At 35.7% G+C, this 72,089-nt stretch overlaps 1 protein-coding gene across 2 annotated transcripts; it reads left to right on the top strand.

The window, feature by feature from the left end:
- Positions 1-20,771: 20,771 nt before the first annotated feature.
- Positions 20,772-60,688, top strand: LOC131049349 (uncharacterized). Of its 2 annotated transcripts, XM_057983396.2 has the most exons (12): positions 20,778-21,782; positions 22,036-22,152; positions 23,244-23,430; positions 36,477-36,643; positions 36,810-36,984; positions 39,168-39,229; positions 47,022-47,103; positions 47,958-48,015; positions 48,165-48,286; positions 48,409-48,501; positions 59,724-59,794; positions 59,870-60,688. In XM_057983396.2, the coding sequence occupies exons 1-12, from the start codon at positions 21,196-21,198 to the stop codon at positions 60,003-60,005; spliced, it is 1,857 nt and encodes a 618-aa protein (XP_057839379.2). In that variant the 5' UTR covers positions 20,778-21,195; the 3' UTR covers positions 60,006-60,688. The 2 variants fall into 2 exon arrangements, with proteins under 2 accessions (XP_057839380.2, XP_057839379.2); XM_057983397.2 differs by lacking the exons at positions 36,477-36,643; positions 36,810-36,984 and having other exon boundaries at positions 20,772-21,782.
- The last annotated feature ends 11,401 nt before the right edge of the window (positions 60,689-72,089 follow it).

The following is a 72,089-nucleotide window of genomic DNA, read 5'->3' as shown; positions in this document are numbered from 1 at the left end:
TTGACAAAATCTTGAGAGACACTGCCATTCCTACTGATCTGAACGTAGACCAGTTTCAAGACATGGTGGGATACCTTTCTGTTCCACATTCCCTTACATTCACAGAAGCTGACGACGCCTCCGTAAGTCAGCCACATAATGCACCATTACACATTGAAGCCTTCCTACACAAGCATCGAATAAAATGAGTCCTGATAGATGGAGGAGCACGTCTAAACATTTGTACATTGAGCACAATTAAACAATTGGGATATTCTAATAAAGCTGTGAATTCTACAAACAAAATTACCATCAAAGCATATGATGATGAAGAGCGTTCATCCAAGGGTACAGTCACCTTACCTCTTAGAGTTGGGCCAGTTATGAAGGAGGTGGTTTGTCAAGTCCTAGACCTTGATCTCACATACAATATATTGCTAGGACGTCCATGGATTCATGAGATGAGCGCAGTCCCATCTACATATCATCGATGCATAAAGTTTCCACACAATGGAGTTGAAGTGACCATCAAAGCGGATCCAAATCCATTCATATATTGCAACAATCTGCGACCTCGATCAGAAATAACAATACTAGTCAATCGAGAGGCTATTCCATCTTTAGCATATGTGGATCCAGAATCCTTGAAAGCTTCTACATCAAAACAAGCATAGATCAAAGAAAAGTTCAAGTTTAAAGACATGGGATGTGGTGAGTATATCTTTCATGTTGATCAACTCCCACTATCTCCTAAGGTATTCAGTCAACAAGAACAGTCTATAAACAATTTGCAAGGAATTGGGTGTGAACCACCTAGTGTTGTGGCTACTAAGTCTGAATGCAAATCTCCTCTAGCAGTGCAAGCAACTCTTGATATCAATAGTCCTAAGAGTGGTTCCAACAAAGAATCTATTGAGCATATCGCCAGCCCTCTTCATAACTCACATAGCCTTACTATTTCATCCACTCCTTCCATTTCCACTCCACTTCCAGACTTGGATCAACAAGAATTACAAAATCCCTTACTCATTGGGGATGAAAAATCAAGCTTTGAAAAGAAAAACCTAAAAGTCAAAAATAAAGAAAAGTCCTTTATTTCAAATCAAAATCAAAATCAAAAGCTATTGGACTCTGCAAAAGTCAAAGTCAAGAATAAAAATCCTACGAAAGAAAAAGAACAAGAGTTGATCTCCCCTAATATCAAAATAACTAGGGGCAAAAGTTCTAAAATTTTAAATCAAAAAGCATACTTGTTGATCCTAAGTCTCCATCATGCTATCCTACTTTCACTTCTTTTCGCAATCATAAGCCTTCATCACTCATCTACTTGTTCCACACATCCTTTCCCTTCTAGTGATACATCATGGACCTTTAATGGAGCTTCCTTGAAGGACTTTGCTATCAGTGATGCCCAAACTTCTTCAGGTGACACACATATGGGCCTGTGTAGTCCACACACTAGTAATTCTATTTCAGTTCCTTTATCAATGAAGACAGTCACTCAAGCTACACATCATTCAGTCAAGAAATGATGTAGCTACAATCACAAAGTCAAGCCTCGCACATTTGAGGTAGGGGACTTAGTTCTCAGAGAAAATCCTAAAAATCAACAAGACAGACAGAAGAAGGGCAAGTTCGAACCAAATTGGTTTGGTCCTTACATCATTACAGCAGCATATGGATCTGGGGCATATCAGCTCTCAACTACAGAAGGTGAACCTTTAGAGGATCCTATCAACAGCATGCACCTTCGCAGGTTCTACACATAGCTATTTGGAATATCCTAATACAAAAATACAAAACAATCAAAAATTTCAAAAATACAAAAAAATAAAAAATTCAAAAAAAATACAAAAAAAATTCAAAAAATTCAAAAATACAAAAAAATAAAATTATAAAACAAAAAAAATCGTTACTTGGTGAAAACCTGGCAAACAAGCACCTTGTGACACAAAAAAACATTGAAAAATTGAAAAAAGTAAAGAGAAATAATTTCGTCCAACGGTGAAAACCACTTCGGTGGCGCCCTAGGCAAGTACCATGGTGAAAACTGGGTCACCAGCGCCATGCGTAGAGACATTGCTCCTCCCTCCTTCAGGATTCTCTTTCATCACTTCACTTTGCACACACTCACGACCAATTCATCCATAATAAACTTACCCATTCCCATCATGGCTCGTTATTGATCTACCCAAGATTGGTTAGCCATTCATAATAAACCTCCCTTTTCATCCCTTTCCATCCATAATAAATCAGATCCTATCTGTGGCTAAGGCAAAAATCCTACGTCTAGTAATGGGGGTGGAACTGAGAACATCACATGTTTCGAGGAGTACAGTTTCTTCCAGTTTTCTTCAGCCTATCCGCGCCAAATCCGTAATAAAGTTTCATCTTCTCCGCAATAAAGTATCAGTTTCCTGGATTCAGTCAATTTCAGATGAGACACAACAACAACAATGGGCTTCAACAAATCAAATCTTTCAACAGACTCAGACAACATTATGTTTCAGTGTTATCTATCCTTTCTATGAAAGTAAACATTGTGACCACAATCAAATAAGACTTATACAAGTGACAAGAGACACTAAACTTGAGGACTACAGTGGATGTTGGTGTCGAGTCTTGGTTTTCTTTTGATTTTATCTTTTGGTGACATGTCTTTTAGCTTTTCCGGGATGTCTCTGACTAGAGATTCTATCTCCAGGATGTCTTTGACTAGAAAGGCGAGGATGGGGTATCGTCACCTATTTGTATTTGTTGTCTGTGGATTGTCTCTTAGTAATGCTATGACTTGTCCAAGGATATGAGGACACTGTGAGTCTAGTGTGAACTGGGGCATTCCTTGTTTGTGACTGTCTTATCTCTATGCAAACAAGTACAATGACTTTCTGGGTCGAACATATGCCTCGATTGTCATAACCTACTTGCCATAATAAAGCTCAATGATGATAACGCACAAGAAGCTCTTTCACTTTCATATCTTCTGTCTTCCATCCCCCTTTCTTGATTGACTTTCATCATCCTTCTCGAGTCCGCGTAGCCTACTATCACATGACTGAGTATAATGACACACCAAAAACATTTGCATTTCATGTAGTTGCACCTGCATTACCACATATAAGCATTTCATACATACATATAGATATCACAACTGCATCACATCCTGCACACAACACCTATTAGCACAATTTACATTCGCATTGTCATATCCATCTGCATTTCATACATTCACATTTGCATCATGCATACACATATAAAACATAAAAGAACAAAAAAAAAAATATTGCATTGCATCATATACATATTTGCATCCATATCATAAGCATCACATAAGAACATCTCATCACATAGGTACGCATGCATATAGCTGCTGCAAAGATGAATCATCTCATATATATAATCATAAAAGTGTCATGATACAATGATGTCAAAATCATATGGCTACAAAAGCACCCACAGGTGTCTACATCATCATACAAAAATGGTACAATACTAATACATAGGGAGCCCTCTATGGCTATGATGAACTCCCTCCCTCGAAGCTGCCTGGCCTCGATGGAATCTAAGCCCCTGAAGGACCCGCCCCAGGATCATCCCTCCTGTCTCCTCTATCTGGTGGTGGTGGAGGAACCATAACCCCACCACTCGATGCATGTTTCCTTCGACTCCCTCTCGTAGCTGTCGCTATACGCGATGGTCTATGGAAGCTCCTCGCCCACTAATCCGCTGGCACTGCACCATAATAGAGATCCCGTCAGTAGGCAATCTCCTCCCTTGCCCGCAAGACATAAGCATATCCTGCCTTTGTGTCCTTCGCTGCCTGTATCCCTGCCCTCAGTGCTGTCTCAGCCTCTGTATAACGCTGAATAGCCTGATCCCACTCCCGCTCAGTATCTCTGAGCCTCCTCCTGAGCCGATCCCTCTCCCTCTCCAACTCCTGGATCTCATCTGCCTGTCCCTGGCAGATCTCCCTCAGCTCTATCAGCTCATCCTCCTCTGCGTCAGCCCCCTTCGCCTTTGCCTGTGGCTCCCCCTGTACGGGTGCCTGCCCCTGTGCCTATACCTGTACTGGTACCTGTCCCTATATCTGTCCCTGTCCCTGTACCTGTACCTGTCTGGGACCTTGTGCTGCTGGCACCTGTAGCGGTAATCCACCGCGACCCCTAACCACCCGAGCCTGCCTCTCCTCACCACCCTCCCTCCGAGGTGCAACCCTCCTCTCTCCAACTGCTCCCCTCCTCCTCCGTCGGCCTCTGCCCCCATCACCTCCACCATCATCATCATCCCCACCCCCATCTCCATCCAATGGCTCTCCCGGATCCATCAAGCATGGGAAGGGATGCTCCGCCCAGTATGCTGTATACTCGGCATCCATGCCGGCATCCTCAATCTCTGGCCACATGTCCCAGGGTAGTGGCATTATCTCTACCAGCCGTGTAACAGCTTGATCATATGATAATAGGGGCCCAAACTGCGCCTGATCTCTCATAGTTCGTGCATACATGCCTGAGCCTCGTGGCATCCTCTGGATCCTGCCAAACTGTCGGCCAACCCTGTCCACTAACTGCCTCTCCAGCACATAGGGCGTCCGCCCAATCAGATACCTGTTCTGGAAGGTGTAAGGAAGCTCAACTGCATCGTCCTCCCACTGCTCGCATCCTAGATATGGCCTCCATATGACCACATCAATATCATCTATCACTCGTCGTCAGTGCTCCAACCTGCCAATCTGTGGCTGCGACGTGATCATGTCATATAGGTGCACAAAACTGCGTCCATGTCCCCTGCCTCTAAAGTGTATCGGCCTCATCACTGGCAGATGCTCATAAGCCCACACCTGCAATAATGTCACCCCACAGCCCAAACCCACTGATCCATGGTATACAAACTGATGCAGCTCATAGTAGAGGTGTGTCAGCACACACGGTCCCCAAGCATATCTGGTGTGTTGTGTCACCAGTGTCTCCAGTGCTCCTCCCCAACCCACAGCCAACCCCCGTGTCACCCTATCTGGACACAGGAACCCACTGATCGCTCCTCCTACCATTGCTGGCAGCGCTAGCCCTGTGGCTGTCATGGTGTCCCATGCCACATGTCCTGCCCTCATCTCCAGTCCTGGGTCCTGGAACACTCGTCTTAGGGCCTCCCTATCTCCATCTCGATCGTATGGGATCAACTCCCCATCGATCGGTATCCTCATTATCCTATATACATCCTCGAGGGTGACTGTCATCTCACCCATCGGCAAATGAAAAGTACATGTCTCGGAGTGCCATCCCTCCACCAGCGCAGTCAATAGTCCCATGTTCGCCCGAAACTCAGGCACATATAGAACATGTCTCAATCTCATCGCCTCAATAGCAGCTCGCTCCTCGGCTGTCAGTTTAGGTTGCAACCTCTAAGTAGACAGGAATCTCTCCCGTGACTCCAACATCGGTAAATACTCCTGCAGTCAAGCAAATCACTCATGTCAGTCATAGTGGCATTCCCTGTTTATCACAAAATGCTACTTTTTTATTTAAATGCATATGGCATTCTACCCTAGTGATACTCACTGTTCATCACAAAGTGTTGCTTCTATCCTAGTGGTACTCCCTGTTCATCACAAAGTACTACGTGTGTGACACTCACTGTTCATCACAAAGTGTTACTCACATTTGCACTCACTGTTCATCACAAAGTGCTGCTCATATTCTAGTACTCCTTGTTCATCACAAAGTACTCTATCTTAGTACTCACTGTTCATCACAAAGTGTCTTGATCTATTCTAGTCTTCCCTAGAGGACTTGCTTGAGTGTATCTTCTCAGCAGCTTATCCAATCGACAGCGTATGTTCATCACATAACTGCCGATTTGACCTAGAAGACAAAACTTCACACTTTTTAAACACAAATGCGCTTACCTGACATAAACGCGCTCAAAGACTGCATAGACGCGCCTGAAAAACACAGACGCGCTTGACAAACACAGACATGCCTATGCTCTGCACAAACGCGCCTGGGCGACACAGACGTGCCTTCTTGGCACCAACACGCTTGAACATCACAAACGCGGCCGCATTTGGCACAGACGCGGTTTCCATCACAGACGCGCCTGACACAAACACAGACGCGCCTCACGAGCATAGACGCGCCTAGCACCAACGCAGACGCGCTTGGATATTTTTTGATATTTTTTGGGACCCTATTCTAAGCGCATTTATTGCCCTATCTACCATGCATTAATGACAATATTAAATGTGTCAAAGTACGAGGAGGTTTGGTGGTACTTACCGGCTCTCCTGCCACTGCTGGCCTCTGGAATCGGTGAACCCGGTCGAATCTATGAATGAAGGCCATCGCTGCTAACTGCTGCTGCTCTATTTTCGCTCTACACTCTGCTCTCGTGGATGTGTAGATGACAATGAGGATGTATTTACCCCGTGGTCTATCTTGTAGCCTACCCTAGCCCTCGCCCTCGTTTCCCGAGTCAGTCTTCATTATCCCGTGACTCTGTCACTTTATCCGGTCAGTCCATTCTAGCCTCTCTTTCTTATCGAGAGATTGTCTGCAATCTTTTCAGACATTTTCATCCAATCTCTCGAGGGGGCATATCATTCCCATCTTGGGGCAACTCGGTATCAGTTCATATTATCTTCTTTGAAACAACGCGACAAGCCACATTGTCTCAAAGAGGGGCAAAATGTAGACACCTAAAATTGTCATGTCTAATTAAATAAATATTTTATTTATTTAATTATCTAAGCTTAATTCTTCTATTAATTAAATAAATCTTTATTTATTTAATTAATTCATTTATCCTCTTCTAGCCTTATTTCTCATTTAAATAAATACATTTATTTATTTAAATTATCCTTTTCCTAAATTAAATAAATATCTTATTTATTTAATTGATCCCACTTCTTCTATTAATTAAATAAATCTTTATTTATTTAATTAATTCATTAGTCTTTTCTACCCATGACACATGTCATTCATCTCTTAATTCATACACTACCTACCCTTTCATTGTTTTATTATTTCTTTTACCTACCCTCTAATCTTAGCTGACCTCCTTTTACACCTCTCAATCTTATCCCTCCATTTCTTATTGTGTCTTCTATATAAGGAGATGCTTCCTTCATCATCAATCCCCTAATGGTTCTATGCATTCTAATCATCTTTTATGCACTTGACTACACTACGATCCTACTTACAACCACATTCCGTTCTTTGTTGAGCTCTTGTGCACATAAAATCTGAGAGCAAATATATCAAGCAAGATCAATGGAGATAGGAAAAATGGAGATCAGAACCCTATTGGACATGTGATGGTATAATCTTTGTGATTTCGTTTGATTTGCATTGTCTTAGGTAATCTTCATATGTTATGGTGGATCTTTGTTGTTGTTAGGCTAGGGTTTTGTGGTTGAATTCATTTAGCCTTTCAATATCGTTATTATTGTTATCCATTTTCACCATATACAGATACACCACATCTAGTTGATGTTACCAATAGGCCACGACCCGAATTCAAAAGACATCCATTTAAATCCGAAGAAACTGATCTCATTGGAGCCTTATCTAGAGTACCCTACGATGTATTACATGTTGAAGATACTGGATAATTTTACCATTGCAAAATGGAATATTTGGGTATGGTTCCTATTTTTGATCAATATAGAGCATTGTGTGATGAGAACAATATCTTGAAGGAACAATACAAGAAGGTTACCAATAAAGGGTTTCATCATGCACTCAATTTCATTGATGATTTTGAGGATGAACATGTTAGATATCTACTTAGCAGGATACATGATCAGTTTATGTGGCTTGACCAACCACATAAAATCTCTAAAGAAGCTATTCATGTAGTCACCATACTTTGTGCAATTGGTGAGGTACCTTTACTAAGATTTGTTCCAAAGAATGACATAAAAAATCTAACATGATCCAAATGGGATGGCAGAGCTATGACAATGAACAATGTCAGTGATCCGACAATGAAATATGCATCAATGGTGATTGGTTACAAAGTATACCACTCCAGTAGAATGGACAGTGTACCAGTAGCTGCTATTCATACTGCTTACCGGATGATCATAGAAGATGTTGATTATGATCTATCTGAAGCATTGAGAAGTCAATTGATGTTGAACTTGGAGACAGTTAAGAAGGATAAAAGATTGAGGTTCAAATTTGGTCAACTCATTCTTGGTCTATTCTTTTATTTTCAAAAAAAAATCCTTGGTATTGGAGATATTCAATGGATTGGAGGAACACCCACTTTAATGCAAATGAAGAATAGCATTAGGATACTAGGTAATGATTTTGATAAGATTGCATGGGGATACTTCAAGGATTTTCAAAAGAAAATGCATGCAAGACAAAGGATACCGACAGAGGTAGTTAACCGATATGAGAAAACAATTTGTTTTATGGTGGACATAGATACTTGTATGATGGAAGTTGTAGAACCCCGGACTACTTGGGTTATGCCCATGGGGTATGAAGTCAATAAAGAACTGTTGATTGCTTATGCTGACCATCTACTTGGACAACCGATTGATACCACAACAGAGAGTTTTGGTACTTACAAGGAGAAATCCCTTCAAGTGCACTAAGAACTTAACCAACCGGTGATAGCTAAGAAAATTAAAAAGGAAGTTGAAGCCTTTGCTGAGCAAGATGGATTCACAAAGGAAGCCATTGTTGAAGCTAGAGAAAAGTATGCTACTCAATAGGCTGGAACATCTATTGCTCCACCCGACACCTCCACCAGTATGCAAACTAAAGCTGGAAAAGGGAAAGTTGCAGAAAAAGAGAAGCCAACAATTGTAAAGAAAGAGGAACCAGCAGTAAAATCTTCAAAGATTCAGTTCCAAAGAAGAGGAAAGGTTGTTGATCCTCCAACTGAATCAGTTAAAACTGGTAAAAGAAAGAAGCAACAAGCTCAGAAACCAACACCGATAGATGCAGATGATGAAGACACTGAATTTGAGAAAGAGAAGAAAGTCCTAAGCACTAGTCACAAGAATCAAATCTGTGGATAAACCGGTAAATAAACCTACTACTCCTGATAAATTATTAAAAAGTATTATGGAATATGGTGTTCTTAAAGGATTGAATAAATTGTATGATAATATTGGTGAGAATAAACAAAGGTTAATAGAAGATGCAGTTGTGTATATGATGAATAAATATAATAAAGCCCTTATTGAGCTGCAAGGGAAAATATCAAATTCATTATACAACAAAATTGATGCAAGGTGGCAGGCTGTAATGAAGCAAGACAAAGAATTTGTTGAGTATACACTCAAAAGTCTTCAACCGTAAACCACAAAGGAAGAATTAGATGATATTTTGTTGAATACAAAATCTTCCTTCAGATCTAAGAAAAGACTGACAAGGATGTTAGTCGGTGAGACTGAATCAGTCCAACAAGAGATTGAAATTTTGTTAAAGAAGTCTTTGGGTCTAATTCCTACCGAAGAGAAATATGATAAGGATGTTGAACCTGTAAAGCTTAAGGGTGAAGATTTTCTAGAAGGTATTAAACCTATTGATTTTAAGCCTGATGACATTGTGTTAGATGACCAACCAGTGAGCACACAAACAAAACCGATGTTTATTCCTGCTGATGACAGTGGTGATAATGTTGATAATACTGCAGATAATATAGATGTGTATGATGTAGATGTTCGGATGTCTAAACAACAAGAGTAGAATCAGGAACATGAAGGAAAGAAAGATGAAGAAGAAAAGAAGGATGAGGAACCACCGGTAGATAATCAACCTGTAGATACTCAACCGTCACTGGTAATGGATAGTAATGAAGAAAAACAAGAAGAAGATAAGACTAAAGAAACTGAAAAAGAAAAAGGAAGAAGAGAAAATTGAAAATAAAGAGAGAACTGAGGAAAATAAGGCAGAAAAGACTGAACCCATAGTGACACCTTCGTTACTTAATTCCCAAAACAAAGTTGTTGATGAAGAAGATGATGATGATGCATTAAGCATCCAAGGATCTGTTGACATGGATAAACTGAGTTATACTAAGTTAATGGAGATTGCAACTGCCATGCAATCCCAAGCTAAAAAGAAGAGGATGAAAGAACAACAGAAGGAGGCAGTGACCTTAAGTAATGCAGTAGATATTTTGTCTAGTCTCCAACCAAAGACTGATACAGGAAATTTTGCCACACCTATTGACAAGCTTGGACAACTTGTTTCTGGTGCCAGAGAGCAGATGAAGTCATTAGAGGATGCAACTTATATCAGTGTGAAGAATAATTACAATAAGAAGAGGACAAAGCATTTGATATTTGAAATTGATAAAGGTAAAGTGGCTCTTACTGTTAATGAGGATTATTTGAAGGAAGCATTGGAAACCAGAGGTAAAATCATCTCTGCTATTTCAACATTTTCCTTATTTTGTGTTGATTTGTAGAAGAAAAGAGAAGAAGCTGAGCATGAACTTGAGGTTGTAAGTGAGTCATTTAAGCCCCTTAATGACTCTGCTATTCATTTTGGAAGATCGGTTGTAGAACTTCAGCACAAGCTAAAAGTATATGAGCAGGAACAGGTGAAGAGAGTCAGATCCCTGCAGGAACTTCAAACACAACTTATACCGAAGGTTGAAGTTTTGCAGAGAGCATACAAGGAATGTGAAGCCATTCTCGCTACACCGAAAATGAGCACTGTTGATGCAATGGAGGAGCTAGCTGGACAAATCAAGACTTGTGTGGAGATTGCAGGTATAATTCTAGAGACATGGAATAGCGACTTTAAAAATTTGAGGTCTCCTTTTAGTGATGTTTCCAGAATTCATGTGTAAAGACTTTATGACTCTTATATCTATATATATGCTCTGATGCAAATTTTAATATACATGTATTTTTATTTCATTTGGCATTGTTGTCAAAGGGGGAGTAAGAGTTGAGTCAAAATTTTGTATGTAATTATATATTGTATTTTGTTATAGCATGCAATTGCTAAGGGGGAGTATATGTCATATATTCAATTTTTGTTTTGCTCGCTTAGTTGACAAAATTTTTCCTAAGTGTTGCCATCAATGTCAAAGGGGGAGATTGTTGGCATTTGACTTAACCGATTAAAATTGTTGTTGTTATGCAACTGGTATATGATAAATTTGTGATTGTGATGAAGAGATTGGGATTCATGTTCGATGACTAAGTTTTGTGTTGTCATTGATGGCAACAATGTTTTTGTAGTCATCTAAGTCTTAGAAGCCATCCAGAAAGGTATAACCGATACAAAAGACAGTTTTACAAAGAACCGGTAATTAGGATCTCAACCGATAAACTGAGACATAGTTGCATTCCGACAACCGATACAGGCGATTCATGAAGAGTTGGATGATGCGGTTTCACATCGATGATGGTGATAGGTATTTGGAGCTATGTTCACAATTGCATTGGCAGGTCAACTAGATGAGCGATATTTGATTTACAGAACAGACAAACTAGTAGAACACTTAACCGATAGTGATATAGTCACTTAAATCGGTAACACGACACAAGTTTTAATTTGTTATATCAGTGATCAACATATGTAAAGCGTGCGATGTAAGTTTTTCTAGATTCATTGAACCTTGGAAATTGTTCCAAGGTTGTAGCCGACTAAATGTAAATGTTTATAAAATGTGTGATGAGGTATAAAGTTGGTATGTGTGTGAAGAGAGAATTCATGAGTGAATATTGTGAATGTGATCGTGCAGTGATTAGGGAAGATCTGTAATGAAGTGTTGTTGATGTTTTAAGGATCGAAAGTGGATCTTATTAGACACAGAAGGTGTTACTTGAAGATCTTATCACTGTTGTTTTCCTAATAGTTTGTAGCAGCAAAATCCCCTAACCAAGTAGATCCTAACAGGCCTTAATATGTAAATCCCCTAATAAGGTAGCTTTGAATCAAAGTCTTAAATCCTCTTGTGAGGTTGATCCTAACAGGTCATTGCTCCTAATAGGGCTTATCATTCAAATCCCTTAACCGGGTTTGCTCCTAAAAGGGCACTGTTGTAAGACCTTAATTGGTCAAGATTTCTATTTTGCAGATAGTGAATCTTGTGGGTACCAACTCCCACCATGGTTTTTCCCTTTTGGGTTTTCCACTTATAATCTTTTGTGTTATATGGAACTTGTTTTATTGGGAATTTGCTTATATGGTGATATTTATCATATGCTTGATAAGTTTTAAGTTGTTAAAGTTGGTGATCAGATTTATATTGTTTTTGGTTGCACTGATTCACCCCCCCTCTCAGTGCCTTATAATTTCATCAATTTGGTCTTCTGAATGATTTAATCTAACATACCTTGGTATTACCGGTTCCGATGTTGTTCCTTCTGCTTCATGTTCATCATCTTCTTCATCGCTTTCTTCATTTATCAGTTGAGCACCTATTTATGCATTATTTTGTTCATCATTCTTTTGCACTTTTGGTTCTATAAACACAAGGTTTTCTTCATCATTTTCAGGCTCAGATATATTGGTCTCATCAGATTTCTCAGAGAATTCATCAACCTTGACATTTACACTTTCAACTATCTTCTTAGTTATCTTGTTATAGCATTTGAATGCTTTGCTCTTGGTAGAATATCCAAGAAATATACCTTCATCGCACTTAGCATCAAATTTTCTAGTAACATCATCTCTCTTAATAAAACATTTACTCCCAAAATTTTTAAAGTAGCTAACATTAGGAGTCTTACCATTCCAAAGTTCATAAGGTGTTTTATCATTACCTTTCTTGACAAGTACCCGGTTCAAAGTATAAACAGTTGTACTAACTGCTTCCCTCCAAAACATCTTAGGTATTGCACCTTGCATCAACATTGTTCTAGTAGCTTCCCCAATTTTCTTGTTTCTTCTCTCAACAATTCCATTTTGTTGTGGAGTTCTGGGTGCTTACATTTGCCTCTTAATTCCCTGTTCATCACAAAACTTCACAAACTCATCAAAAGTGAACTCACCTCCCCGGTCAGATCTCAAACATTTCAAACTCCTCCCGGTTTCCTTTTCAACTAAAGCTTTAAATACCTTGAATTTACTGAAAGTCTCAGACTTTTCTCTCAAAAAAGTTACCCACGTCATCTTTTAAAAATCATCAATAAAAATCATAAAGTTCTTATCATCGTAATAGCTTCTAGTCCTCATAGGACCACATAGATCAGTGTGAACTAAATCAAGGATATGCTTTGAAGAAAAAGTTTTGCTCTTAAAAGATATAGTAGTCATCTTACCCATCTGATAGTCCTTACACAACACATTGTCCGATTTCACAAGCTAGGGCATACCTCTCACAATACTTGATTTGCTAACCTTTATCAAATTGTCAAAGTTCACATGACAAAACCTCTTGTGCCATAACTAGTTGTCTTCAATCTTAGCCACCAAAAAACTATTCACATTAGTATTCAGCTGAAAAATATTACCTCTAGTCTGCTTTCCAGTAGCAATCAACTCTCCTTTACTTCCAAGGATCCTACACATTCCACTCTTAAATTCAAGAAGATATCCTTTATCATTTAATTATCCAACACTCAGTGAGTTATGTTTTAATCCATCTACCCAAAAGATATCATCTGCATTACTTTTTCCATTCAATGAAATAGATCCTTTACCTTTAACCATGCAGGGTGAGTTGTTACCAAACCTTACCACATCACCATCAAATTCTTCAAGAGATAAGAACTTGTTTCTATCACCGGTCATGTGGTGTGAGCAACCACTATCTATTATCCATTCATCACTGCTATCCATGTGTGATACCAAAGATTTTTCATTAGTCAAATCTTCCTTCACAACAACAAAGACAATTTCTTCATTGTCCTCTTCCTCAGTTTCCTCATCTATCACACCTTCATCCACCGCAACATAGCAATTTTTCTTTCCTTTTCCTTTAAATTTCCTGAACTTTTCCTTTTTATCACCATTAGGACAATTTGCAGCAATGTGTCCAATCTTATTGTAGGAAAAACACTTCAGAGGAAGTTTACCTTTGTACTTACCGGTGCCTCTAGGAAATATTTTAGCCAATAGTGCCTCAAGTTCCATTAGATGATCTTCATCATCACCATATCCTCTGCTACCACCATGACTAGACCTGCAGTCATGATTATGACAAATATCCTTTCCTTTCTTCACAGATGTACCAATTACAAAAGCCTTAAAAGTAGATTCAGATGGCTTAGAAACAATATTATCAAAGTTGTTTAATTCAAATGCAATCAATTTACCAATAAGGGAATCAACAATAACTTTATATTTAGAAATAGATCTCAACTCTTGTATTGCAGATACCCTAATAGCATATTGTGATAAGAGAGTTCTACGCATCTTACTAACAACATTATCTTCTTCAACTTTACCTCCAACACTCTTAAAACCACCTACAACTTTCTTAATCCTTTGTCCATATTGTGCTATATTTCCACCATCAACCATTCTCATATCATCAAATTTACCTCTAAGACTTTCTTCCTTAGCCGTTTGTACATGTTCATCACCTCCATAAATCAAACCTAACTTCTCCCATACTTCAAATACAGTCTCTAATCCATGAACATCTATATACTCAGAGTCAGACAAAGTACTTACAATTGCTTCAAGTGTCTGGATGCTTTCTTGTTGCTCCTTAAGCTCATCAGGTGTCAGGGAATTGATAGTAGGAGCCACATACTTGTTTGTCACATGATTCCAAAATTGAGAACCCATTCCTTTGATATATATCTTCATTTGATCACTCCATATCTGGTAGTTGTCCTCGATAAACTTGGGACCCTCCTTCTTCTTCATCCTTCTCAGGATCTTTTCCTCAAGTTGTTAAGCTTCTGCACACAGAGGACCTAATGCTTTGATACCAATTATTAATCTGAGAGGATTTGGTTAATACTGGGGGGGGGGGGGTGAATTAGTATTAACAACAATTTGATACTTAAAATTAAACTGATAAAACTTCACCAAATCAATCACAAAGTGGTAATAAACTATTTACCAGTACTGGTAATCACTGATATCCAAATGCTAAACTGGTTTATCAGAACTGCTCATTAAGTGTTCATCAACACGCATAAACTAAAAGTAAATCAAATCAACGCATCAAAAACATTCACCACATGAACATATTTTTCACGTGGAAACCCAAATAGGGAAAAACCATGATGGGAATTTGTACCCACAAAAAATGTGCACTCTTTCGGAATGCGCACTGTTAGGAGCCTAGCTCGATTAGGAGCTTACAATGATACCCTGTTAGGAGAAGACCCTATTAGGAGTCACCCGGTTAAGGGATTGCTATGATGAGACCTGTTAGGAGCTTGGCCCAGTTAGAATCAACCTCGCAAGAGGATTTGAGACTCAAATGTTGAGCTACCTAGTTAAGGGATTTACAATTTAAGGCCTCTTAGAACCTACTCGATTAAGGGATTTTGTCTGCTGCAACTATTAGGGAACAACATATGAATGATCTGGAAATAGAACTAACTACTTTCTTGTTCAGATCCAATTTAGCTCCAATCTGCTACACTCTCGCAGATACACCACACTGGTTCAACTTCACCCTCTTCTCTCAAATCACCGACACAACAAACATCAACTATACTGACCTAAATAACCTTTACATCTTAGTCGGTTATAAAACCCTACGACTTACAACATAGATCATCATAGATCTTTACAACTCATTACATATCATTACAATCAATTGCAAATCAATTACAGTCGTTGAATGATCACCACACCTCGATATGATACACTTTCAAACCCTTAGCTCATTCTACTAAGAACTTCGCACATTCTGAAGAAATTCGCTCTTTGATCGCACCAAAACATCATTCAAACACTTCACACGGTTTCAACCACGTCATCACCAACTTACAAACATAATGTAATACACCGTCGAAATCAAAATCATTACCGGTTATAAGAATTAAATACCGGTTCTTAAACCCTACAGAAAATACAACATAAGTCATAAACATGATTTCTGATAATCAAAGCATGATGCGGTTTCGGTCAAAGATACATTACAATGATACACATACATGTTCCAAACCTCAACACTTGACTCATCACCGATCTCCAGAACCAATCAAAACATCTCCACGTTTACTGGTTAAGGTCCTAATTCCTAGTTCACTGTCTTCATTACCGGTAACGCATTTTTCGGTAGACCAAAAAACTTAGATGGAAAAATAAACATGAAAAACACAGTTGCCACATAATTTGACATCAATGACAACACAAATAATTGATGAAAGTCATTGAGCCAATAATCTCAATCTCTTCATCACTATATCATTACCAACAATCCTTTATCGGTTCATCAACATTCTCCATCAACATTAGTTATGCCAATCATGCCAAAATTTCCAATATGTTCTTCAAGGCTAGATTATCTTGGATTTGATTATCCTAATGATCAGAGAATACCAAGTCTTAAAACTAAAAAAAATTAAAACAAGAAACTAAAAATAAATGAAATGGTTTTGGATTTTTGAAACTTGGAATGATTTAAAATCCCAACCCCTAAAATAACTTACACCAGTGTCTTATAGCTCGTGATAGAATCTAACCAAAACAATACCATTGGGAACCTTTACACATGTAATATCAATCAAAGGGATTCTTGTCTCAATGCCTTGCACCAAACCACCCAATGCTATTTGAGATGCAACTCTACCTTAAAATCTTAAACATCACATTTAATCCCTTGTATCTTGATCATAGCAATTCAACTAATTCCTTGAAATAGAGCAAAAAACAAAATTCAAAGTGCATTACAAAGATGAAACTATCAAGCATTTCTTAAAAATTCCAAAAGGATTAAATACGACAAGTAGGAGACAATTACATCAAATAGTCTTGTACTCTATTTTTTATTATAAAATATTAAAACACGCTTTACACTTGCAAAATAATATGTTTGTCCTTCACTATCAACTCCTATTACAACACTACTATGAGCTCCTAAAGATCAAAATGTCAAAAGATAAGAAGAAGGTACAATGGCTATAAATTCCCTTTGATAGAAGCAAGGGAGAAAACAAGCTTCAAGCCTATTGTACAAGTGTCATTTACACATTTGAAAGTCATAAATGACCATCATCTTAAGAATTAGGATGTCAGCAAGTAGTGGAATGTCAAAATTGAAAAGAAGTCAAAGAGGGGATAATATTCCTTTTAGTTACAAAATTGGTGGTGGACACCATTCCTTGAGAGAAGATGTTGATTAATGCCCAAAAATAATATATTGACTTGTGAATTCAAAGTCAATCTTCTCCATACTTCTCATCCCACTACGCAAATGTTGCATTGTCAAACCAGGGATAACTCAAAATCACCTTCGACTTATCAACCCTAAATACTTTGAATCCACTACTACTCTTGAATTTCTCTAATAGATCTCATAAATGATCTCAAAATAAAAAAGTTCATCTAACAACTGATTCAACTTTTCCATGTTCAATTCATTCTCTTCATATACATTTGAGACTACTTTTGATAATAATGAACTAACTTCAGACTTCCACTGATCCAATGACTTTGGATTGCCTTGATCATACATTATATTTGGTAGTACCTTACACTCCATTTGTTCAATCATCTTTAAGTTTTGCTCCGGTCGTGCTTTCAACTTCGTGGAGGATAACACTACCTCCTCGAGGATCTTCATATAATCAAATGTCTCTTTTAGCTCTGGTGGTTTATTATTGTCACGATTTGACCTCTTAATCACGTCTACTAGAATCTAAGTTCTATCTAGCCACCTTTATTTGATTGGATCCAGTTGTTGCATATCTTGATTGTACTTCAATTTTGCATCTACAAGGTCACAATACCCCTTTTAAGTAGCATCAATCTTGAGATTTGTATTTGACAATCTATGACTAATTAAACTAGGCAATATCTCCAATCCGAGTTTCTTCCTTAAGGCCCTCTCCTTCTCCAATTCATCTTTAAATTCTTTTACCTCAGTCACCAAGGACTACTTCTCTACAAATTCAAACACTTAAGTTGTAGGAGCTTGGATAGCTAGGACTAGTCCTACCTCCAATATTTCAATTTTTTGACCAACTTCTGATTTTTAATCACTTGTTGCATATGCTTCTCCTTCAAAGCTTCATGATTAGTATATAATTTATCACTGACTGTCTTACTAAACAAATAAGTCTTCACCATTGGGTATGCTGCCTCAAGAGTTGAAGTATCAGTGACCCTCTTGATCAATGCACTCCCTCTAAAATAATCATAGTTCTAAAAACAATTTGGCTTGTTAGTGCTTGGTGACAAAGCCCATACTTACCATAATCCAAAATTGAGACTAAAGATTGATCCTGACAAATCTTGCTCCACCAACTTCCTTTGAATGATATATTATCTTTTGTTCCTTCCATGCAACATGTAATGCCAAGCAATAGCAATATCCCATTCGGGCAACAACAAAATTCTTGCATCTTTTACTAGTTGCTTGCTTTGGTTAGGATTTATATTTTTAGCATTGAAATCAAACTCCTTTATCACTTCCTCACCTATTTTATTGCACTTACATGTCGGCCTCTTATTTATGTCTTCTTCACATCTCCTTTGGTACTTTTCTCTTCTCCTTGTGATCACAAAATCTTGAAATTTTTGTCTTCACAAATTCATCATCACTAAATTGATTTGTGTTTTGATCTGAGCTGTATATATATATATATATATATATATATATATATATATATATATATATATATATATATATATATATATATATATACTTGGTGCAATCACTGGCTAGGAGGGACCTCAAAGAGATCAATCCGGATAGGGCAACAAGAGTAAACACAACGGAAACAAGAGGATATGATGGAGGCAATGCAAAACTAAATGAATTAGATCATGAAAACTGATTATAGATAACCGGTAACATCTAGTTTACAAGATTCAACTCACTAGCTTGTTACATCCATACTCAATTACATAATCGGTCAACTCCAAAAAATGATGCACCTAGAAAAATCTGACAACGACCCCATTGAGGTCTCAAAAAACCCACCAAGAATCTGCAACCAGAATAAAATTTTGACTTGAATTGAAGGTTCAAAACCCAAGGTGAAAATTGTAGAAACCTTAGGAAAATTTTCAACTTGCAAAAAAAAAAATCCGCCCAGGAAGAGAAAAAGAACCTGCTCTTTTAAAAAAAACAAAACAGTTTTAAACAAATCTCTTCAATAAAAACTTCGAAATTTTTTAATAAAATAAAACTTTCAAATTTTTTAATTTCCATGCTCTGACACCTCAAATTTTTAATTTTTAGTTTATTTTTCAACATAGTCTCCTCATATTTTTGCACAATACATTTTGTTTGATACTTAAAGTTTATGCTTGTTGTGACATCGTCGAACATTCCATACTTCTCCAACTCAAGTCTAAACATCTCTACAACAATCTTTCTTGACCATCATCACGAAAGTGATATGCCATAACTTGGTCATAGTTGGTTAGATCTCTCAATTCTCACACAACACTTTTCACATAGAAAAATGTTATCACATTAGTAGGCATTGTGACTAATATATGGCCCTACTCGAAAGCCTATATAATAGTACTTATAATTGTGATGCACCTAATAGACACACATGCAAGTTGATGTTAGGATACCCCATCGACTCAAGGTCCATCACCAATCTTGCTTTTAACGTATGAAAAAGGCATAAAAGAGCCATCTAGAAGAAGAAGAAACTCATGTTAAAATAAAATAGGATTTAGAAGTTGAAGGTCAATAAAGGTTGCAACTTTCTCGAGCTCGGTAGCGGTTGTAGGCTAAAGGGCGCTCAAGCATCCATACTTCTGGCAAGCCTATGAAGTGCTTACTGTTGGTCTTCTTGTTTCCATTCTTAGTGGTCATAGGAGTGAAACAATCCTCCCACCATTCTCTTAACTATCCTTGTTTGAATTTTGTGTAACCTTGAATCCACTCTTGTTTAGGTATTTCAATTTGATATAATTTATAAAAGTTGTGCACAATTCAATTTGATCTTTAGATTCAATGCATATACAAAATTCCTCATGGTTGACAATAATACAATTGAAAAAAAGGACTATCATTTCTCAACATTAAATTGACCATAAAATATAGCCTATGAGCTAATTATATATCATATGCATTAGAAAAAATGCTTTAGATATAATTAATTTAAAAAAAGAAAGATTTGGAGTTTTGCTACACATATTCTTAGTGGTCATAAGAACATCCATACTAATAGCAAGCCTGTGAGGTGCGTATCATTCTCCCAACTACCCCACTTGAACTGTGCATAACCTTATATCGATTTTTGTTTAGGTATTTTGAAGTCAAATTTGATGTAAAATTCAATGCATATACAAAATTCTTGATGGTTGAAAAAAATGCAATTGAAAAAAAGACATAATGTCTCAACATAAGATTGACCACAAAATGTAGCCTATGAGCTAATTAGATATCATATGCATTAGGAAAAAATGCTTAGGTATACTTAATTATGAAAAAGGAAGCTTTGGACTTTTGCTACACATATTCTTAGCGTAATAAGGAAATATAATTTCCATCAATCACAAAATTAGCTTTCTAAAAATATAACCCTAATTCAACTTGGGTTAAATTTCCTGATTCCCGGGGCTTGGGAAAAAGCAATGGATGATTGATCATATACATAAACTCTGGAAGACAAAAAGACAAAAGAATGTGTAAAAAAACAAATGAGAAGTGTTACGCTCTCCAAGGTGCGATGGATGCCCATCACGGTAACAACCCATCCATACCGGAAGCCCGACCGGCACGTGTCAGAAAATACCGGCGTGCCGTGAATGAGGCAATGTCGGCACAACGCATGCGTGGGCATCTGTCTCATGCATCAATGTCCGCCATGGATGGTATGTTCAACAACCCCTATTCACCCATCAAAAGGCCAAAAAAAACCCTAGCTTTTAAACCCTAGCAGCCAGGTGAATATTTTGCGGGGCAAAAATTTGTCGGATTCGAATCGCACAGAAGAAGAAAAAAAAAAGGCGATGACAGATCTTGATTGTAGTTTGGAGCGCACGAAAGAGCCCACAAGATCCGACTGATTTATAAGTAATATTTACATGAATATGGTGTTGGTTTCGCCATTGCCATTGGCATGTTGTTGATGAATGGTGGGGCGTATTATTATTATGAGCGTTGCCAGGAGTATTATGAGTGAACATATTGATATTGATGATGCAGCAGATGTCTTCCATGGCTCCGCCGCCGCCTGCTCCTCCTCCGCAGGGGCCAAATCCCGCCGCCGCTTCTTCCCCTTCGCAGGCGGGACACCTGCATCCACATCATCATCACCCGCTGCCACATCACCATCCACATCAGCACGGCATCTCTGCCTCATCGCTCTCGCTGGGGCTCGTCCCTCATACTGCCTCTGCAACGCGACTGAGCAACGCTGAGCCACTGGCCTCTGAGCCGCCCCTTCAGCCGCCCCTCCCTGCCCCGTCAGTGGTCACGTCATCTTCATCGTCCTCGTCCCTTCTGTCGCGGATAAAGCTTGCGGACATCCTCCCAGACGATGGTGCGCCCACCCCTGTGTACAGTAAGGCCGTGGAGGCGCTCTCCAATTCACTCACTCGCCACAATGCGGCGGTGATAGAGCTGGGCACAGAGGATTCGAAATTACTGAGAGTGGCTTTGGATTCCGCAAAGTTTTATTTCAGGACCCGGGCGCAGGTGCAGCCCAGTTGGGCTACCAAGTCCCCCGGCTATGGCTCCGCCGCTCCCTCGCGGCCTAACATGTATTCCTACCGCGCTGGAAGGTAGAATTTTACTTGCCTTCGTTTTATTTTGTAGGTGCCCCTCATATACTCTCATATAGTATCCATCATGACATTACATTCGCTTCCATTAGGTATGCTTATATATATATTTTTTATGTTTGGTCATTTAATTGCCACATGCATATATACATACATATGTATGTTCACAGAAAGATATATACACACAATATGTGAATGAGTGAGAGAAATGGCGATGATGATTGTGGGACATAATTGAATTATTATTGTACAGAGCGATAGAAGAAGGGGATTCGTCACCCCCCTGCATGCCAGATGTTTTTCGCTGTCTGGGAAAGGCGTCCCGTGCTGCTCTCAGCGCCATTGCCCGACATCTTCGACTTCGAAGCGAGTAATTATTACACCCATTTTCTCCATCTCAAATTAGCTTATGCTTTAGTTTTGTTAAATTATCTTTACTTATTTTACCTTTACGGGTCTCCGTTAATTAATTCAGGATTTCTGGCTTTTCTGCGGATTCTTATTAGTTACTCGTGGTTGAACAAGAAAACCTGCACTGAGCATGAATCGGCAAAATTTACATGATACTGAAAAAACTTCGTTCACGAACAATATTGTTTTTCAGAATTTTTATTCTTTCGTAGTGCGAAAAATTTACTTAAACCGCCAGCAAAAAAACAGGAAAAATATAAATATTATTATTTCCTACTTACGGAGCAGTACTTGCAGCTTCACGTGCGTAGTGTTGAATCCCGGGCAAAATTTCATATTTCAATCATCATATCACATGCATATATTTTAAATCCACTGTTAAACAAATCGCCCTATTACTAATTTATATTTAATTAAATGTTTGAAAACTTATGCCCTCATATCTCAGGCAATTTACAGTAGCTTTGTTCTAATTATGCATATTTCCATATGCTTAGGGTTTGTTGGTCACCGCTTGGTGTTGAGTTGCTATAGAAAATGTGTGGCCTATAATTTACAGATTGTAGGAGCAAGCTTAAATACAAGTGACGGAGGTCTGGTCTAGTTTACTAATTCTGGAGTGAAATTCGTAACATAAGGTTACAGTATATCATATATTTTTGCTCTTCTATCATCCAGACATAATTTACATTAAATTTGTTTTATTGTGTTATTTCCATATACTAGAATTTATACCTTACGTCTAAGTGTTGAGTTGTGATGGACAATGAGTTGGTTATGCTGGCCATTGTAGAATGGAACTAAAATATGAGTCCAGGAGCTCAGGTTTATAACGTATGGTGTCTACAGCTGACTGGAATGTAAAACAAAATAGATGTCTTAATATAAGTCCCCATTACAGGGTGATATTATAAAAAGCATGGTATTCAATTAGTCTAGACTTGGTTATAATTTATGGTTTTTGATGTCATTCTTGTGCTCATAAGATGTTTTTACATGAAAGCTTGCTTTGAGTTTAATTTATAATTGACCATCTTTTGGCTTTGGCAGTGTGTTCAATCAATTGCTGGATGACTTGCCTCTGCCTGCAAATGAGGTTTCATCATCTGCTTTGGTTGCCACATATACACCTTATTCTGCACAGAACGGGAAAGGTCTGCTTGGAGGCTCGAAGCCAAATGTTGAGATCGAGAAAGGGTTATTGATGCTCATTGTTTCTGACAACCCTGGCCTTCAGGTAATTTGAAACTGTTATTTAAACTTGGAACCAGAGATACATATTCACAGATTCTTAGAACACCTAAAAATCTACATCATTCAATTTTCAAAAATACAAGCAAAAACAACCAAGGTATGTAGGATTAAAGTTTAATAATTCTTTATTTTCATTGGCAATCAATTGCAACCATCTCATTTGGAGCAGTATTCTGCTTAAAATGCTACGCCACTTTCATGTAACTAAGCAGAGAGTAAAGATGTGTTATTCTATATGGCAGCCAAGAACCAACGTTTTAGCCTGCTGTCTGGTTGCTCTTTTGCAAGATTGTTAGAATTTCCCTTGAATGGTTCCTTAATATTAATTCGTCTTAGCTTTGTGCATTTATTGTTGTATTGGCATCTAATTTGTAATCAGACATAGCTGCCCATGTGCCCTGAGGATAACTACAGAGTTGCACCAAAGATCTGTTGGTTTTGAAGCATAAATTTATGCCAAGCTATGCGTGTTTTGGCAAATGGTTGATAGCTATAATTTGAGAATTTGTACTTGGACAAGATACAATGGCTGGCATTAAAGACTGTTTTTCTTACTATTGTTTACTTTTGAGAAGCATATTTCTTAGGACTAGGAGATGCCTTGTGAGACATGATTTATTTTGAAGTAAAAAAAGGGTGCAATTGGATAAGTTGAGATCAATCTTTTTTCTCTTGATAGCAGCAATGCAAATCGCATTCCCTGAAATCAACTGACTGTCGTAGCTATTTAATCTGGGGTTAAATCCTCCATGTCTATTTCATTATTATTTTCTGGTTCCCTTTATGTTCGTAGTGCTTTAGTTTACCTGTCAAAAGAGCTCATGTAACAAATTTTGGATTAGAAACGTAAAGTTTTCACAGTCCATTACAATTGTATTGGAAAAGCTTTTGAATGAAACTGTGTATTGCATTCTTATATTAACATTTCAGATCACACTCTATGATCCATCATCAAAATGACTTAGTCAAATGAATGTGAAGATTGTGGGAGACTTGGAGAAGGTTTAGAGGAATAATTTAATAAACGTAAGGATAAGAGATGAGAGTAAAAAATTGATTAAAAATAAATAATTAAAAAAGAAAAATGTAATGAGAAAATGAGAAGAAAAAAGGATAAAGGTGAAAGAAAATGGGGGGAAAAGTTAATCAGGTTAGAATTGGTGGTCAAGATGAGAGGTTAATTTTAGATTCTCAAGAATATTGGGAAATCCATTTTGGGTTGAAACCATTGGTTTGACTTGGATCTTGAATTTGGGTTGAATTGGACCTAAATTTGATGGTAAATAGTAAATGCTAGTGAATTGGTAACATGTCAAATTAAAAAGAAAAAGAAAAAGAAAAATTGTCAAAATTAGTTGAGAGGAGAAGTAACCCTAAAGGGGGGTAGTTGAGTGAAGGGGACTTGAGGTGGGGAAGTACATATATGAATTTGGATTCAAACCTAAGAGAAGAAAATGTGCCTTGAAAAATTAATGGCAGGGGAATGATGAAGAAGTTGAAAAAGCAAGGCAAAGGAAAGATGAAAAATTGGGATGGGAAGAGCCTTGAGAGGACAAGGGAGACAAAGGTTAAACATAAATGAATTTGTTGACAAGTACAATATAGAGGAAAAAGGTAAGGTGAGGGCTTGAAGATTTGATAACCATAAAGAAAAAACTAGAGGTGGGTAGTAAAGAAAAAATCATGTAGGAGGGGAGGATAAGTGAGAAGAGAGTAGTTGTGTAAGGAAAACAAGGGGAAGAAGGGCTCGACATGTGGGGTGAGAGATAAGGTGATAGGAACAACAAAAGATAAGAGATAAAATTAGAGGTTTGATGATGAATGAAAAGGAGTGAGGTTAGAAGAAAGGTAGAGAAGTCCTAAAAAAGCTAGGGAGAAAGACTTAGGAAAAATCCTCATTCTCTAGATAGAACTAGGGATAGTAACAAAGAGGAAAATGGGATGGGAGGGAAGTCTAGCTGGTATTATAAAATTTTAATGTACTTTAATCCTAAAGGTAGATTACATTTTATTAATTGAATGTGTTGTATTTATTAAGCACAAAATAGAGAAAGAGCTAGGAATGGAAGTAACAAAATATAGAAAATAAACAAGAAAAATATGAAAACAAACTACATGAATAAGAACTTGGAGATGTAGAGGGTTTGCCAAATGAGTTTCGAAACAATTTGACTTGGATGTTAGCACACTTGCACTATTTTCCAAGATGTGTGTTGACATCCTAGATCATTAGAAAATTAGTTTGTCTACACAAATTCCAGAATTTCTATACACAAAGAAGGTAAAAATACAACAATAAAACATTAGGAATATCTAGGAAAATAAAGAATGATGAAAAATATATTTTAAAATAGATTTGAACTTTGACAAAACAATGTAAGTTCCCTTTTTGAAATAAGATATAATAATAAATAATAATAAAATAAAAATATAAAATAGCAAACATATAATATAATTAAAATTTAATTAAGTTCAATGAATGGTCAAAAGGCATGAAATGAAGAGTTGTGACTCCCTCAAACATGAGATATAAGAGGGAGAAGAGTTCATTTTAAAGGGGTAATGGGGGAAGGAAGAAAGAACAGAGCATGTGAATCAAGGAGGGACCAATAGAAAGGAATGGAATGAAAATAAGGAAGTGACTATTTTCAAAGGGCAGAAATTATGAAAGGTTGTACTCTTTCAAAGGAGGTAATTTTGAAAGGTTGTGACTCTTGCAAAGGGCAGATTGACTTCTCCCTCACATTGGAAGATATAGAGGGAAGAAGGTTTTATTTGAGGAGGATATGCAAGAGAGATCTATTTGGGAAAATAATTTATTTTCTCAAAATGCAGCAATGGAGGGTGGTAACTCAGGTCTTATGAAAGGTGGTGACCCGTTCACCAATGAAATATAAAAGATAAATCATTCCAAGCATTTAAGGATCACTTATCAATCATCACTCACCAATACAACAAATCAGCACTCACTCAATCATCACTCATCACTCTATGAATTCAACAATCATCCAATCATCCATCAATCATCCTTTGGGAAGAAAGGAATCAAGCAAACAAACTAACAATCTATTCTTGCATCAATTCAATCAGTCTAATATCAATCATTCAAACATCCATCATGTGAACGCCCATCATTTAAACATCAACTATTCAAGCATCAACCATTCAAATATCAATTATTAAAGCATCGATCATTCAAGTATCAATTCATTAAGTATCATTTAAGCATCCACTCATCAATCCTTCAAGAAAGGATGATAAAGAGAAATCAAGCAATCAACGATGCTCTAGAAAACTCCCCGAGCAATCAGTTTTGAATTTAAGGAAGTGTCTTACAAACTTGAAGGACGACCATCCTTTTGAGTTAATGAGAGGTGAAGGAAGACTGGCCTTCATCCTCTTATCAAGAGTTGGGACGACGACCAACCTTCCATGCTTGTGGGCTAGGAGGTGGAAAGGAAGATTGGTCTTCCATGCTCTTGGGCTTGATCAAGGAGGATGACTAGCCTCCAAGGTGGATTGAGGGGTGGAAGGGCGGCCCACCTTCCACGATCTTGCAATACAAGGTTAGGCAACCTTGAGATTACTATTTGCAAGCATTTCCAATTAATTTCTAATATGGTTGACTATAAGGAATATGCTATGTATGATATATTGATCTTAATATTAATGATGCTATGATTTATTGATCTTTATCAAGATAGTTTGAAGGAGTTGTAGAAAATCAAGATAAGTTCCATCTTCTGAATTATTTTTAGAATTTTAAGTTGAATATTATAATGAAATGTCTTCAATTTTGATAAAATTATTCATAAATACATTGCAATTCTCGTCTCAAGTTGGAATAGTTGTTTTAGGGCAAAAATTAGGAATATCCCAAGAAGGGACGTTACAAGCAACAAGATGACTAGGGTTAGAAATGTGAAACATTTGTTGTTTGTTAAGTCCTCAAATGTGCTTGTAAGCTAGGATAGGTGAAAAAGGATGATAGCTTGGGAGCTTGCCAAAATGTTCAGGACCCTATTTTGGTCTTTCATCCTTCATGGTTAGTCAAATGATATGAGGAGATTAAATTTTGTGTGCTTCTAATCCAAAGTGCTTCGAGAATTAAAAGAACATTACGTAAATGTCTATGAATGCATGCAAACTAGGGAGAATGGAGAGCAATATGGGAGATGGAATTCCAGTGCCATTAGGAAACATAGTATTGAATAAATAACAAAACAAGTAATTACAACTCTTTCTCAAGAAGAGTAAGGATTAAGAATGAAAGCAAGAACAATTAAAGTGTTGTTTAGGGAATTAGATAAACTACAAAATATGAAAACCTTGAGGGTGAAGGTGGATAATTGGAAACCATGAGAGGATTTCAAAGAAACAACAAACATGAGTGTTGCCTATCTCAAGGGGGCTGTGAAGATTATGCCTTACTTTTAGGTAAAAGAATTTGCACTTACAAGTGTTGGTGTAATTATTTATTCATTTAGGATATAATTACATCTTACTTAAGTTGACTTAGGTAAATGCATATCATCGTAGTTTGCATATGAGACACTTAGGTATGTGTATACATTGGGAGTGTGTATGTAGGAGAAATTCCACCTTTTATGGTGTGATATTGTTGTTACTTTATCATATCCATTTATTGTGGGATGATAATCCCACCTTCGGTGGGTGATCCACCTCATGTGGAATATTTTATTATTTCTTCTACCTACCCTTACCTACCCTTGCATCTCATTGAGCCACATGTCATCTTTGTGTGCTCTCATGTCTCTTAGCCTTGCCGTTATAAGCAGGCTCATCTACATTGTATGTAATTTTTGATGATCCAGTTGACCAGTATTTTCATCTTGATTAGAATACAATTTATTCTTATCAATCTATTTTGTCTCTCTATTGTGCTATTCATTGAGCTCTTGATCTTGGCTTTTTTCAACAAATTCTCACATGATATCAAAGCGGTTGGAGCACCATTGCATAGCCATTGGAGAGATTTTATTGCATCTTTGAAGGAGGTCAATAGGCAGATCAGAGGAGCAGCATCTTATAGAGGCGTCTTAGACCAGATCCAACCTCACCATTGTGTCTAGGAGGCTGTTTCCGTAAATTTTGACTACAAATATGCCTATGTTCAGGTAAAATTGATTTTTGTAGCAAAATTTTTTTTAGTCGGAGGGCCATTAGGCCCCCTCCCCAACAGCACCAGAATTTGTTTTTTCAATCATTATTTATGTTCTGCGGTCATTTATCTGCTCTGGCAATATTTATCAGATTTGTGGGCAATTATATTGTATTGGCAATTATTTTTTGACATATAGATCTGGAGAAATCTATCATTCTTGTGAGCGTAGTGTTTAATTGTCAAATCTGCCATATCATCTCGTCATTATCAGATCTGGGTCTATTTGGAGTGTTTGTCAGTTGCAGACCTCTATTTTTTTTGGAGATCTATATCTGCTTGCATCAGATTTGAGGCTCGTATTGTGTGAGCCCAATTTCCATCATTGTGCTGGATTGGTGTTATACGACATACAGATCCAAGTACGTAGCAGGCAGAATTGTTAGCCAGTGATCGGCCTTGTATATGATGCTGTTTGTGACCAGCCGTGCTTTAGCGCAGTGTCTATAGATTTGTAAATGGTCACATTCATCGTAGGATTTACCATACTCAGGCAATTTGATTGGAAGGTTCCCTTTCTCCTAGCTCAACGCTCACGACAAAGTGTTTCAAATTGATAGTTTTATTGCATTGAGCTTCCATTTAATAAGTTGGCTTTGTGGAACTTTATCCTCAATTAGCGTTTTGATTCAGATCTGTGTGTTCGTGATCATTCTACCAGCTGCATGTTTCATTTGAGAGGTCTGAGTATTTGCTGTGCATCGCTTTGAAGTCGTACCCTTTCATTTAACTTGTGTAGATTGTTTGTTTTGATTACCATATTAGAAAAGTTACTTTTTGCAGGTCTAATATTTCTGCAAAGTCTTATTTTACGGTGATTCATTTGCTGATTTTCCTTTGTAAAGGTTGTGGGTTGAGGAGGCCCCACGTGGCCCCCATACCCCTTTAATTTTTTAAAGTTTTTTTAATAAAAACTTTTCAAACAAGTTTTTTAAAAAAAGGAAACATTTTTTATTAGCATGAGGTATATGCTAAGAGAATATTCTCTGTTCATGTAATGTTGACGTTGGCATATGTGAGATGTTTTGCCCCCCTCTCCATTTGCATTTTCAGTCTGATAGGCGATTTTCAAATGGCGATATCTTGGGCTTAGGACCTCATTTTTCAGTGCAATTTTTTTTGATTTGGGGTAGAATTTTGTGCTCTCCGCAGTGGTGCAGGTGGTTTTTCATTTTGATGCATGGATTTTTTAGTAAATTCAGATTTTCACCACTATAGCTGAGTAATCCCCGTTTTTGCAACTTCCGGGGCTTCGTTCATGCTCATACAAACTTCTTTTCAGGTGCCGTTTTTTTGAAAGTGCATAATTTTTCGTCCTTTAATCAGCAAATGAACCTTTATTGGGGGTTCCTTATCAATAGAAACTTCAACTTCCTTCTATTGGAGTTTGAACTCTGTTTCTCTCTTCCTTCAACTTTATTGTTTAGGCTTTGTTGGGGTTTCGTAGGTCATTAGGAACTCATCCCTTCTCTCCATTGTCATTAAAGTTAAGATCCTTGTTGAGAACTCAACACATATCCTTACTTGTCGAGGTAACAGGGGTAGTTATGAACTTGTGCTTTTTCCTTCGATCATCGGGGTTATGAACTTCGTTGACAACTCATTTCCTTACTTGTTGGCAATCATGCTCCAAAATGGAACTTGTCAAGAGTTGCATTAAAAGTTTACTTTAGTCTTCGTTGTCTCTTCATTAGTGATTGGGGGGTTTCAAAGGAACTTGAAACCTGTTGAGAGTTCTGATAGTGCCAATAATTCACTCATGCTTTGACTTGGAAAGTTCGAAGAAGAAACAACTAAGTCTTTTGGCAATTCCTCATGGAGGAGAAACCCAATAAAGTCTTCATCTTGTTAGTGCTTCCCATTCAAATGTGAACAAAAAGCTCTCCTCCACGTCAAAGGTTCTTAGGATATTAGGAACATTGTAGAAAAAGTGTGAAGTCATACTCAGAGCTTGAACTAGGACTAGGAGCCATTGGGGGGCTTGGAACCGACTAGGCCTTTGACCAAATAGTTTTTTGGAGCCTAAGCAAATAGGAACTCTTCGAAATGTGTTATTGATGAAAACTTTTCTTGTCTACACATTGATGTTGGAGCTTTTGGCAGGAAGCCAAACTTGTCGATGGTTCTCAAGGTTCCTAGAACTTGTCATTCTTCCAGCTTGTTCTTTGAGCCACCCATTTAGGCCCTCTATTGGATGAACACTTGGCCAAAATTCAATCAAAATTTCCTCCTACAACAATACACTAAAAATCAACACAAAAACAAGGCAAACAAGAACTAAAAATAGGAAATGTTTTATGGTGACATAGGATTGCTCGTGGACTCAAATGCCCCTGCATTAGACACATCAGGTAAGTGAAATCTTCCATGAGTTTGTAATTAGACACATCAGGTAAGTGAAATCTTCCATGAGTTTGTAATTCGTGAACATTTTGGCAAATTTGGAATGGAAATCCCATACCTAGCCAATTCCGCAGCTTTCATTGAAGACGCTTCATTTGTGGCTCTATCCTTACAATGGACAAGGAACTCCATACAGTTTTTCCTTTTCTCCTTTTTGCCACACAAGAACCAATCACTCTTTCAACTTGTTCAAATTTAATTTTAGGCAACTGATGAATCCATCTTGGTGCATCCTGCAAATCTAAGTGTGTATCCCTTTATGTGCTTGTCTCCCCGTCATGATATTTGTATAGATCAGTCATATTGAAAATGGGAGAAATATCTATGCCTATTGGAAGGTCAATTTCATAAGCATTGGATGAAAATTTCCTCAAGAATCTACAGGGGTTTATCTTCTTCCATTTCAGTTTATTATTTGTTCCTCGTGGGAACCTCTCCTTCTTCAAATGTGCCATAACCATATTACCTACCTGAAAATCTTGTTCTTTTTTGTGCATATCAGCACTCTTCTTGTATTTGTTAGCTCACTCTTCTCCAAATTCTCTCACTGCCCTATTCAACTTTTGAATATATTTAGCGAAATCTTTTGTTACAACACTCTTTCCACCTAAGTCTGCACTATCCATCAACTCGTCAACTCCTCTAGGGCTAAACCCATAGAAAACATAGAAAGTACTTCTCCTAACAATCCTATTGACTTAATTATTGTAGCTAAATTTTGCTCGAGCCAATGTCAAGAACCATTAGTTTGGTCTATTACTTACCAAACATCTCAATATATTTATTGAATTCCTATTTACAACTTAAGTTTGCCCATTAGTTTGGGGATGATAGGCTGAACTAAAACCCAATTTGGTACCCATCTTCTTCTACAGTGTATGCCAAAAATGGCCAACAAACTTAGTGTTCTCCGAGACAATACTTGTAGGCAAACCATGCAGCCTAACTACCTCCTTGAAAAACATGTTTTCTGTGTGGAAAACATGATTACTCTTTTGACATGGTATAATATGAACCATTTTTGAAAATCTGTCAACTATAACAAGGATTTAATTATTACCTCTTTTTGATTGAGGCAAACCCAAAATGAAGTCCATGCTGTTGTACTGCCATGGCCTCTTTGGTATTGGCAACGGTTGTTACAACCTTGTATTTTGTCTTCCTCCTTTTGCATGTTGGTAAACTTTGCACCCTTGTACTAGTCTTTTCACATTTGCACTCATGCCAGGCCAAAAATAACCTTCATTTAGCAATGCTATAGTACTATCCACACCAAAATGTGCACCCAGAACTCCACTATGCCTTTTTTTTTTCAGGTTTCCTTTCATAGATCTTTGTGGTTGCAAAATCGCTTCCCTTTGAACAATTAACCTTCCTTGGTAAAACACTCCAGCCAAAGAGTCCTATCCTTCTCCATTGGTTTCTCACACTGTGCTTTTCTTTTATCAAATTTCCTCTCGTTGATCTTTGTGCTTTTCTTTTATCCAATTTCCTCTCGTCGATCTTTGTGCTTATCTTTTATCCAATTTCCTCTCGTCGATCTTTGTAAAGTCTTTGGCTCTTTAGCATGTGTATGGATTCTAGATGCCAAGTGCTCCAAGTTGGATTCCAAGAGTCAGAAACTTTATGTTCATAGGGTACAGTGACAACCACAAGGCTTACCAGTTGATTGATGTAGACATCGATTGTCTTATCTTTAGTTGCGATGTCTTCTTTGCTGAAAAACGAGGACCTTTTCAACTTCCTTGTCTGAGCAAAATTTTGAGGATCAGCCTTTGAAGGCTTCTGATTTGGGTGTCCGTCTTCCATTTGGTTCACCTGATGGGAGGGATGATGCAGAATCTGAATTTGATGATGCGCTGCTTGAATTTCCTCCGGATGATGCTAATCTTCCACCTGTTCTAGATCCTGTTCAAGTTTTTTCCTCCTGCATCTAATGTTGGTTCTTCTGCTCCCCGACCTAAATGGTGGGCGAAGACCATCAGTGATCTTTGCCCCGATGAGCTCATTGAGGGTAGATATTCCAGAAATAAGAGCAAGCAGCAAAATACGTTCAACTTTGTTCTCATGGTAAACATTCACAATGTTTTTGAGCCCCAGACATATTCTAAAGCTAAAGGGATTCTTGAGTGGGAAAAGGCTATGGAAGCTGAAGACCAAAGTCTTTTGAAGAATAACACTTGGGTCCTTCTTGATCTTCCTCCAAGGAAGAAGCCCATTAGCTGCAAATGGGTGTATAAAGTTAAGTACAAAGCTGACGGAACTCTTGACAAGTACAAAGCTCGTCTTGTTGCTCGAGGGTTCTCACTGAAGGAAGGCATTGACTACGAGGGGACTTTTCCTCCTGCAACCAAGATGAGTACCATTCGGCTTGTCCTTGCCTTAGCAACTCAGTTTGGTTGGAAAGCCCATCAGATGGATGTTAAGAGTGCATTCCTCAACGGTGAGTTGCAGGAAGAGGTTTACATGACGCAACCTCTAGGGTTTAAGGTTGCTGGAAAAGAACATCAGGTGTATAGATTGGTGAAAGCACTTTATGGCCTGAAATAGGCTCCTCGGGCTTGGTACATAAAAATTGACAAGTTCCTCATAGGTAATGGCTTTTAGAGGAATCCATCTGATTCTAATTTATATGTCAAAAACACTGGTGGTGATATTCTTCTTGTTGTCTATGTTGATGGACTCATTATCATTGGTAGTCGACACTTTTGATCGATTAGATCAAACAGAGTTTGTGCCAATCCTTTGACATGACAGATTTGGGACTTCTGCACTATTGCTTAGGTTTAAGTATGGCAGACTGAAGGTAGTATCTTCATCTCTCAGTCAAAGTATGCCTGTAGTTTGCTGGATAAGTTTCGGATGCAAGACTACAAACCTTCATCTACACCTTTGGAGAAAGGGTTGAAGCTAACAACCAAATCTGATTCCCCTGTGGTAAATGAATCAACATTCAGGCAACTAGTGGGCAGTCTCATCTACCTTACTGCCACTAGGCCTAATCTCAGTTTTGCAGTGAGCTACATTTCATGCTTCATGATAGCCCCCAAGGCTGATTATTGGGTAGCAGCGAAGCATGTGTTGCGTTATGTGAAGGGCACTTCTAATTTTGGGCTTTTGTATAGCAGAAGTCACGATCCTAGACTCATTGGTTACATAGACTCAGATTGGGAAGCTTCTGTTGGTGACAAAAAATCAACTTCTGGGCATGTTTTCAGTTTGGGATCTGGTGTAGTCACATGGACTAGCAAGAAGCAGCAGGCAGTGGCACTTTCCTCGACAAAGCAGAATATTGAGGAACAATTAAGGTAGCATGTGAGGCAGTTTGGCTTCGAAGGATGCTTTCAGACATGCAAATGTCTCAAGCAGGTCCTACTCCCCTTTATTGTGACAATCAAGGGGTGCTCAAACTGGCCAAGTATTTCGTCATCCGAGAAACAAGCATGTTGAACTTCATTGGTACTACATTCAGACGCTGTTTGAAGACGGATCTGTTCAGTTCCTGTATGTTTCGACAACGGATCAGACTGCAGATATTTTCACCAAGTCTTTGAGCCTGGACAAGTTTGTAAAATTTAGGGGGCAACTTGGTGTAGTTGATAGATTGACCATTGAGGGAGGGTATTAGCATAATATCTTAATTATTTGTTATTAAGGGGTGCTCAAACTGGCCAAGAATTTGGTCATCCACAAGAGAAACAAGCGTGTTGAACTTCATTGGTACTACATTCAGAGGCTGTTTGAAGACGAATCCGTTCAGTTGCTGTATGTTTTGACGACGGATCAGACTGCAGATATTTTCACCAAGTCTTTGAGCTTGGACAAGTTTTTAAAATTTAGGGGGCAACTTGGTGTAGTTGATAGATTGACCATTAAGGAAGGGTATTAGCATAATATCTTAATTATTTGTTATTAATGGTCAATTATGTAATTTATTGTAAATATTAGTTAGTTTCTATTTTATGATTGTTTCTTTTTAGAAATATTCGTTTTGTAACTCTTTAAATGATCTTTCGATCATTCATTTAATTCATTCAATATTTTACCAATTACACCTATTCATTAGAATAATCCCAATAATTGTCACAATTTTTAGTTACAATGCTTTACCCCCCTTGAAAAAGTTTTTTTATATTAGATTAAAATGTATTTGTCTCATTTTTTACACGAAAAGGTAAATTATTTTCCATCTCCTTAACTACAAAATGCTAATTTTTCTTTTCATCTCCTTTATTACAAATTGTCAATTCTTTTCTTCTTTAAGTTGGGGTAAAAGTTGTATAATATATATGTATCATGTATGTTAAATGCTAAAGACTACAGTCTTTACTTCCTATTTCAATGGACAAGTCTTTAATTCATCGCTAAACTATGTTAACAGGTTTGTGTCCATCCAAATTTGAGGTGCATGTCTTTGTGAGGTTTCTTCTGAGACTAGTAACCAAAAATTATCCAGAGTGTAGTAACCAAAAATTATCCATAGAGTGTAACATACTTTGCATCCAGATCATACGAATTAAGATACTGCAGTGTATATCGCAAAGGATTATATTATGATCCATCTTATGGTTTACCAGAAGCATGGGTGGCAAGTGACAAGTTTCCGAAATTTTGTGTTTGGGAATTTGTGAAAATTAGGATTTTTGATAATTTAAACATAAAAGAAAAAAGGAAAATATTAGTTCACTGGCAAAGGAATCATAAGTATAAATGAGTAGAGATTGAATGCAAATTAGTAGTCTTGTAAAAGCATTTTTAGGCTCCTTTAAAATTAACTTAGAGCTAATTTTAAATCGTCTAATTTTTTTGGTCCTGTTTGTTTGAATGATGTTATGGAATCTACTGTAGGTCATACATAGTCATTGGTTGGCATAGGATTCATCTCTGATCCATCTCTTGAATGCATTCAATCTAAGAGGCACATCCTAAGAGAGTTCAACATAAATACAAAGCTCCAAAGAGGACTGTATCCGTATTCTGCATCTTATAAAGAATTGTCCTACAACCAGGAGTAGAACACACTCAAAACAAAATTATTATGGCATCATATCTGACGCAACTCATAATTTAGTAGGGTGTGATTCTGTGAGTAAGAAGGAAAATAAAATAAAAATTGTAATGTGTGCAATTTGTCAACGTAGGTCAATGGGGCTCAAAAGTACATTCTGGCTGCAATAGAACAGTGTTAGGGTAAGAAAGAACACCAGAACTCAAAAAGTGATGAAGACAAAAGATAAAACAGTTAAAACCTTCATAAGCACAAAAAGAGGTTTGAACACAAGCTTGGTGAATCTCTGCTATATAAAAGTCACCCTTAAACCTCTGAGCAAGACATGGCACTTACATTTCTATTTCTTTTTAGCTCAAATGCTTATGTGTTTCTTCTATTAATAGATATTGATTGTGATCTAAAACTTGTTACCCTCATCCCACTGGATTCACAGGTTTGTGATCCCAATAACCGCTGGTATCTAGCTGATAATGGAGCCCAACCAGGAGACGTTTTTTTGCTTACGGGTAGGGCCCTTAGTCATGCAACTGCAGGTCTCCGTCATGCTGCTTCATATAGAGTAATTCCTGATTTTCTTCCAGGTTCTGTAATGGGTGGAAGGTTAGTTAATTACATATTATATCTGTTTGTTTATGTTTATGGTTATAAAAGGTCCTTTCCATTCATCATTTATAGTTGTATGAAGGCTCTGTTTTTCTTGTGAGAGTCCCCAACTTCTTATATGAAACGCTAGAAGCTGAGCATTTCATTTTGGTGATCTGTATAGGACATCATTGGCTTTTAGGCTTATGCCACAGAACAATGCAATATTGGATTGCTCTCCAATATCAGATGCAGGTCATGTTATTCCCCAGAGCTATGGTCCAATCAGTGTAAGCCAATTTATGGATGATTTGTTGGCTGAGGAGGCTGGGATGAGCACTGGTTCAGATACCACTTTGGTAAGTTGCTTGTCAAACCTGGTAGTTTTTGTCAGAGACGTGCTTCTTTTTGTACTTCGTACTTTATTTAAATGATTTTGAGTTGAAAACAAATGAGGATTTGCCATGTATGATATATAATTGTATTTGGAATTTTTTACAGGCATAATTGGATTATCATTAACTTTCTACCAAATATTGTTGAAGTATCAATCTTTTAATCTATTTATCTTTTATTTATGGAGCTCAAGGCTGAGCATTATATCATTAAATTGATTGCATATATAGTACACCTGCTTCATCAAAGATAATAATCAGATAATGGTTTTGCCTTAATTTGCTAGCTATACCAAGGATCCAAAAGAATTATCATTTTTATTATGTATAATAAAACCTGTTATAAACCATGATTTAGGAATGGGTGAACATATGTTATGGAGAGACCTTTGCCCTCAACTTTGAGGGCTTGTGAGTGGGGCCTTTGACCTAAAGATGTAAAAATTTAGAGAAATTTTGGAAATACTATTTTCAAAGATAAGGCATAGTCAGTTTCTTATAAAGAGTTCTTAATGGTCAAGACTGATTTTAAGCAACTCTTGAGCACACAACATTTCTCTCTTGTTTGCCTTGATGCACCATTTTGGGATGGGTGGGGCATATAATATGGGGATGGGTATTAGAGGCATATGAGGAGACCTTTGCCTCAATTTGAGTATGCTTCTTTATAGTGGATCTTAATTTGGGTTCTGGAATCCTAACTCCTAAGTCAACATTAAGGGGCATATTAGTTATAACATTTGTGCACCTTATTTATTCCAAGTTTACCTTATTATAACTAGGTTGCAATATTCTACTTCGTTTGAATTATGTAAATAATTAAATTGTAAATGGGGACAATTCATAATATCCATCTCATGTAGTATAACTATAAGTTAGTCCTCGTTGGCTTGCCAGTCAATAACACCTAGGGCACTCTCTAATTAAAGTCAATGTCATATAGACAATTGAGCTCACTAGAGTCATCTTGTGGGTTATCTCACAATCACCTTCAATAAATAAGATTAAACCTTAGTCGGATTTAGTCAGTATTCAGTGAGGATTTCATCTCACTTGGTCTTTTAAAAGGCCCCCATGTAATTCAATTTGAAGGTTGAATCATAATATTAGGAGAATTTTTTTTGTGTTTATATTTCAATTGCCATTTTGTTATATTGTTAAATGATTCAAGGATCTGTTTGGGTGGGTTTTATTTGCCCATGGGTTCCAAGGGTGAAGTCAATTGCTGAATTCAACACATGAAACCCTCTGTAAAATAATTTATTTTTGTTTTATCATAAAGCAATGTAAACTATCTATTAGCCTTTACATAGATTCATATGCTCAACTTCATTAAATAAACTAAACTTCATCTCTTTAATTTGTATAACTCAGAGATGAGGTAAGAGTATTCCTAAATTGCAACTAACATGCATTAAAGCAATTGAATTGTGAATTAATCTTCTCTATAGCTAGAGAGGATAAGTTCATTACGAAGTATGAATTTATCATGTAAAACAATCTGATTTAAGTGCAGAACGCAACTTCTTCCTTCAATCTATTTTTATTTATCTTAAAATAACTTTATCATTAATTATCAGTCCATTTGCATTTAACAGATAGAGATTTGTTCTTATTCTATTTACAGAGTGATTTTGGGCTTATTACAAGTAATAAGTTGTACCATTATTTTGTTACTTTAAGACCCTAGAATGTGTAAGCAATAATGATTTGAGCTGTCTTATTTTTGAAATTTGACAAAATAATTACATAATTTATTCATATATATATTTTTTGGTATATCAACCTCCCCACTATGCAATTTCACACTATTTTCAATGTACTGCTTGATGATGCTTCAAATCTTCGAATGTGAAAATTCAACTTGTACCTAAATTAAAAATTTTGGTATTTTGAAAGTGTTTTCAAGGATGACATATGCATGTTGATTAGAGTTTGATTGAAAGTACTTTATGGGGTGCAGTTTTATTACTGGAAATCTTTTGCAGATTTTTTTCCAGTGTCACATGGTTTGGCTTGATGGTGCTATTTAGTTAACTCATCACGTTGCATAGAGCTGTCTGGTGCTTGGTGCTTTTAGTCAAGTAAACTACCATGATTGTTCTGAAATTTTTTGTTGTTGGAATTTGTTGCTTCTTGTATTGTAGGAAACCAGAAGAAATCAAAATCAGGAACCATCACTTCGGTCTGTTTTATCAGATCCTTTATCGTAAGTACTCTACTTTGTAAGGAAGCAATTTTATTTCTACAGAACATCTGCGTTTATGGTCAAACATAACTGTCTTATATATCATGGCTATGCTTATTGTTTTTACAAATCCATTTTGTAAATTTCTTGATAATAAAAATTACCCTACTACTGTTAGTCAACCAGGTTTGATATGATACAGACATGAGAATATAATTATTAATTTATTACACTCCTCTCTAGATATGAACACTTGATCTGGAGAACGATATAGCTAAAGAGAAGTTGAGTACTAGACAAGTGGAATGGAAGGGTTTGGATATTAGCTGCCCTTCACTGGGCACCTGGTCCTATCAGCCACACCCACATGAGCACTGACAGACACTAGACAAATCAGATAAGAACTTGCAACCATTTTCATGGCCAATTCAAGTATGCATTATGGAAGGAAAAACAACAAAATACTATTTTGTTTATCAAGATTCAGATACATTCCTGCCTTAAAGGCACATAATCGAGCCACAGGAACTTACAAATGATCACTCACAACTTGTGTTTCAGAATTTAGATTACAACTTCAGTTATAAGCACTCAGCCAGCATATGGAAGTCACAAAATTCAGGAATTTCTTTTCTTTTCTGCCTAGACAGTCCTATGCAGTCAGCAAACAAGTAATCCTCAGCCTTCCATGGTACCTGTTCCTTGTACCAGCACCTTTATCGGCAATATCACTGAATTAGCCTTAACTTGCCCTAGCAAGTCATTCAGCATTACACTCTCTGCTCCTAAGTATCAGGCATCAAAATGGGATCTATCTCAGCAAAAGACATGGCTTCTAGCTCCACGACCACCAACTGACCATCTCTTCTTATATTCATGTATTTAATTTATTTTGTAGAGGTTTCAGCAGATGGAACTGTTGCCAGATGTGATGAGACAGGATGCTACCAGTGACATTAAGGCCGAGCAAGAATAGTCATTGTTGGTAAAAGGTATGTCTGTTAGGACTGCTAGTCAGGAAGTAACAGTCAAGCATGAGGTGTCTATTAATAACTCTCATGATTTGTGTGAGGTCGCTCAATATGGGGAAATAAATGCTTGGCAGAGGTTTTAATATACAAGCATTGATGACTAGGAATGGATATATTGCCAAGAATAGGAGACTCTAGCACTTAAGAAAATGTAACACCAGTCAACAGCAATCACCTGTCAAAAAGTGCATAAGGAAAACAGTCAAACAGTAATTACTGTGATAGTTAACAATTAACACTGAATGCTGCTCTCATTTTGTAACTCGTCTGTTAGCCAGAACAAGCACGCCCAGTATAATAGGAATCATAAATAATAGGCTCTGCCATCTCATTTGAGCTCATCCGGCAGTAAGGAAGGAAAATCACTGGTTATGTGGGCCCAGCCAGAAGATTAAAATGTGTCAAGGAATAAATCAAAGGCCATCTCCACACAAGACCAAACAAAGAAAGCATAGGGGGGTCCTTTTCAGATTGAATGAGTCTCAGCCAAGAGCTTTCCAAGAATAGTACTTAAGTAAACAACCAATTATAGTCAAATTTGCCAAGAAAATTATCTAAACTAGGAAATTACCATCTTAGCCACAAAATAATGCGGTTCTTATGAAATTCAAATAAACCATTCTTTTAGAATAACACCAATGAATTGTCAAAACCAAAGAAGCTTGAAACTGGAGATGATTTACCAATTGCCATGTGGACTGGAAAAATTATAGTCAACGCTAACTGCCAAAAGAATGGAATAGATGATTAAATTGTGTAAGAAATAATAATTGTGCTATCCACCATATGCTGTTGAGATTGAGAAATGGTTCTTGAAGCAATAACCTTGAAAAGACACACTGAGAAGAAAATAGTTGGTGACACCAAAATTAGAGTAAAAACCAAAATTCAATGGCCGCTGATTTTTGGTGGCTGACATGGATGCTCTTTCATCAAACAGCACCACCTATAGTGTGAATAGATAGAAACTCATTATCACTTGGATTTAATAGCCTATCATTGAATTTTAGAGGATATGGCATTATTATTTGGTAGGATGAAAGATGCGATAACCCTCTTCTCTTTTTTCTTTCTAGACTATGGGTTTGCATTACCCATGTAAATGATGTTGTATAGGTTGTGAACACAGTCTTTGGTAGAGTTTGAACAATAAAGCTATCAATGCAACTTCTAATGGTTTGTATATTGGGGTAGGAAACTTGCATTTACAATGCTCATCAAGCTATTAGCCTCCCCTAAGTTCCCAGGATAAAGAAAATAGGGGACATGGAAGACCATTTTTTAGGGGGATGACTAAAAAAATAGTATTTTTAAAAAATATAAAGAAACATGCATATGATAGCATTGAAGGCATTCATCATAGACATTATAGAACCCTGATGCATAACATTAGACTTGATTTTAGATTTCATATGAGATTCAACAAACAATTAACAAAATTTAATTGCTTTCATTGTCAATGTGCATGTTATTATAATAAAAATTACAACAAAATTCCTGAAGGCTGCAAGTTTCATCTACTAATTGGAATTTGGTAAACTGCATCAAAAGTGGAGTTGAGTCCAAGTCATTGCCACTATGAGGGGCTGCCTCATCCACTGAAACCACTACCAATCTTCTTTGCTTTCTCCCCATCCTTGTATGGCATCTTGGTGATGCATCATACATTGTCTTCTCGCCGCTTCTCTTTCCATCTCTTATTTTTCACAAGATGGAAAAATGTCAAAATGAGTATGTTTTTTGTTTTTAGTTGTTATTGGGGCTGTTTTAGGTTCAGGGTTGGTTTAAAGGGTGTTTGAGCATAAAACTACCTAGGGATGTTTCCTACCCGTTCTCACATCCTTCAAAAAATCCCCTACAGTGGATAGGCTCAAATTAGGTAGGGGATGTGTCCCAGGGGAGCAAAGATAATCAGACAACTGTAAAAATCAGTTCTCACTATTTACTTAAATGAAAAATCATATCAACCTATTGCAATGTTTTCTTGAATGTGTTACATGCCCTAACTAATTCTATCAGTTAACATATTTATGTGTTTTATCTCTTGGACTTCCTCAAGGGTATCTACCTTTTTGATGAGGTTATATGTGGTTTGTGCATGGCATATCAATATTCAATATGCTATATAAAAACATAATTTGTCATGCAATGCATGTGAGTTCTATTTAGCAGAGTTACAAATTCTCTAAAATGTCAAGATTCAATATGCTAAAATGCACTTACAATTATTGATATATTGGTCATGGATTTTTGTCGTTCGACTATGCCATAGATACATCAATATTTACTTTTAACTTTTAAGCTTGATTGTCCCAATATTTATAGATCTTGTAAATAAGATTTTTTCTGATATATTCATCTTCATCGCTACTATTATTTCATTCTACAACGAATTATTTCATTATAGTCTAATTTTATTGCAAATCATGTTTTTGACCAGAGTTACCCGGGGACGTGTCCCCGACCTGAAAACCCCCGTCCGCGTCCTGGGGATGTTTTGGGGACTTGGGGATGGCCAGGGGACGTTTCCCCCTGTCCCCAAATTGCCCTATTTTTTGAGGGGTCGTCTGTACGTCCCGGGGATGGCTGGGGACGGCTGGGACGTCCCCAATCCGTCCCGGGGACGACCAGACGTCCCCCATTCTAAGTAAGGCCTTAAAAAATATTAAAAAAATTAAAAAAGTTGTATTTTCAATTTTTTATTTAAATTTTCTAATATAGGCCCCCTATTAATTCAAATTGTTATTAAAAATTAAAAAAATTAAAAGATAACATTAATTAAATTTTAATAACAAGGGGCGATGCCCCTTTGACCCCACCTTGGGGGTGCTGCCCCCAAACCCCCGTTGAAAAATATGGGGGGAAACTGCGTCGATAGAAGTAGGAAAAATTTAACCTCCGAGTCTATTGATATGCACATTGACAATGTGAATGAATTGAAATTCTGATTTATGAATGCATAATTGCATATTGCCTATTGAGTATTAACAATGTTGTATGTTCAGAATTTACATTCTAAAATGTTTTCAACTTTTCATAGTATCATACACATGCTATATCCATGTTTTATTGTTTTCATATGAATATAATGTATGTATGCATGCTTTATCCATGTTTTCATATGAACATTTAGAATTTTGAAATTTTCCTATATTTTATATAGCCGTCCCCGTTGCCGTCCCCCGCCGTCCCCAAATTTGGCAAAAAAATTTGCCGTCCCCTGCCGTCCCGTCCCCGTCCCGGAAACTCGGGGTAACTTTGTGTTTTTCTCGTTTCCCAAAAATTTTCATTAAATAGTTGCAACTTTTGTGCCTGTCTCAATTTTTTTTTGTCTTGCATGGTCTTGTCTAAATTCTCTTGCTCTTATATTTTGCTCTTATCTAGAACCTAAGTCAACATTTGGCGAATTTCATGGTTGAAGTTCGAATTTTGCCGAAATTAAAATATTTATTAAAAATTCGTTAAAGTTCGGCCATTAATTCGTATGGAAAATCATCATTCTGTTTCTTGCGAGGCAAGTGTATTTTGTGGAGATGCGACTCTGCAGACTGCAGCTTACATACCATTCTCTGTTGCCGCCGCCGCCGCCGCCATGTCCAAGAGAGCTGATTCTGCAATTTACATACCGCTCCCGAACTCCTCTGTTGCCGCTGTGTCATAACAGGCGATTATTTCTGCCATGTCCAAACAGACGATTAAATATTCTGCTGTTTATTCATTTGGTTATATTATAGGTTTTAACTTATTAAGAATTCGATATAGTTTATAATATTATTAATATATTTTTTTATAAAATTTATAAACTATAAATCAAATTTATTAAAACACTAATATATTAAATTTTTAAGAATATTATTATCTAAATTTTACAATGTTATAGTTAATTGATAGTTATATTAAATTAAACTATATTAGATTTATTTCATTAAATTTTATAAACATTGTATGCTAAATGATTTACTTCTAAAAGTCTTAAAGGATGCATTTTTAGTATTTAGTAATAGATTGAAAATTACTATTTCCAAATTACAATTTTATTTTATCTAGTTGTTAAAAATTGATATATTTATTATAATTAAATTTATATTATATTTTAATAAATTAAATTATATTTTATTAAATTAAATTTTATAAACATATATGTTAAAATAATATAATTATAGAATTGTTATATGATGCATTTTTAGTATTTAATAATAGATTAAAAAAATACTATTTCTGAATTGCAATTTTTACTTTATTTAGTTGTTAGAAAATGAAAATTTATTATAATTAAATTTAATATTATTTACTTTATTTTATATTTTTTATTATCATTTAATAAATTAAAATATTATATTAGAATAATCAATTTAGATTTTAAGCTAAAACTCAACAAATGTAAAATAAATAAAATTATATAAGGTGAATTTAATCTGAATTTTTTTCCTAATTTTTACCCTTGCCGAATTTCATCCGAATATTATGGTTGCCGAACTTGAATTCGAATTCAAACTTTGTGACTTGGTGACTAGACCTATTGTACAGGCTATTTTATTTATGTCTTGTGTTACACAAATTTGGTACTCGTTTGGGTTTCGGATGGCCTAGTGTTCGGCCTGGTCACCATAGAACCCTTGTGGGTCTGTTGGGCCACATGTAGTGCAAATCCCACATAAAGTTTTATCATAGAGGAGATATCTGAACATAGAGGCATTGAATATTAGCTTTTGTTGCAGAGTTTTTCATAGAGTTTGATAGAAACCCTTGAAACTCTTTGAAATGAATCTATAGTTATACTATTCAGCTCAGCTACTTGGGTGAGCTGCCCATCTTCTCTAGTGTTTGGCCATTGTCTTGCCTCTCTTCACATGTTACACAAATTACATCTTGAAATGATATTCCATGGCATTAGGGTCAGCCCTTGACTTGTTTATTATTATATAAGCTTTAATATTATAAAAGTTGTTATTTTATATATAACATCAGAATGCTTTTATGGATTAATGTAAGGTAACAAATAAAGGTAACCAATCAAACTCAATCCATCAAGTTATTTATATTATTAATATATATCAAACTATGAGTAATTTTAATATATGAGTAATTTTATTAATATATGTAGGGCCATACATAGCCGCAGCAAAGATCCGCCGTATTGCAAACCTAAACTTCAAACCCATATCTGAACTGGCAACTTAGATCTAGACCATATGTTTTCCAATTTAGAAGCACTCCATCGCCCATAGCCAATTCAAAGTCTCATGATTCTTTCTGTTCTCTTGAAAATTTGAAATTCTTAGCAGAGAAGACTGCCTACCTTTTCAATTGTAGATGTTGCCAGATTTCTTTTGCTCTGGTTCTACTTTTCCTTGAGTGTTTGTAGATGACTTTCCAACTGGAAAATTAGTCAATTTTAACTTTGGTCTCTCCTTCTAGTCTAGTCATATGTGATTGGTAAATATTGTATGATGAATTGCTTGCTTTCGTTCCTCTCCCATTTGTACGACATAACAAATCATGGGTGCGCCACTAGTGATGACAAAAAGCATGATCTCTTAACTAGAAACAACTGGTCTGCAGAATGATTGAACGTGTTAGGATTTTTTGCAAGAGTTTCAGGAATAATTTAATACAGAAACACAAATTGGTTGACAAGTTCGATTCTATAAGCTTCTACTTCATTGCTATGGTATCTTGGAGTCTTCGACATTATTGTGACTCCTAGTCATTAATAGGTTTGAAAGCTCTGCAACAGTGGCCTGCGAGGCTTCCCAGATAGAGATTTTTTCATATATGAAATAATTTGTTTGCTTCATAGCTTTTTGTCAAATACTGCAGTGATATTAACTACGGGTCTAATAGAACCTACACATGAAACTCTATTAACATATTATAGCGAGCTGTTACTGTCAAAATACATGTCCAATGTTGTGAAAATTGTTGCACGGTTGTGTGGGAGTTTTCTTTCACTCATATCCTGTGTTTACTGCTAATTAAAAGGTCAAAATGATGCATATTATGGTTTTATTTTTTTGTTTTTAATTTTTATACTCTTTCGGTGTAGATGGCTGTTTTTTAGGGTTTTTGAATTGGGAGCTTGGACAGGCATCTCCTACAACTGGGGACGTCTCCGTACCTGTACTAGAGATGGGAGATGCATCTCCCTGGAACTCTAGTATGGAGGAATTTAGAGTCCAGAGGAATGGTTGAATATACCTACTTTATAATATTATATATATCTTTTTTTGTGTTGAGAAATATAAAGTTATGGAAGGTTTGGAAATATAGGTACATTGGTAGAATGGCCGTAACTTCAGGCAAGGACATGACTATTAATGATTAATTAATAATTTTCATTACAAAATGTCATTTAATTTTCAAAGCTAGCTTGAATAATTTTAATCCACATTGCAAATTTTAACTGCTCTTGGTTTGTACCTTTTGTTGTGTATACATTTCTTTAGTGCTTACTGTTTAGTTATTTTTCATAATCTATGAGCTTCTCTATATGAGTGTGGTTTTTGAGCCCCATTAAACTCATTTTTAGACATCTCTGGGCATTAGTATAACATTTACGATTTTTTCTTGAAAATATGATATCATAGTGTGAGTTTTGTAAGTATACTAATAGTACATAATAGATTAATGTTGTGGCAAAGCACATATGTTGGTTTATGCATTCCACAAATGTTTGTTCTTCTTGTAATTGCTTCACCTATTTGAAGGACCAAAACTGTTTATTTTAGGTGATTTTTTTAGCAGTTTGATTGATTGGCTGTTATAATTTGTGAATTGGTCAGGGGTAACTATCTTGAGGATGCCTTTGTTGCACGATGTGGGCACTCATTTGGTGGTGCCATGCTGAGAAAAGTTTATGAAACAGTAAGTGAAACACTCTATTGCAATGTGCTACATTGAAGCTGTTTTATGGATGAAGTTGTTAAGATGTTTGATTGAAATGTTTGTGCATTGCTTTTATGACATTGTTTCAGAATATTAGTGATAGTTATTACTTCGAATGTTTGTAACTAATCTTGTTTCAAGTCAAATTCATGAAGTGTAAGGGTATTTAATTTCCCCTGATATCAAAACCTCTTGGATCCAAGAGTAATTGCTAGAAGTGCTGATAATACCATCCATTAGTTATTTACCAAGTAATTAACTTTGAATATTTATGTATATCTCCCCGGTCAGGAAAATGGCTATTGAAATTGAGATATATTTGACTGACTAAAACAAAGCAATCATATGCACTGTTTAAAAAAATCGTAGCATGTCTCTGGGCAATCTAATATATAAGCTCACACTGTTCATTAGATATACAACAATCTGTTGTTGTCCTGCATTATTAATTGATATGAATCATTTAGTTGTTAAAACAGTAATTGGAGTCGATATGGACAAAAATCACAAGGTCAAAATTTAAAACTAGCTTAAGCAGAAACAATCTTAAGCCTTATACTAATCATTATGCAAGTCATACATTTTTATCATACATTGGGTTGTCATTGAAGGTTCTCTTTGTGCAGAATAGCACAATGTTTTAAACATCTTTATGGTATTATATGCAAAATGAAAGTTGATTTTGATAGTATTTATTTGATAAGATAATTTATCTGAGGAAAATGATCATTTGTTGGTATCGTATGTTCTTATCTCTTTTGTAGTTGATCTGTAATATTACCAGTGTCTTTTTGAAAAGGAGTAACATGTAGTAATAAATGTTCTGCTTACAGTCAAGATGTATCACATGTGGGACAGAAGTTGAGGTGGCATCAATGGTTCCTAATCATGGTAAGTGGATGCAACTCTGCAGTTAGAAATCGATGGCCCACTGAAATGACTTTCAAAAGAATTATGGTTGTAATTTTCTGTAGCTTATGTAAGCATTCAGAAAGGATTACAGGAAAACGTCCTGAGTTGTTGATGGTCTAATGTTGCAGCCCTCAGGGCTGCTGCAATAGCAGTGAAAAATGGAGATGAGCGGAGACAGTTACACAATGCAGCACTACGCAAGCGTAGGAAAGAAGAACAAGGAGATGGAATGAAAAGATTATTAAACAAGGTGTGTATAATGGTAGGATGTATAAATGGTTTGCTTCATTTTCTGCTATGATCTGAAGATTATTTATCATATCTTGGAGTCAAAGATGTAATGATCTATAAGAAATATCTTCTATTTATCAGGACGATGTAGGACTCTTCATGGATAGGGATAGTTCTCGACAAGGAAAGGGAGTTCAGTATCCATTTGCTGTTAGTGAGAAAGTGATGATTAAGGTAAGATATGAATTTTGATGACAAAGTACTGCAATTTTAAAAAGATTCAAATATCTTTGCATGAATGTTTCTACTCGTAATTGGGTTTTCAGGGGAAATATGTGTTTGTGTGGAGTAATTCTCTACATCTTTGATAGACCATTTGCAATAGTAAATGCTGGAGTGCATATTTTCTCCATATTTACTAGATTTTCTGATATGGGGGGAAATTTTCAAGTTTATTTTGTTTTCATTATTAAGACAAAGGTGTATTAGATGCAAAACCGTCCGTCAATAAAAACTAGAAGCATTTAATTTGACATGTTTGTGACACTTAAATGCATGAAAAACAAAAAACAATTTTATAATAATTTTTTAATTATATATTATTTTAATTACAAGATTATTACGTATACACACACACACACACAAAGAGATATATATTATATATAAATATATAATATAATAAAATAGTAGTATAATAATATATTATAAATAATATTACTAATTGTGGGGGATTGGAAATGTCCCTACATAAAATCCACTTCCTTCTCAAGGATAAGGATAAGGATAAGAACGAACATAAAATAAAAGTATGATGGTATGATAATATAATAATAATAATGTAGTTTTAATAGAATTTGCGCTTTTATCAAGAGTTTAATAGAAATATAATTATATAATAATAATAATTTGGTACTAAAACTTTTTTTGCTTTTGTAAAGAGTTTAATGGAAATATAAAATATAATAACAAGAATATATAAAAAATAATAATATAATCATATCTTGTAATAATTTAATATTAATTACAATATCATAATATAATAATGATTTAATATTAATTACAATATATTAATTTTTTAAGTGGAATAATGAACAAGTATGATAACTTTCGGTGCACTTTACCTATATTCCTCTAAAGATAGGTAAACTAGTTCTAATCTTACAAATATAATTGGTCAATTAACCTATTGCAAAATACTTTTACATTGTTTTAAATATATAATATAATAAAATAGTAGTATAATAATATATTACTAGCGATTGCACCTTGGTGCACAATGGGTACACCGAAGAGGTTTGGAAAGTCAATTGAGGAAATTTTTGGTCTATTTGTTTGCATACAAGTGTTGTAATGAGAAATAGATGGATAGAAATGGATTGAGAGGAGTTAGATATAAATAGAGAGATAAAGATATAGAGTAGGAGATATGGAGGGACAAAGGAACTGATATAGAGAGATAGAAAGGGATAGGGAGAGAGATATAGATATATGGATAAAAGAATTAAAGAGAAGAACAACAAGAGGATAGATAAAGAAATAAAGAGATAGATATATTGAGTGATAGATGGAGTGAAAAAGAGATAGAGGTAGACATAATGAGATATAGACAGAGGGGTGAGGAGATATGAAAATAGAGATAGAGGTGGCAAGAGTTTGAGAGAGAGAGAGAGAGAGAGAGAGAGAGAGAGATGTGGACGGAAAGAGGGAGAGATAGGGATATAAAGTAGAGATAGAGAGATAGACATAACTTGGAAAAGATATTGGGGCAGGAATTAGAGATAAAAGGAGGTGATAGAGACAAGTAACATAGAGAGAGAGGGAGGGAGGAAAATGGAGTGTGTGTGAGAGAGAGTTAGTAATATATAACATTAAATATAACAAATGTGTATGCAAGGATTAGAGAGATAATTAGGGAGAGAGGGAGTGTGTTTGAGAAAAGTTATTAACTATATTATAGGAAATTGGTATGTTATAATAACTATAATATATAAATTATATATCTTAAATGAATAAATATTAATATTACAATATGATATTATTATTTTCTTATTAGTTTATTATAATTTTATAAATATTAATATTTTTTTATTGTAATATTATTCTTGTTATTTTATTCTAATATCAACGATTGCAATCAATTTAAAAGTGTGCAAGACAATTGAAAGAATGGATACCATTGGATATTTAAATTTATTTGTTTATGTCCAATGATTCACATGTCATGAGATCCATATTTTTACTTTTTACTGCGTCAAATCAGTGCCTACGGTTTTGTAATATTTTTATTTCAATCTTTTCCCTTTTTCCTCGCCGCAATTGTTAATGGCACGACATCTTCTTTCCCGTGAAATTAACGGAAACACATTGTGCTGGAAGACTTGATTTGGGATCTCAAATCTCCGATTGGGGTCGAATCTCTAGGTGAGGGAAGTGGAAGTTGGACTTTGAGCAGGGATGAACTTGGCGGTGGTTATTTATAGGGGCGATTTTTGCTGTGCAGAGGGGGTTCACGTGGCAGTTTGTGAGAATGTCAGGAGAGGTCAAAGTTTTGAAAGACTTTCCAATTGGTGGCCGATGATTCAAACCGTTGATGACATGACATGTGGGAGGTTTGTTGGCTATTATGCTTGGAGAACACGACCAAATTCTTGTGGGAGAATGATGAGAACGTCGCTGCCGTTTGCGTTGGGGACGGGGGGACGAATGGAATGGAAGGGGGCGCGTAACAGATTTAGGCTTTACTTGGTTTACCATGCCACATGTTCCAGTCCCACTGCATTAAGCAAAGAAGAGCGGCGATTTTCAAAGTGTCAGGTGGGGCCTGCCCTTTGATTACTGGGCAAAAATTCAACGTGCAAGATGATTTTCATCGTCTTGCATCCCATCTAAAGCACTTTGCACCGTTGATATATGAAGTGAGCTGCTCAACTTCATATAGGGTACACCTTCGGTGTAATAAATTATTAATTATGGGGGATTGGAAGCGCCCCTACATAAAATCCACTTTTTTCTCAAGGATAAGGATAAGAACTGATTTAAAATAAAAATACGATGATATGATAATATAATAATAATAATGTAGTCTTAATAGAATTATTGCTTTTATTAAAAATTTAATAGAAATATAAAAGTATAATAATAATAATTTGGTACTAAAAGTTTTTTTTCTTTTGTAAAGAGTTTAATGAAAATATAAAAATATAATAACAAGAATATATAAAAAAACATAATAAAATAATCATATATTAGTAATAATTTAATATTAATTACAATATCATAATATAATAATGATTTAGTATTAATTACAATATAACAATACAGTAGTTTTTAAAGTGGAATAATGAACAAATATGATATCTTTTGGTGCACTTTACCTATATTCCTCTAAAGATAGGTAAACTAGTTCTAATCTTACTAATATAACTGATCAAGTAACCTATTGCAGTCCATGCTATCTAGTGTATATGATTTGTAGTCTCATTGGTTGGCGGATTAGAAGTTGGTGTATTCTAAACGATTGAAAAGAAATATAGAATCTTGGAATACATTTCACACATGCTATTTAATATCACAATTCTTAATATAATGCTTTTACAAACTTGTGTACTTCTGTGAATTTTAAATGCTCGTCTTATGGAAGAAATGTTATTCATTTATTGTTGATTAGTGCATTTGTATTTAAAATGATATAATACATGTGCTGATTTATCTCTGAGCAATAAATACTTGTAGTAACGAGTCATCTTATATTTGATTCTCTTCCTAGAACTTTATATTGTAAACTGCTGTAACCTCTAGTTTCATTGACCTACTTTTGGGAATTAGTGGACATTAATATAAATTCTTTCTTTCTTTCTTCTTTTCGACAGATCTTTCCATGGTGTTGTCATTCATGCTTAAACCAACGTTTGTCCATACTACAATTATTCTAATCATACTTTGAAGACTTGACTCAGACTCTACTCAGCAGCCCAAAATTTTGATTAGGACAGGGGACTCAACACGGACTTGGCATAGACTAGGCAAAAAAAAACCTTGTAATTACATACAGAAAAGAAGAAATTAACACATTTAGAGAACAAAAAAGTCTATTTTGACTATCAATTTCTCATAATTCAAACGTTACACATCATACGATCGTCAAACTCTCAAAATTTGAAATTTCATAGAGTCAAAGTCAAACAATACACTGTAATACAGGAAAATCATAAATAATAAATGTATAACAACATTGTAACTGTTTACATAATGATGATATGTCAAAATGAGAAAAAACAACTAAATACAATCTACATCTTTGTCTTTCCCTCCTAGTGCAACTTAATTTTTCAAGCCTTGAACTACAAGGTGAGTGAGTATCGAAATGATTATAGATTGTTTCTTCAAAGGTGTCTTTGTTTTCCTCCATTGCACCCAATTTTGCTATTTGTGTTTGATGATCGGATGAACTTTTAATGCCTAAAAATTCTCTTCTCAAATCATCTTCGTGCTATGTTGATGCTTCATTGGCTGAAATGGGCGAATAAGATAAAAAAATAACCAAAAAAAGATGAAATTTCACTTAAAAAAGCGCAGCTATTATGTCCAAGTGCCAAATAGAAGAGTTTGAGCTGAAGACTCGGGAGTCCAAGCCTGAGACTCAGAGTCTTGGAGCAAGACTCGATTAAATTCCATGTGGAGTTTAGTCAACTCAGCTCAGCTAGCTCAAGGACTTGGGAGTTTGCATAGTCCTAAAGAGTACTTGGAGAGTCTTCAAACTATGATTCTAATAATGACGCACGAGAGATTTTTCTGCAATGCTTTTCACTATGATGTAATGATTTTGTGTTACTCTGACTTTTATTGAAGTAACTCATTCAATTTGATTTACTAAAATTAAAAGCTTTTCAAAATCTATTACATAAAACATATTAATAAGTATCCACTCCCCCATTTTTGTAATGTAGTGAAAATGGAAAAGAATGTTTTAATGCCAACAAGTCACCACAATTGTGTAATGACCCAACTCATGCACCCCAAATATTACCACAATGTTTTATTTGTTTGTTTATATTTAATCAAATTTATTAAGTGTTTATTCATTTGCATGCTTAAGAATCTATCCATATGAGATAAGTAACCATCCATATAGGATAAACTCTCCTTTATCCATTTGGGATGGATATTTATCTCATTGAGATAGACATCTATCCATATTAAATTGGTACACGCTTTGGCTAGAGGCTTAGACTCATCTGGACCATCAAGGTCTTGAGTCACTTATTGAATACTATACTTCTCTACTTAAAGAGAGTCACTTATTGAATACTATACTTCTCTATTGAAAGTGCACTGAGGTCATCGTTTATTAGGAGTATATATATCTTGGGTTTCACTTGGGAATTCGACGTAAAGTCTTAGGGAGTCAAGGAAATCTAAACTATGATTTAATTAGAGTACACAATGGATTTTGTTTTATCTCAATTTAAATTTAAAGGTTTATCTTTAATATTAATTGGGTGAGTCTTATATCTATTGGGGTGAGAAAATGCTTAAATTAATGTTTTGCATAAGTTGGAAACCCAAACTTGATAACATACCTAAAAACCTGTGTATGAGGAACCTCCTTTGTTCATTATATTATCTATATGCTTGCTTCCGAACGGGATTGAGGTTTATTGTTTATGTAGTTTTGGTTTGTAATTTCTGTTCCATGTATGGGTACACAACTTTTAGAGGGTTCAACTTTTTTTTCGTTTGCCACCCACTTTGGTGAAACAAGGATGAAACCTATTTAAAAGAATCTACTTTACAAACACACTGTAGAGAGTTGTTTGATGTTTACTTAAAATATAAGTTTGGTTTCTTTTATTCAAAAAGTTATTGGTTGTGTATTGGGTGTATGGTACCCCTCTACCTACCTAAGAGGTTTACCTTAAAACCACTGAATTCAATTCATTTGATTCTTATCACACCTAACTAACTAGATAAACTAGGTCATTTAACCATGTCAAATACACATATATGATGCATAGTTTTAATTTGATAACTGAAATTCATTATACCTCTACAACACTATGTACACTTATCATCTATTAACTTGCAACAATTCATACTTAGATGACTCACAGCATGTCCATAAATCGAACTTGCATCTCAAATTATTTGTAAACTACATAACCTATTTCCAATAACTCATATATCTCATAAATTAAGAAAATATATTTTATAAATGGTGGCAGTATCAACTTTAGTTGGAGGAGCAATATCTTTATGCTCACAATATGAATAAGATCAAATCCATATACATTCTAATCTTGATTAAGTGCATTATAATCAGAATAAATAAATTATCTAATCAATCTAATTTATGAAAGCAGATTTAGTCTTGATTAAGTGCATTATATTTTGACTAAGTTTTTTTATTTAAGTAATCAATTATTACATTACCTTCTTAGTCATTCTTATCAAGATCATTATCGGGTTCGCTCTGGGTTCGTCCGTACAAAAACATATAGAAAAAAAAATAAAAAAAAAAATATATATATATATATATGCAGCAGCAAATAAATAGCAAAATACACCACCAATTATAATAATGTTGTAGACCATTAGTCCAAATAGCAAATAACATAGCAAAATGCCAAAATACACTACCATATCAATGTTTAAGTTCAAAAATAATAATGTCAACATTAACAATCAGCCATCACTGATCAAATATCATCAAAAGTCATCAAACATAACATCGTCATCCTCCTGTGGCAAATTAGAAGCACAAACAGTGCTACTGGTAGTGGTACTAGCAATCTCAGCCTCAGGAGCAGCCTCATGATCACAAGGTAGCTCATCATCATCATCATCATCATCATCAACTCCAAGTGCATTAAGGTGGGCAATTGAATTATCCAACTCTGCATGCTCTGGTTCAACATCCCAATGCTTTGCCTCCCCTTGTTTGTAGGTATTGTCTTTGTGTGTTATGAGCCTCAAGTTTAAATGCACATAGACCAAGTCTTCCGCCTTCTTGGAATGTAGTCTATTGCGTTTTATTGAGTGGATGAAGGAGTATGTGCTCCAATTCCTCTCAGATGATGATGAACTAGCAACCTATCGAGATTTTCAATTTTGAAATCAGAGAGTTAAGAGTTAAATCAGTTATGAATACAAATTTTAAGAATGAAGAAATTAGAAATTAGAACCTTAAGAGTTAAGAGCTTACTTGTGACAAAATTTTGATGGCAATGGGTTGTAGGTGCTGGTATATTTCTCCATGGAAGTACCACCATTTATGAGCATCAACATTAGGTTTGACCTTTTTGACCTTTTAGTGGTCTAATTTAGGGTCGGAGGGTCGATAGACTAAATTGGGCAAAAAAAATACTTTAAATTTTTTTAAAAAATTGGCATATGCGCCCAACTTCTTCCCGGGTTCTGCAGCTGGCACCCAAATTCGCCCAAAATTTGCCTAAATTCCTCCTGGGTTCCTCTGAGCGAATATACTGGGCTAAAAGTGAACCCTGGCAGAATTTGGGGCGAATTTCTAACAGACCAGTATTTGGTGCGAACCGAACCCGGACCCAGCAGATTTCGGGAAGAATCTGGCAACTTAGTTATGGAGTAATACCTTGAGTGTTGAAGTAGCGACAACTCCATTAACCATAATTAGGGACCCCAACCAATTCTTACATGTTAGCTAGGGAGTATCTAATACTAATAGAGTAAATGATCACACAAGATTGGTTTAAAAGTATGCAAATTATAATCAACACTAGTCAACTCTAATTGTTCAATTTTCATTGTTGTGATTGATATTTAATCACAAGTTTTAGAATTAACACCCTTGGTATACATTTTTTTCTCACGAGTAGTCTCTAGTTGGAGGGAAAACTAATGTACAAATGTGTATTAATTCTTAAATTTTTTCCCTTAAAGTCCTTGATTCAAATATACATAATCAAAAGTCCCAATCATTTCCATTATCTAAATCTAAGACCTCACATAATCAAACCTAAATTATGCAAATAAGTATATCAAAATTAAGTGACTGCCAACCCACAATAGATTTGATCTATTGAATTATAAGGTTGCCATTATAGCGATTTACTCATCCTTTTCGTATATTGGAAGAGTTGTGTTAGTTTGCATAGAAACTTTCCAAGGCTATACCCCAATATTTGTAATAAATTACGTGACATATTTGAAATGATTCGGAAGGGTGAACCACCAAACCCTAAACACATCCTAGATAGATAGGCTGAATGTTGGTCCTTTTGACAGTTTGCAAGCAATGCCCAACATAGAATAGGAAGCCCTGAGCTCGAGAGGTGCAAAGATGTTTAGGTGATTTGAATGTTTTATTGTTATGTATCCTCTTGATACCTTAATTGATAATGACCTTTTGAGGGAAGAAGGTAAAGAGGTGTATTTACAGATGATCTAAATGCAGGAGGTATAAATAGAGAAGATAGAGAAGCAAATTGGTCTTCTACAGGTGAGCAAATTAGTATTGAAGTGTCAACATTGATAATGCTTTGATAAGATGTAATCATTGCTGATGAATGAAGTGCCAAATATGGGACATCTATTTATATATGCCTATGGACAGAGAATCTAATCCCGAGGATGCTCTGAAGGTGAAAGCTATGGATAACAAGTATGGCATAAACAATGCAATAGCCATTTTCTTGGAATTTTATACTGAGCCATGATAAGCTTCATCACGCAGTATAAGCTCAGGCAGTGTACTCCAGAATGGGGTTTGAAATCTTTGACAAATAAAGAAGAGTGGGTTGAATGACAATAAGTGAGGCATATCCATGTAAGAACAGTTGAGCTATTGTGCGAGGCTTTAGAGTTGAAGATGGTTTAGTGAACTAATTTACCATCTAGAAGAATTGAAACATAGAAAGAGTATCATTAAAAGTGTTGAAGACCATGAACTTAGATTGACTATGGTTTAGCACAAGCTGGAAAAGCTTAGAAAGGCGAGTACGTGAAATGTCCTAAATATAGAATTTTCTGATTTGCTTGTAAATTTCCGATTCTTGTAATTTGAACAGAAAAGGTTTGAAGCAGAAACCAGAAACAATATTTACTGATTTGTAAACAATAGGTGAAACCTTGTATCAAGCCCCTTTTCAGAGATTGCCAAAGTTAAATCCTTAATCAAGTCTGGATTAAAATAAGGACCTTGTAGTGCTGTGACAACAGTGAATACATTCTGATCTGTTACTTGTCTTGTTTTTTATTTCTGATTTATTTCCCTATTTCTTTAATTTTAATTATAAGCCCTGAAAGAACTAAATCAAATGACTGCAAACTATATTCTTCAGACACTATATAATGCTCAGATAACACTATATATTCTTCAGACACCCCTCAGAGATCCCCCCAAAAGTGCAAGTTAAGTAGCTTCAATCTCATATAATGGTCCAATAACACTATATATTCTTCAGACACCCCTCAGACATCCCCCCAAAAGTGCAGGTTATCCCTTTTTCTGGTCTTTTTTGCGGACTTGTTGGGGGAATCCTCAGCCATCCTCAAGAATTTAGGGCATCCCCCACATCGAATGCATACAAAAACCATTTTTTCATTTTGAAAAACATTGTAAAACAAATTAAATTGAAAGGGGCCATGTGAAGATGGCCCAACAAATTATTAGCACTTTTAAATCCATGCCTATTGGTGTCCTGCATTTACCAAAAAGAAAAAGAAAAGAGGAGTAAAAGAGGAAATGATACAAAGAGGAGCAGTTTCTGAGATCTTAATCACATGCCGATTTTGATGTTTTAAACTTTTTAGAATATGAGCTTGTCTTGCATTGTTTATGTTAGTTGGATCAATTTGTCTTAATATTCAAATATTAATTTTATTTAATATTTATTATATAAAAATTGCTCCTTGCTGTCCCCAAAATCTGGAAAAAGTTACCATCCGTGAATTGTCCCTGAAACTTGGAGGAACACTGAAGCACTCACTTTGAATCTAATACATTGACACATTCCTATAGTTACCAGCAGATGAGTATTGGTACTGGTATGAGAAGCAGGGATGGGTATTGATACACCATTACCTAAAAAACTGGAAACAGGTGCTTGGAAATGGCAAAACTTTTATATATATATATTAAAAATACCATAAAATGGATATGCGACTTAAAATGCCGAATTATATTAACTCTTGAAGAGTGTCAAAATAGATGTCAACAAAAGCAAAGCTTAATTATATTGATATTTATAACCATCATTATGATATAAAAAATAATCTTAAAGCATAATCACCTAGAGATCGCAGAGAGGGATTGGGAGGGGAATGTCATTATTTTAAAAACATGGTATGGGGATCCTTGGAGATGACTATGTTTTCAATAAATTAAAAGATTCCAATGCATGTACACATCTTAAGTCTTATTATTGTTCCTCTTCATATTACGGCCTTTTTAATATTTGATAAGAAACTTTTCTGCTACCTTGTGAAATTGTATGTAAAGTATAGAAAATTACAAGTCTATTAGTGTATTTTCTTTAGTTCTTTTAGCTTTTATCAATCACATATCAGCACTTTAGGAAAACCTAGGGTAATTTATTTTATGTACCTGAGAAACCTCTGTAGGAAGTTCCCAATTTTCAAGTGATGCTTCTAGAAGACACATAGAGGTGCAATTTGACTTTATCTGAAGTTTCCTAATGTTTGGAGATATGCTTGTACTGGTCTCTGAGATGGGGATGCCTTTCTGATGAGGGAGACAGGTACCAAAAGTCAGGGCATGTACTAGCCCCCTGGTAACTATGCACGTTCTCTTTCTTTGTTGCCCTGCACCAATCAATATTTTAAGAAAATTCACAGTATGTTTTGATCTTATAAATTATCTTTCTGATGGTTGCTTGGAACCCTCTAGATGAACACACTTACATAGTGCACAGTGCTTCAAAACCAACAGATCTAATTATCTTTCTGGCACAGTGCTTTAAAACCATCAGTAGTTCTTGGACATTAATCTGTCTCTATCTTCCTTACGTACAGCCTATCTCTCTTGCAACTCATGTCATTTTTACTAACTAGGCACTAGAAACATGATGTGGGCAAGACAACAAAACATAGCCCCTTTTCAGGCAAAATTGTAGTTATAGAGATTCCTAGTGCTCGACTATGTGGGAAGGGCTGCAGCAAATGTTCCCTTTAGTTTATATCATCTTCTGCTTATAATATATTGCATATTTTGAATGCATCAATTGTAGTAAATATCATTTTCCAGTTTTCTCTTTTGACTTGTTTGATTATACTAGCATGGTGATAGCTTTGTGATGGAAATGAAAAGCATCACGAACCATCTTGAATTTGTGATGATATGGGCTGCATGTTGCGAGGAAGTTGCGAGGAAGCTTCTTGTTTTCTAGGCATGTCCAAATTTGATTGTTTAGGGCAATCTACTTGTTCAGTAACACGGAAATTGTTCTCTGGGAAATATGCAGGGTAATAAGCGTACTCCTGACAAGTTTGTTGGGAGGGAGGCAATTGTAACAGCTCAATGTCTCAATGGCTGGTAAGTTGGAAATGCTTTTTAAATGTTGAATATTTTTACATTAATAAAAATTCTAAATTAAATTGTTGTATCCAGGTACATGCTTCGGGCTCTTGATACAGGGGAAACTGTTCGACTTCAGTATCGCTCTCTCCAGAAAATATCTCCTCAGCACAATGGGGTAAATGAAGACCATCTTCAGTCTCAACAGTTGATAGCAAGTAACAATTGAGTAAGAAAGCCATATTAAAATGACAACTGGGACTTGTTTTTAGTCTTTCCCAATGAAGACAGTAAGAGGGTTCTTTTATTATAGCGACACCAACAGCTGCTCCCATTGTAAATACAGAGTGGCTTACTGGCTTACCAGCTTTCAGTTTCAAGTACTGTAGTTTAGTTCTCATATACGAGAACTAATCTTTTCTGCCAAAGTAGAAGATGTCCCAATTTGGGTGTACACTGTAAACCTTTCTTGTAATGGTTAGAAGTCCTAGCTAGTTCATTAATCGAACACCTCTGCAAAGTATTCTGGAGTAATGGCATCGACATCTTGGCTGGTGGAAGATTTGGAATCTGCTGTTGTAACATTGGCCATATGCAAGCTTCATACGTCCTTGTTGCTAACGCTGTGGTGAGTATGAGGACTGATGAACAGCTATGATATTGTAAACTTCAAGATGCCTATCTTAAGAGGCTTGTGTTCTTACTATATCTGGCAGGACATCAAATTTTTGTATCATTAGGCTTGTTGAAATATTTATACCACCAAATTTTATTGCATCATAACTATGTGCAAGATGCAGAGTTCACCAAATAGAAAAGCATGGTCCGCTTGTAATATGTAATACTTTCATATGCATTGTCCTCTGGGGCAAGTAATCTTAGTTTAGTTCTCCTTAAAGGAAGGATACTACATCAATTTTGCCTGTAGATTTAACAATGGCCAACTGCCAATTCCAAGTTCAAAAATATGGTGTAAGGCGTTTCTTAAAATTGGGATGTATGATGAGGTGGTTTAAGAATAGCCTGATAGAAAAGTCAAATAAATTTGGTGTTCTTGAACTCTAAAGAAAGCGATTTGTAGTCCTAAGGTTGGAGTATGACTAAATCGGGAAGGATGAGGTTGTATGAATGAAACAAATGGAGTATGGCTATGACGGGAAGAACGAGGTTGTATGAATGAAACAAATGGACTATGGCAAGAGTGAGGTCTTAAGAATAAAAAGAATTGAGTATGGTGAGAGGAGCAACCTTTAGATTTTGTGCAGTGGAATGAGGTATGTAGATACAAATAGATAGTGAATTTTGAGCAGTTAAAATTTTGTCTGGGCTTTGGATTATTTTATTGGTTGCAAATTGTGTCATTTTTTATTGTGGTTGTGCCATCTTCAGTACCGATATTTTGTAGTTCTCCATTTCCTGAAATTCCATTCTGTCTGTTTAAGTCTCTTATTTTTGTGAATTTCAGTCTTTTAAACTATATGCAGAGTTCCTATATTTGTTGGCAAAATATAAATTGGGATCTTTACCTTTTGTGAAGCTGATGAACTAGTCTGCACCCTGTTTCACTCGTGATTTTCACCCATGTTTTTTTAAGGGTGTGTATATATTCGTCTAGGATAAAATGGAGTATTTCTAGTTTGATATTAAATCTCATCTATTTGTTTCTGCAGCAAGTTTTTCTGGGTTTGTCTGATGGAGCTGTTAACTATATATTTATATGATTTATGTGATAACACTACAAGGGGCCCAAATATAAATTGTCCATATCAGCAGTTGCTTGCAAGTAGGTAAACCACTTAATTGGGTACCAACTTCGAAATTGAATACTGCGGACCTAAAAAGAAGACTGGGTTCTTTACTCATTCTAAGGTAATCTCTCTACCCTACTCATTTCCTTCCGAGTTTTGATCAAGGTAGACAACATTCAAACATGGCTGTGCAGTATGCAACTTGATTCGATATATGATGACCTGTCATTTGGCAAAGATTCTGCTGGGAGTGATAACTTAGTAATTGTTTTTATGATGTTTGGTTTACCCATAACACAACCTTTGAATTGTTAACCCATGGCTGTAAATAAAAAGGGGAATATGCTCCTCTGTAAGCAGGGAAGCAATGTGCTTCACCTTGAGTCAGGTAACTCATATTTCTTTTATGATTGAATTTTTAGTAGTTTTTTCCAAGGTTGAAGTCGATAACGTTCTTCCTCATCTTACTCTAGTTGTCAGTACGGTTCAAATGTATTTGTCAAGACCACAACTTGTTACAGTCAGCTTCGAACTAACACACGTTGATCTACAAATTAAGTTTTATTCTTGGTTTTAACATGAGCAACCAAAACTTAATGGGCTAGTATTTAATGTTGCATGATTATCATGTTAATGACTGTTCATGGGATTTTTAAACTATAAATTTTGTCCTATGACTCAAATATAATATGATCAAACCATAAAATGATGATGTGTTATGTTAAAGAACAAAAAATAATCAACGCCTAAGAGAAATATTTCTTTCATTTGGATGCATACGAAGGTTACCATTGTTATTAACAGTTAGACATTAGATATCACACGATCTGTCATGTCCCCTCCTTGATCGTTATTTATAATTTAAATGAAACAATTATTATTATAAATTAATATAATCAACAAATGATTATTTGAAATTATTAATATTTAATTATTAAATATTATTATTAATATTTATTAATAAATAATATTTTTGAAATATCCAAATAAAATAAATAATTATTCTATCATAAACATTTAGAAATATTATAAACAAATATAATAATAAATAAATTCAGAAATATATGTAACAAAACTAATATTAAAACTGCCTTCATCCTCATCAATAACCAGCAGAATAAATAAAGACTAAGGGGACTGCAGGTGTCAGAGTTGTCCCCTAAGCTGTAGACAATGATATTAGTCAATAAATTGGTTAAATGTTAATCGTCAGCAATAACAAACAAATCCTCCTCTATATAAACCTTCTACTTTTGAAACTAACTTTCCTTTAAACTATCATATGTATTAATCTCTTTCTTAATAAATAATAAAATAATAAAATAATAAATATAAAGATGAATATAAGAATCGGTTATAGAGTTGATTAGACATTGGTTCTATTAATAGGTTGATGGAGCCAACGATAGCAGTGATAACAAGCCATTAAAGCTAGCGATTCACATAACCGAAAGATACGAATATTAAGCGATACAAATATATTAGCTTTCGCCAAGGGATGACTACCGTCAGCAATAAAATTCATAGATTACCACGTACATAGTAATCAGCAAAATATTATTGATATCACCACCCATGAAGGGATTTGTTACATATATTAGCTAACAACCGATTAGTTATTCAAAAGATGATTACTCTTTAGACAACGGTTATGATAGTGATTCAAGGCAGCAATTAAGAGGAAAAGTCATTCTGAATAAATAACAAATACTCATGAATAATGAAAAGGTACGATCTTAAGAAAGATTAATTAGTCCTTGACAAAGATATGTCTACTCCCAAAGAATGCAACCATTTGATACTTATATATTTAATGAGGATCAACTCCATTTCAAAAGTTGTGGGGGGGGGGGGGATTTACTTTTGTTTATTATATTCTATGGGGATCGAAAAGGAAGGAATATTACCAATACGGAAGGCTGTAATAATGAGAACAGAACTGTTATAAAGCTACAGGCAGTAACATCTTTGTTCTCGGTAGTATGCACAGGGATATGCTTAATACGTATGCTTAATATATGAAGTGCGATAATGTTCTTATGCAGAATTTAATGAATAATTTCAAGATTGGCTCTAGAATCATTGCAAGGACACCATTTTCAAATTTCCAAACTACTTCCCAGATCGCCACTTGTGAGAAGGGTTTTAGCATCATTCCTTCGTTACCAATAGTGGTCCCGTTGTCTAGGGTCTCCATCCACTGAGGAAAGAGGTTGTAAACCCTGTTTGGATTTGCCAAGATAGAGGTAGGGTTTCCGTCTGAACATACCAAAGTGCAGTCAAGAGGTTTTGTCCTCTCTTGCAGAGTAAATGAATTTTGAAGAAATCAATTGCAACACAAAACTGGATGCTTGAACTCAATGCAAAAGTTTGTAGTTATACCTTTAGGTTTAAAGCACCAAATTTAAATTTTCTTAATTATATATATAGTTTTGAAAAAATATACTGTTTATTTTATTTTATTAATAAAAATTAATTGTTGAAAAAGAGAGGGCATGGCGTATATTACGGTCATCACTTAAGAATTTATCCAACATGCTAAAATATTTTAGATGCATTTATTTTCAATATTTGTTAAATAGTGACGAGAAATGTCGTGAGGAACAAGAATAATTGTGGTTAGGCTAGGGCATCTCCTTTATTGAGATGCTCCAAAATTGAGGAGAAAGAGACGCTGAGTATAGTTTGACTGATTTGATTTAGAATGGGAATAATAAGATAGGAATAGAATAAGCATAATAAGTAAACTTAGCATATTTGGATTACTTTAAAAATTGATCTTTGTTCAATTAGCATTCACATTTTGATGTGCAAATGGGTATGATGAAGAGGTATGGAAGGTCAATAGTGAAAATTTTGGTCTATTTTTTGTATGCATTTATGTATAGTATGATCAATTTGTAGGTCATTAAACAAATGTTTATGCAACAAATGTCATTGGAAAAATGACAGCTTCAAATCAATTATGCATCTATTTACATGGATCCAAACATGAATGTAACAAAACCTTTGAATTAAGAAGATAATTAGGCTCCATTATCAATAGACTCAATAGGCTCATGTTATGTTTGTAATAGAGGGAGGGAGATACAGGGAGAGGGAGAGGGAGAGATAGAGGGAGAAAGAGTATAGATAGAGAGGAAGATAGAGATGGAGATGATGGAGGAGAGGGAGAGGGATATAGAGGAGAGGAAATAAAATATATAAATTATATATTATCAAAATTTTGCATGGTTGATAAATAATTTGAAAATTCATTTGGACTGCCAAGTCCAACTTTAATTCTTTGCAAATAGCATTCAAACTGTTGCATTCGTTATATGGCTTGAGTTCCTAGCTAAACAAGTTAAGAATAAAGGTGTTTAGAACGAAGCATTTGGGAGTCAATCCATTTGTAGTTGGGAAATGTAAAATGTGAGCCGCTACAACTATGACAACCATGCTAGGGAATGAATAGGCGTGCAATACATTCATATGTCTTACATGTATATAGTACATTGGCAATCATTGATTTCATAAAGTAGGTTGTTTGCTTCAAATAAGGAAACACTTTCGACGTTAATTATTGAGGAATAATTTTCTCTTATTTTATTTTATATGAAGAATTGTATTCATTTAGTGAAGAGTATTTATTTACTTAAAAGTCATTTTATAGTTGTTTTATTTATTTAAAAGCTAATTTTATTTTTCTTTCTTTATTTAAGAGTTATTTATAGTTATAGTTTAAAAAAAAATATGTTAGTTGTGTTTTAGTTTTTACTCATACAATTTTGATATGACGCTGTCTTATTTCCGTGAAGAATGCCTATTGATATAGTTAATTAATGTTTTAAAATCAAATTCCTATGAAATTTATCTCTTTTGGTTGTTGTTTTTGTAAGAGATTTTTGTGCTTTGCCTACCATTGTACCTCAACATCCTTGCATCCCATTACCCACAACCCCATCCTTGGCCTTTTAGGAAAAAAAAATGATAAATGGTGATATTTCGAAGTAATATTTTGAATCCCCTTTTTTGGTCCCACTAACCTTTTTCATCATTTTGGATCGTACACATTTCTTCGAACTTTCACTTTCTAACATGCTTCTCCCTTGACCCTAGCCATTCAAATAAAGGTTTTCTTGTTCAACATGACCAACCAAGCATGTTGTTAATGAGCTCAAATTCGAAAGTAAAAATATGGGCAACTTTGACTTACCATGTGTGGGCTTGGGTTAACTTTTATATAAGGTAGGCAACTTTTTCAGTTTGAATTATATTTTGGCAAATTTATCAACAATGACATTGGTTCAATCTCTTTTGTTTAGCAACTAGATCTAAAGATGACAACTCTTAGTTCTAGATAATAGATTGGTTTCTTGGACATCAAAGGATGAAATTACTTTGGATTCCTAAGGGCATCTCCTACAGAGGTTGCATTTGCATTTCAAATTGGTGGCTTTTAGTGGTTCGGAAGATTTCAACATTCAACAAAAATGTATTTGAATGATATTAAAATGAAATATTCATTTCTAGTGCAGTATTGCCAATATATTTTAGTGGGTATTTCATATCTAAGCTAATGGTCATTATAGTAGTATTTAGCATTGATCTTGCTAGTTTGTAGGGTGATTAAGTTGTTCATGCTTCATAGTGAAATAAAGATTAGGTATCAAGGAAGGGAGCAAAGGAGATGACAAGCACATGATCTAGTTAATGGAGACCTGGCAAAAGGGGAAAGAAGAAGAGACAACTTCCTTATTAGGAGATGATCAAACAATCTCATGTCAAGGGGGGGTAATAGATTTGTTATTACAAGTGCTATATTCTATAAAAGTCTGCAGAAACCAAGGCTTATCAAAGCATCACCAGGAGAAGGGAGTACATTTGCAAATAACAAATATGTGGCTAGCCTCTTGCTAAAGCCATTGAAGACTATGTTTTTGTATAAAGAAGTAGAGAAAAAACAATTACCTAAAACTATTGTAGAAAGGGTTGCCAAATTTTTTGAGTACCAAGGTCAGTCTAATGCCTTAAAAATGAAGTATCTTTTGATAGTTATGTATCCATGATTGATAAGAACTTCTAAGAGAAGAAACCTAAATGGCAATAAAAATAATGTGTTGCAACAAAAAGTAAGTCGACTTAAAAATAAAGTATCTTTTGATAGTTATTGTAGATAGGAATTTGGAATTCATCAAAGCAATAGATATTATACTAGCTCAACCACAAAAACTAGATTGTAATGATAAGAAATCCTAATTACAATCAATAAAGGCATGAAGATGAAATACTACAATAAAAAGCAAACCAAATCATGTATCTCCTTCATTGTTCTTCCATTGTTCTTCTTTCTCCTTCAAATTACTTTGTTTGTGAATCTCACCTACAAGTGCAAAAGCATACTAGCACGTCGGGTTCACCAAAAAATGTAGATAGGAAATTTGGAATTCATCAAAGCAATAGATATTAAACTAGCTCAACCACAAAAGCTAAATTGCAATGATAAGAAATCCTAATACACTCAATAGAGATATGAAGACAAGATAATCAAACCAAATGCAAACCATTACAAACGCGAATATCTCCTCCATAATTCTCCATTGTTCTTCTTTCTCCTTCAAATTACTTTGTTTGTGGATCTCACCTACAAGTGCAAAAGCATAGTATGAAAGCAAGATTGACAAGATGAAATGGCAACATAAGGATACTAGAAGCGTGGTTTTTCTCCTTTTTTTTTGATTGAAGAAAATCATCCAATTTATAGACAAATTGGAGAGATGACAAGATTAGCATGAAGAGATTTGAAAGGAAATTTCAAATCAAGAATGACAAATATGACAAATTATGACAAAATTGACATTTTCTATGCAAGATTGATTGATTGACAAAATTATGACAAATTATGACAAGATTAAAATGTCATTCCCATGACAAAAGGGAAGAGAGAAAATAGCCTCCATGATTGCAACAAATTATAGCATAAACATAGGAGAAAATTAGGGGAAAAATAGGAGAAATAGAAATAGAAATTAGGAATTAGGAGAAATTAGTAAATTGGAAAATTGAGGAAAAAGATGAAATAAAAATTAGGTGAACTAATTATTAGGTTTTCATCCATTAATTAATTCATGAAAAGACCTAGGACTAAATAAATAGATTTATTTAATCCACCAAGAAGGAGAAAAGGATTTAATGATCAAATCATAAAACCCTAGAAATGAGAGGACAAGAAATTAGGTCAAGACAACAAGAAATTAATGTCGATTCGAGAAATGATTTTGATTGACAAAGGACCAATGCTGATAAATGATTGAGATTGATTGACAAATTGACCAAGATTGATAAAGAGATCAAATTGATAGGCGCCAATTGATGAGGAACAATGACTAATTGATCCAAATTGACATGATTGAAAAGGACAACGATCGATGACAAATCGATCGCAAAATGACAAGATTGACAAGAGGACAAAACCCTAATTCTATTATCGATTAGGATTGACGATGTCCAAAATGATGATAAATGAGCACGCACATTGATGCGACAAGATAAGATCGACCAAAATCATGACTGAAGATTGCTATTGACAAGACCTAATTTGAAAGCGAGAAAAATGAGGAATGTAGAAGAAGGACTCGATGCTCGCAAATGATAAAGACCAAGTGCGCAACATAGAAGAAATGTTAATGCAATGCAAAAACCCTAAAATAAGGCAATGCGCAGATGTTAAAGTATGACTCCGCAAGCGTTGACCATTTTTAGACGTCTACATTTTGCCCTCTTTGAGACAATGCGATTCTAAGCGTTGTTTCAAAGAATAATAATGAAAATGCCCCAGACAATAATAATGACATATGCATGCCCCCTCGAGGAATTGGTCGGAAAAATCCAGAAAAGAGGCCAATTGATCGATAAGAATGACAGAAGACGATAGGTTCGAACGGATTTCCAAGACTGACGGAAGAAATGTTAGTAAGAAGAAATTAGACAGAGGATAGTTAGAGATGAAGAAAAACTTGCTTTCACCAATGCACATAAGTAGGTGAGAACCTTTATTTAATGTAGCAGAGCGGATGCCGAGCATCATAGCATTGAAGGCCAGAGCTGAAACGCAACCCCTTTTGCAAAAGACAAACACATCGCACACAAGGAATGAGTGAAGCATCCTAGGGTGCATACATCAAGGGTCGAGGTATGTGCGGCGTTCACAAAGCAAACGTACTTATCACAGACACCCAATGATATAGTTGCCCCAGTTTGTGACAAACATTCCACAAACAACAAACACAACAAAAAAGGAAAGGGACCATGAACCATCCCGGTCACTCTAAATCACTCAGTGACATCCTTGAGCAACATAGGAACATGATCGAAGCCAAAGATAAATCAGTAAAAAGATAAGACGCACAAATTCAACCAAGTCAAACAAACAGTTCGATCGCCATTATCAAAGGTGGAAAACAAGAATGATCATGCTGTCTGGTTTCAGGGAATGCGATACCCCGTCTAAGATAGGACACAGTCTGGTTTCGAGTATGCCACACCCTGTATAAGACCTATGATAATAGTGACAAGGACAAATGATATTGATGTTGATTGATTGATATGACAATTTTGATCAGTTTGAATGTCTAGTTTGATTGAAAAGTTCATCTGTTAATACGTGATTTCATGAAAGCACAATTTTTGATTGATTGTCGTTGGATTTTGATGTTTTGAAAATTTTTTGTTCTTTTTTCAGGACTTTATTTGACTTTTTAGGGATTTTTTTCAGGACATTATATGATTTTTAGGGATTTTTTCAGGACATTATATGATTTTTTTTTTTGGATTATTTTAGGACAGTATTGATTTTTTTTTTTGGATTATTTCAGGACAGTATTGATTTTTTTTTTTGGATTATTTCAGGATATTTTTCAATTTTTATGATTTTGCCCCCAGTTTCTAGCAAGGCAAGGAATATGACAGGTGAATAAATAGGCTTTCTGAAATGTTGGTGGATAGAGGGAAGACAAAGGCCTTTTATTATGGAGACAATGGGACAAGAGACTGGATATGACAATGTAAAGCAGGAACATGGCATGAGGGACATGTCAAGAGGTTTTTGAAACTATGTTTAAATTTTGCGTCCTTCTGTCAGATCAAGATCAAGGAACGAAAAAAAGAGTGTATGTATAGTGATTTGATATGGATAGGATAAGCAAGACCAAGAATGGATAAGGGACATGGACTGAAGGTCGGGATTGGCTAAGGGATAGTGGCAGAAAGTTGCAATAAGACAGGGAATATGGATGAAAGGTTATAATAAGCAAATGGATAAAGACCAAAAGCTATGATGGACTAAAAGCTGCAAACAAGATGCATGATGCTCATGACGATCCTCAGCCTTGTCAAGATCAAATGTGGAAAAAGGGATATGTGCATGAGGGACAATAGGATATGAAGGGTAATAGGACATGATAGGATAATGAAGTGTAATAGGATATGACAGGATAATGAAGGGTAATAGGATATGACAGGATAATGAAGAGTAATAGGACAAAATGATATGATAGGATAAAACCTGTCCCCAAGTACGGTATGCAAGAAGTTCATAGATTACGCATGACGCCTGTTTGCCAAGTTTTCATCACAGTACTTGCCCAAGGCGCCTGTTTTCCAGGTTTTCACCAGTGGACGAATTATTTTTGCTTTACTTTTTTCTCGTCTTTTTTTTCTCAATTTTTTTTTTCGTATTTTGACTTTTTCAATAGAAGATGGACACATGATAGGGGATGGAAGAAGGACTCAAGCGTCTTTTTTTTTTTTTGGATAGTAACCTTGAAATAAATGGACCATGACCTTTAAAAGCATGCTCAAAGACGTTGGTAGGATAAGGACATGGAAAAAGAGATGAAATTAAGACAAGGATTTATGTAAAGGATTGGACCAGAGGGATGGAAGGATGGAAAATATACATTGGATAATGGATAGGGTATTGGAAGAATTGGGCTTCACTGGATGGAAATGAAGGCAAGATCAACATTGGCACACACCTTGACGGGTGGTGGATTGATGGAGGAAAAATGGATCTCAGATTGTGAGATTTAGATGGAGGAATAGCTTGGGATTTTGGGACATAAGGGCCCAAAATGGATGAAGAAGGTGACGGAGGAACAAATTTGAGAGAGTTGGGTGGAGGAATAGCAACTTTGGATGCCAAGTTGGATGTTTCTTTAGGCTTTTGTGCTTCAAGGAGCCGCTTAGGGATCCACATGGTTTGTGATTTTTCATGCTTTTGTGGTTCCTTGGAGTGCATTGCTTGCATAAGGGATTTAGGAACCCATATAGATTTTGAATTTCCTTTATTTTTCTCAGTGGGCCTTTGTGACCTTTTGGATTTTTCCTTTTCTTTATAGATCAAATTTTTCTTTGTTTTGACATGTCGATTATATTGGACATGTTGATCTTTGAATACATGTGGATTTCTAGACTTATGAATTTTATACTTGGCATCCAAATTGCTTGGAGGGGGAAAGGAATGCATGGATGGATATGAATGAAATGGACTTCTTTTGGATTGATGAAATTTACTCAAGGATGTGTGCCTTTGCTGACCTTGCATAGAGGATGAAGGGATATAAGGACCTAAGATGGATGGAAGGTGTGATGGGGAAGGTGTATGTTTTGATTTTGATGGAGGGATACCAATGTCTTGAGAGTGAGTTGTGTAGACATGACCCTTAAGATCTTCTTTGATATGGAGGGGTTCTTTCTCATGAAGGTCTACCCCTTTTCCTTTATGAATATTTTGACTTGTAGGATACTCTTTTCTTTGAGAAGAAGACGCGAGTCCATTATGAGGTGGATATGATATGAGAGAAATAATGAGATCTTGAAGTGGATCAGATTGGACCAAAGAGGAAGAACCCATTGTTAATGTCAGGGGTTCATGAACATCTTGCACTGACACGTTCGAATCATGAGGGGGATTAGGATCATGAGGGGGACTAGGATTGTGTAGTGGACATGGTTCAATGACAAGCTCTTCAAGAGATGGAATGGGAGAAATAATGGGATCATCAAAAGAAATGCGATCTTGGAGTGTATATGGAGCATTAAGACAAGGAGATGGAGGAACAAAAGGATCTTGTGGAGGATTTAAAGGAATAATTTGATCTTGACAAGGAGGAAGATCATTGGAATCCTCTTTAAAGGTGCTTTGCTCTTGACTTTCAATGGGATCATCGGAAAGGATGGAAGGGATATCTGGAATGTCAATGGGATTTGAAAGGACATTTTTTTCATGAAATGGAATGGGATCGTTTGGGATTGGATGGATTGGGATATCTTGATCTTTCTTAGGGAATGGAGTGTCAATAGGACTTTGGATAGGATGGACAAGAATAGGGGAATCTCTCATGAGTGTCTGGGAAGATGGGGTCCTGGTCAACAATTGGATGGGATGATAAGGTTTCAAGATCTTGATCTTGATCTGTTTTAAGACACGTTTCTTCATGCTCTAAATTATCCTCTTGACATGGGGTTGGACTTTGGATATACATGGAGGATTCTGACAAGGGCTCAATGTTTTGGGATGAAGG

The sequence above is a fragment of the Cryptomeria japonica genome, chromosome 6, assembly GCF_030272615.1.
Source record: "Cryptomeria japonica chromosome 6, Sugi_1.0, whole genome shotgun sequence".
Taxonomy (NCBI): Eukaryota; Viridiplantae; Streptophyta; class Pinopsida; order Cupressales; family Cupressaceae; genus Cryptomeria; species Cryptomeria japonica.
The sequence above is the reverse complement of the archived record's forward strand: the minus strand, read 5'-3'. Positions and strand labels throughout refer to the sequence as shown.

Bases quoted from the DNA above. Each gene is read 5' to 3' on its own strand.
- LOC131049349 (XM_057983396.2), top strand. From the start codon at position 21,196: ATGATGCAGCAGATGTCTTCCATGGCTCCGCCGCCGCCTGCTCCTCCT. The intron at 36,644-36,809 runs GTTAGTTAATTA...TGATCTGTATAG, and splicing joins GGTTCTGTAATGGGTGGAAG to GACATCATTGGCTTTTAGGC. The intron at 47,104-47,957 runs GTAAGTGAAACA...TTCTGCTTACAG, and splicing joins TGAGAAAAGTTTATGAAACA to TCAAGATGTATCACATGTGG.